Genomic DNA, 72,089 nt, shown 5'->3' on the forward strand with positions numbered 1-72,089 from the left:
CCTCCCCCTCCGGCGAAGCAGCCATGGCCCCTTTGTGCTGCCCACGCACCGGCTCGCGTTGTCCTGCTGCACCACGGAGCAGCGGCAGCTCCCCCCCGACAGAACGAGACACGGTGCGGGAGAGGGGGGGGAGATGCTGCTACAGGCCCCTGGTTCCCGCAGCAGCAGCGGGAGCAGCGGGAGCGCCCTGCCCGGCGGGCCCCACGGAACAGCCGCGCACGCTCCCCGCCTTTGTTACCAGCCGCTACAGATGGTGCCCGGCTTGGGTCTCCGGGCGGGGGGGGGGAGTGTAAAAGGGGAGGGGGGGCAGCCAATCAGGAGCCGGCCCATCAGCTGACCTGCTTTGCTTACACCAGGTGCACGCTGGCTGCAGGCAGCACAAAGCCCGGCGGAGGAGGAGGGAAGGCGGCGGCGGCGGCAGGAGGATCAGAGCAGCAGCAGCAGCAGCAAACCGAGGGACGGTCTGGCTGAGCAGCCGGGTGTGGAGCGGGCACCGCAGCCAGCGTCGCTTAGAGCTTGGCCGAGACTTCGAGGGTTTTTTTTTCCTGCTACAAATTGTATCGCCCCCGCCCCGGGGGCTGGACCCTGAACCAAAAAAAAACCCCAGCCACGTCCCCATCCCCCCCCCTTTCCGTGACCGGGGCCCCTCCTGCCCGGGGTAGCGGCTGGTGGGTGGGCAGCCAGCCCGCTCCCGTCCTTCCGCGTCCCAGCGTGCGGCTGGGGGCAGGAGTCGGGGCTTAGCATCCGCCGCCCCGCACCCTCTGGGTAAGTGTTTGCTCCTGGGCGGCCCGGCTTGGAGCTGCGGTGGGGAGGGGAGGGCTGGCGTCCAGCAGTGGGGGCTGCCGGTGCTGGACGGGGTGTGTGTGACCCCCCCAATGTTAAGTGGCCGCCCCGGGGACAATCGCAGGGACCGCCTTTTTCTCTAAAGGTCGAGCAGAAAACCTGGAGGCTACTTTAAAGCGGTCACCCGGCGGAGGGGAGCCACAGCCCAGGCGGACGCAGCTGGCAAAGGGTTAAGGTTCATAATGGGACTATAATAAACGTCCCCTTTCCTCTCCCCCACCATCATTTCCCACCCCCAGACACAGGCTGTGAGCTCCACACGTGCTAATCGGTGTGGTGGTTCCAAGCGATCTCCGCTTCTCTCCATCCTGCTAGAGGACCAGCAGGGAGCTGCTGCTGACAACTCTATGCCAGATAGACACAGTGAGGAAAGTTTGCCAGGCGGTGTCCTTTGTGCCGGGAGGGATGTGGGGTAGGGGCGAGGGAGGATGGTGACAGCAGGAGCAAGGGGTTCCCTCTCCTCCAAGGAAATCCCAGTCAACTGCCTTTTCTGGTTAGGGATTCAGCCTCGAGGGTCTGGTCCTTTACAGAAAAGCAAGAGTCCTCCAGTGAAAAGCTGGCTACTCCTAGGTCTGCCCTGTACATGAGTAGGGTATTGTTTGTTGCCACCAAGAAAGTTACAAAGGGTAGTAAGATTACTGCATGAATAGTGATTTCATAGTGCATTAGGATAATCCGGGGAGGAAAGGGGGTTTGTAAGTTTCAAACCCACAAGGGTAACCAAGAAAATGGATAAGATGGTTTTTCAGGAATGTTGCCTGCCATTCAGATGGGCTTTTGGTGTCCCCTTACTCATTTTTAAGGCACTTTGCTTTCCTCTAGGCTACTTCAGTTTTGTTTTGTTCATTTTTACTAGTTTCCACCTCCTATGTCATGCACTTATCTAGTGCATTTATCTCACTGGTAAGCTACTGAAATAAAACTGACTGCAAGTCATGTATGGAACAAGTAGAGGAATGAAGTTTGATCACTGTACGTATGGAGTGAAACTGGTGCTGATTGTCTAGCAGGGGCATGTGTGTTTCCAAATCTCTGATTTGCATGCAAATGTGAGTGTATCCTGGCAGATGTCTTGCCTCCTCCATTCACATGAAGGAATTTGAAACGACAAGGAGTCTTCAGTTTAACAATAGCCCTTCAGAAAATGGAATAAAGGCTCAGTGTAAGTTTTTCTGTTTTGGGAATTGTATGAATGGCTGTCGCTTTTATCTGAAAGCCAAATTCTTTAATTGTGGTTTGCAATGAAATGTTGAAGTCATGACTGCTCCATACCTGTATCAACTTGTTTTGGTAATATTTAAAAGTCTGTGTGGATGAGACGGAGTGTAGAGGTATGGAAGGAGAGTATGATTTGCAATTTCAGCAGTAGCTGTTTATTCCTATAGAGATTTTTCTGTACCATTATACTTTAAAAAACACTAAGTGACACAATCTGTCCCATTTGCACAATCTTCTAATATTACACATAAAACTCAGACAAAAATGCACTAAATCTCAGTGGCCTCAAATAATTTAGGGCCAGATCCTGAACTGGTGTAAATTGAAGCCAGTGGTGTATGCAGATTTGCACCAGCTGAGAATCTGACCTTAATTTATTTTTTTTATTGAAGGCTGATTTAAAATATAAAAGTATCTCACATATTCCCATTCCACATCATTATGACTTAATGTAACAGTGCGGGATGCTGAAAATCAATAACCTGATTCAGATGGCCACAAACCAAGGACTTTTCTTGTTTTCTCCAATATTAGTATTGATAGACAGCACTCTGTGCACTGTTCACCTCCCAGCATTGTGAAGCCCAGTAGGACAAAGGGCTTGCAGCATGAGCTGCACGTGAGTCTGGGTGAATATACCTACTAACATGCCAAGAACCAGTTGCCTCTCCTTTTGTTGGAGTCTCATAGGCTGTTTTCAAGAGTAAAAAGGCCCATTCACTGAAAGGGGTTAACCCCTGCATTCTAAAACTTCATGGCCGGAGGCATCTAAAGAGAGAGAGAGAGAGCATGCATTGTAGTCAAGTGTTAGATGTTTTGAGGCAGAATACAACAGATGTTAGTCTGCTATTTTACACGTTTCCTTAAGTTATTCAGTGCTGGTTCAATGAATTTTTCCCACTAGGCAATAGGGAAAAATGTAACAATAAAACTTAAATAAAAAAAGTTATAGTCGAAAGACAATAGACAGATCACCCAACCAAGCAGTTATCATTTTTGCCTTAAAGCTGCACAGTATTTACCAAGTTACAAATCCTAGTATTAAAGCTCTTCTGTGAATGGTTGTCTTTCTTCTTTATGGACATTTCTAAATGAGCCTATAAACCTTTTATTGGAAAGTAAGTAATTTAGGTGCACATAAAACAATCCTGGAGACAATTAAAATGACCAAAGCCTTACATCAGATGAGATGTCATTGTTATAGTAAGTGTTTTAATCAAATAAAATTTTTCAAGTCTTATCAATTGGAATTAAAAATGCAGATACATTTGGACAGAGAAAAACAAATGAATTCATTGGAGGGGGGGGGGGGAAGCATTCCAGATAATGAAATAGCATTTGTTATACCTGATGAGAGTATTGGCCTATGTAATCTGATATATTGCCTGCGGTAGGGGCAAATATCTGATGCTCCTGAAGAAGCTGACGCCCCCTTCGGTCCATAATGCTGCATGCGTATATAGTACCATACCCTGAAAGGAAGAGATTCCCTTCCTCTTCCCCCCACCCCCCGTGGGTGTTCTGTTTACACTCTGAAGCTTGAGATTTTTTTCAGGAGCTGAGAATAGAATTCCTTTCACAATTCAAAATTTATACCATCCTTATAAAATGTACATATTCTAATAACTTTATTGAACTTTAAAAGGATCAATTACAGTGATGAAACTAAAAGACTGCTTGTACCAATCATTGAGATGAGTGACATTATATTGGTTAGGAAGGGAAATAGCTGTATTGCAAATTTCATGGCATATACCGTGATCTACTTTTAATCAGTTAAAAAAATTTAGAACACATTAAGTGTGGAAGACTTTCTGCAATAAAGTAGCAAGTTCACATGGAAAGCAGACAGATTTCTATTTTTTTTATTCAGATTGCTTTTGAGTTGTGTAGCAAAATCTGTTGGTTTTTTTTGTTTTGGTTGGTTGGTTTTTAAAGTTTTCAGTCTGGGCATCTTATTCCAACTCAAGAATAGAGCTTTGATTAATATTTAATTATCATAGGCTTATACATGAAATAATTCTGCTAGCAGTTGCTTGCAAGCACACGTTTTGTTTTCCTGCACTCAAAGCAGCATTCACTAAAGTAATGGACTAACCTCATTGTTTTAGTTTGATGCAATATCAGGGTACTTTGGAGACCAAGGAATAATTAAAGAAAAAAGTTTATTTCTTGTGTTATGCTTTCTCGGTACATCATTATAGCAGCATACTGCAACTGTCAATGACGGCAACATTTGGAAGCTCTTGACTTTTAGGGAAAACTAGTAAAACACCTTGCATGAATCATAGCTCAGGTACAATATTTAAAATACAGCTTGCATAATTCATTAAAATACTTGTACTTCTATGACTCTGCTGTTAATTTTTGTGACTTAAGGATGATGCCACCTCCAAACTTATTTAAACAGATTTTAATTTCATTTTTAAAATGTCCACTATTGCAAGTGGTGACCTTCCTAACAAAGGTCATGGTAAGATTGTTTCTAATGTATCAAAGTTTACTTCTGGGCCTCTAGTTTAGTTTATTTGCATGATATTAACAAGTAAAACAAGCTCTCTCTGCCCTTCCCCTCTCCCCCATTTTTATTCAACAATAGCATTACAGATGTCAACCACAATATTTCAGCATTCCCTGGGGTACTTACTCAGGCAAAACACCCATTATGTCCCTGATACAAAGCTCATTAAAGTCAGTGGGAAAATATTTCCTTTGACCTCAGTGGGATTTGGATTGGGTGCCAACTAGGTAGGGACTACAGGATTGGGCTAGGGCATCAGGAAGAGATGAAACCAAAGGGGGGAAGGAGTCTAGTGACATTAATAAGAAAATATTGCATTTTACAGCATTATTCAAACAAATACAGTATCTAGCAAATTGCAAAGATAATGGAATGTTCACTGAACAATCAAATGTCCTTCAAGAATTAAAAACTCTTCTTATTCTGACTTTTATTGTGATGTGTATATTATAACTTAAGAGCTGTCTCTTTGAAGCCCTGATTAATATAAGTGAGTTATAATTTTCTCACCCAAGCTATCCCAGTTCACATATATTATTCTATTGGCAGACATGTGGTCGCCACAGCTGTCCCCTCATTTGTGTATGAAATAGAAACACTGGTGGCATTTGTAGGTTACCATAGTTACATGAACAATACATGTGTGATACTTCATTCTTCCAAGCTAAAGGTTGTTTTGTTGTTTTTGTTTTCTGGCAGACATTTTGTAGGCATAGAACTGAAGAAAATCTATATAAAGTTTCTGGAAGCATATAATTCGTTTCCCATTTTTATGTTTCCATAATTTTAATTCACAGCAGTCCTCTATTTCAAATGCTAATCATGCATCTTCACCTAATTAAAAGCCTCATTCTGCAAGGTGCTGAGCTCAGAGTGGTGAGTGTCACAGAAGGTGCCAAGCAATTAGCAGATGAAGCCATTAAATACCATGGTATCTGTAAAGTATATCGAGCTTGTTTCTCTACCATAATATATCTTGCAGACCTTGTCTGTCGCACTTTGGGTTTTTAATGTTTTCATAGATGTACAGATGCATGAATGTACAGTCTGTTAACAAAATATTAGTGTTTGCTTTGATTTTATAAAGAAAAGAGGCAGAAACACTTACTGAAGGAAGTTCCACCATTAGATCTTTTGTGACTTTACACAGAATAAATCTGCTAAATAAATATGCCTTTAGGAAAAAGTAAACACGGGAGTTGTAGCTAAGAAAAGTGTTCCTACAAGTGGCTTAGGCCTGGTCTACACTAAAAAGTTAGGTTGACTCAGTTACATTGCTTAGGGCTGTGAAAAATCCACATCTATGAATGAAATAGTTAAGCTGACCTCAGTTTAGACAGTGCTAGGTCAACAGAAGTTGCCTCAACCAAGCTACTGCCTCTCAGAGAAGTGGATTGCCTTCGCCTAGGGGAGAAGCTGCTGTAATATTTCAAATGTAGACAATCCCATAGTCTCAACACCTAGCAAATTACAACAAAATAGGGGGGAAATGAGTGACAGTAAAAAAACAAAACCCCTAATCTACACTAAACCAGTATTGTCATATCATAACACTAATAAGTTGTGCTTCCTAAAGGATTGGTCTCCTATTCAGAAAAGCTAATAAGAGACTCGAGTAATTTTTAATGCAAAATAGACCAATGAACATCTGATTTTGAAAGACATTAACTTTGTCTTGTATTCTTTGTGGTTATAACTGACTGAACTGTTAAGAAAAGGTGTAAGCTAAGAAACAAACAAAACAAAAAACTTGTAAACTACATTTTCTTATTCATTGCTTCTTAAAAACAACCACTTCAATCTGTTTGGCCTTCTGTGACGTTCGATTGCTTCTCTCAATTTTTAAAAGTATGACAATGAATGCACTGGGTGAGATTTTTCAGAACCACTCACTGTTGACCTAACTCTGCTCCCACTAACATCAATGAATGCTGATTGACTCCAATAGGAGCAGAGTTATGCTAAATGCTCTTGAAAATCCTACCATAAAATACTTTGGGTAACTTTAACTTGTAATTTGCAAGTGGTCAGTGGAAAATTTCATTTGTCCAAATTCTGTGGTGCAGTTTTCTTTTGATGATGCACACCAGACCTCTGGTCTAGATCTTGCTACTGACTTAAGTGGCAAGAGAACAGGGACCAAACTTTATTTAGAACACACTGTCTCAAGAGAGGCAAAAATATACTTGATCTAGAAGGTAGATATAAAGTTTAAGGAAAGGCAAAGTCATTTTAAATACTGGTTTTAAATGTTTAGCAGGACATTATTTTGAGATGTAACGGCTCCAAACTATGTAGGAGTTATGAAAGTGCCCTAGAGATAGTCTTTCCTTTATTTCGTACAATAACCTCGATACATAATTCACTTTTCTAAACTGCCAACCATCATTCTTTTTATGAGAGCATGGTTTGATACTTTTTCTCTGCTGCCTCACAAAGTTTAATACCAAAGGGGAAAAGAGATTCACAGGTTTTATTTAGGCATTGTTAGCATCTCATTTTGATATTTAATTTAATAAACTCCTGTGAATGCATGACTTTATATGGCTGTCACCTTTGATTAGAGACCTGGAGAGAGATTGCTATTTCTACAGGGAAGCAGGAGATCCCAAGTCAGTTGCTGTACTGAAACTGCAAGTGGATGAAAGTGGCAAAATAGGGGCTTTTCTAAACATAATTTTTTGATTAGGTTACTCATTTTTAATACATATAAACATTCACTTCCAAAAGTGCTGGTCCAAACTGTTCTTCGTTACATGGCTGCAACTCCCAAAAGGCTTCAAATGGAAGTTGTGTTCATGTAACTTTACTACTCACAGGGAACCCTTTTCTGTTCTCTCTTCCACATTACTTGTTTCATGGATTGTTACATAGCCTATGGCACTTCTTAAGCAGTTCACATTTATATAGCAGGAAGTATAGAACTAAGTATATAGTTTTCAGAGATAGAAATATGATGTGGAGTCCAAAGCTGGACTCTCCCTACCTTTATGCTGCAGTTTAGTCAGGAATATGAGTTAAGTAGGCCAAACTCATTGCTGAGGAAACTCTATTCAATTCCTACAGTGAACAGTTTCAGAGTGGGAGACAGGCCAATCCTCGCTTACAGACAGCCCCCCCTCCCTCCCAGCAAATACTCACCAGCAACTACACACCACACAACAAAAACGCTAACTCAGGAACCTATCCCTGCAAAACCCCTGTTGCCAACTCTGTCCCCGTATCTATTAAAGGGACACCATCATAGGACCTAATCACATCAGCCACACCTTCACCTGCACATCTACCAAGGTAATATATGCCATCATGTGCCAGCAATGCCTCTCTGCCATGTACATTGACCAAACCGGACAGTCTCTACACAAAAGAATAAATGGACACAAATCAGATGTTAAGAATTATAACATTCAGAAACCAGTTGGAGAACACTTAAATCTCCCTGGACACTCAATAACAGACTTCAGAGTCAAAAAAACTTCAAAAACAGACTCCAATGAGAAACTGCAGAACTGGAATTAATTTGCAAACTGGATACCATCAAATTAGGCCTGAATAAAGACTGGAAGTGGATGGGTCACTACAAAAACTAAAAACTAATTTCCCCATGCTAATTTCCCCTTACTGTTACTCAGACCTTCTTGTCAGGGCCGGCTCCAGACCCCAGCGCGGCAAGCACGCGCGTGGGGCGGCATTTGCCGGCAGGGGCGGCAGGCTGGGCCGGTGGACCTGCTGCAGTCATGCCTGCGGGAGGTCCACCGGAGCCCCGGGATGACTGGACTTCCCGCAGGCATGACTGCGGACGGTTCGCTGGTCCTGCGGCTCGGCTGGACCTCCCGCAGGCATGACTGCGGAAGCTCCACTGGGAGCCGCCGGACCAGCCAACCGTCCGCAGCTGCGGGAGGTCCAGCCGAGCCGCGCGACCAGCGGACCCTCCGCAGTCATGCCCGCGGGAGGTCCGCTGCTCCGGGGCGTCTCCTGCCCCTGACTGCTTGGGGCGGCCAAATATGTAGAGCCGCCCCTGCTTCTTGTCAACTGTTTGAAATAGGCCACCCTGATCACCACTACAAAAGTGATTTTTTTTCCCCCTCCTGTTGCTAATTGCCCTCTTCCACTTTAAGTGAATTTTCTCATTAGAACTAACCCCCCACTTGGTAAGGCAACTACCATCTTTTCATATGCTGTGTATTTATACCTGCCTACTGTATTTTCCACTCCAGGCATCTGATGAAGTGGGTTTTAGCCCATAAAAGCTTATGCTCAAATAAATTTGTTAGTCTCTAAAGCGGCACAAGTACTCCTCATTGTTTTTCCTCATACAGTGAAGATGCTGTAGTTTCACCAGGACTGAAATTGGCTCACGTGACTTTTAATAGCTGTGTCTCATGCATATTTCCACATCAGGTTCTCTTGATGTTCAGTATTTCCATGGTATTTTATAGGGTTGACCAAGGGTTTTTGTTGTAGCAGTTGGACATCTTGATAGACCATTGCAGAGCAGTTTTATGCACATATCACCAATTCTGTTCGATAGTTTTTAGGAAACCTAGAAACTGTGTATGTTCCCTTTCCCCCACAGTTATTCATTTTCATGGGGTTTTGCTATGACATATGCAAAGCCCAGATGCCAACTTTCATGTGGTAAATAAGCACCCTGACTTTCACAATAAGCCGAAAATCAAGCGAATCCCGTTTCAAAACAAGCCAATCCTTAAGAACCCAACACTCTGTAACAGTCTGCCACTGTGGTGGGCCTGCTGTGCACCCCTGACTCTTTCACCCCTCCTCCTTGTCCCTGCTTGCCAGGAGCCAATCAAAAGAAAAAAGGAAGCTGCTACAAGCAACAAGTTACTATTAGCCAACAAGCAACTCTCAAACCAATTAAGCCAAAAACAACCCCAATTTCTGCATGTTCCCTGCCCCCCCCGCCCCACGGGTTTGGCATGTCTGATGCAAAGTTGACTCAGATACATCTGGTCCCTGCAAGAGTCTAATGGTGATTGACATCAGAAAGAGCTGCTGATTTTTTTTTTGACTTTTGTATTAATCAAATTGGGAAACTGCTCACACCACCACTTTAGGGACTCTTAAGATATGGCCTCGGTTATCCCACCAGAAGACATCTGTGTTAGCTTGAATCTCCATCTGTATAACAGACCTGTCCCTCTGACTGCAATACTTTAATTGGGACCACTTGGTGAGATAATCCCACTTGGTGAGATAAATTTTAAGACAATTAGTAGGAGGAAATGGTCTTGCTTAATCTAAATAAAATGTTTACATGGTTTCTCCACCATACTGGATATGTGCTTAGCTTATGTTCATTGAATTCTTACAGTAAACAGAACTTCAAAATCATTAGCCAAGTTTAGATGCAATCTTTGGAGTTTGTTTTACTTTCATGAAAAGTTGACATGAGGCCCAATTCTCCACTGACGTTCATTGATTTCAGGGGGAGACTGGATTAGATCGCAAAGCTCTGGTTCAGTTTAACTCCTGCGCTAGGTTTCCAAGCAAGTTCACAGATTCACTTGTCAGCAACACCCTGCAGGATCAGGGCCTAAGAAATTAAACTAGCATAAAAACACTTGGCTAAACAGATCAGGAAGCAGAAAGCTTATGAATTGGTATTTCTTGTACATTTTGTTTTGTATTTGCAGATAGAATAGTTGTGGTTGCCCAGAATGCAGGAGCTTTAGATTTTTTTGCTTATTATAGAAAGTCTAAATCAAAGCTGTTAAACATGTGGTTAACAGTACATGTAGTCTATCACAGATGTAATAACTCCTATATTTTCTGTTTTGTTTTTTTATGGATCACTTGATTAAGCAACACCAAAAATACCTAGTAAATGCACACCCTGCTAATGTGCATATTAATATGAAGATCATTTATTCTGATGGGGCCTTCATCAAATTTAAATTAAATATATATTACTAATTAGAAACTAAGTATTGACATTTAAAAAACCCACCATCCTACTAATCCTAGATATTGCAGAAGGTAGTTGTAGATCCTGATTTCACCTGTGGGTAAACAAAGCTGCTAAGTGAACTATTTTTCAAGAACCAAAAACAAGTTTGCCAAGAAATGACGACTTAACACTTCAGAACAACTTCATTACAGTACAAGATACCTTGTGCAAACAGTCTATAAATTAGTGGACAAATACATTTATATACAAAACATTTCAGTGTCTGGATAAATAGTCTCAATTAGGTAAAGTCTTCACATTCTGAGTTTAATAAATAAAGCATCAACACTTAAATCTTTACTGCAAAGTATAAATTGCTATTTCTGTCAATTCCACCAGTTATTGCTCATCCTATATATTTCTCGGAATTTTAAATAAGCAATTATATTTATGGGCAACTTGCTGACTTGAAAATGACAAGCCTGAGGAGCAGAATTTGGGAATAGTTTCTATGTACTTTTTAAGTGTGTGCATAATGTATGATATACAAATTCCCCTACTCTCTATAGGTCTTTTTTAGATTATGAACTACTCAGTACAAGGATCATGCTTTCTTTTCGATATGGAAAAGTCATTGCTTTGCAAATGTTGGGTGCTCCTGGAGATGCAGTATGATACATATCTGCTTCATGTTTTCTCAGTTTTCAGTTGAGATGGACTTTAATCTTTTAGATGACAACTGTATGTTACCAGCCATTCCCCCCCCCCCCTCCCACCACAATAGCAGTTAAATTATTGGTGAAAATCTCCCCCACAAAAAAACCCACTCTTTTTAAAGTAAGGTACTGGGTTTAGTTTAAAGTGTTATATTACCAACAGTGAAAGAAGAACCAGGAGGTTCTCCAGGGGGAAAAAGAGCTTATGCAGAAAACTTCATGTAGAAAACTTCAGAAGAAAATTATCCTAAAAATCTAGTAAAATAGGAGGAGAAACTATGGTACCCATTAACTCGATGAGAAATTATTTTCAGTAATATCAACTAAACTTTAATCCAGTCTAGCAACAAAAACAAATCAGAGGCTGCTTAATGGAATTGCTTCTATGCTATCTTGACTTGGTTAGGTTCCAAATCCTGTGGCTTGGTGTTAACAACTTATATATTGGATCTTTAAGCACCTACCATGATTCATCTGTTTATTTTCTTATGGGTGTATTCACAGTATTGAATGAGCAGTCAAAAGCCTCCATACAAGCCAATTCAATACACTGTTTTTATTAACCTACATATATAACAAAACACTATGTAATATGGGACCTGATCCTGTATTCCTTGCACGCACACAATTGCCAATGAAGTCAGTAGGAATGCAGGATTCACCCCCTACAATATAATGTTTATACATAAGTGGCACAGAGAGACACTGTAAAAGTAAAGCTTTTGATTTTATTTAATGTTTAATCACTATGATAATTACAAAGTAATTATTTTAGTACAGCCCTATAAAGAAAAATAAATAAAATTACCAAAGTGCGATTTAACAACAACAACAAGGCTCTGCCCCTCCTTTTTTACTTGCTTGTTGGTACAGAATCTAGGCTATAAAAGTAAATGAACTGTTTGCTTATTGTCATTGCAAAGCTTATGTGCTTCCTATAGCCATTGCCATTATGATGTCAGTCTTATAAATTCACACTTAGAAACTGGCTCATTGATTTTTATTTTTTTGGCAACTTTTTTTAGCAAAGATTTCCTGGGTACCACTCACTGTGGTACTAACCACCTACAGACTGGCTCTGCCCAAGCAGATGGGGAATCCAGATAAGTCACAAAATGGAAGCCTCTTCTAGAGCTGTGTTGGAAGCAAAAGAACCACACTGGCAGGGAACCAGAGCTATTGTCTCTGGCTTAATGAAATGCATGTGCAGTTCAGGCACACACATTTTTCTATGGTCCAAGGCATTTCTCACGTACACCATATTTTTATTACTATTTCTACCAATAAAACTATCACTCATCAGATAAACTAGGCCAGGTCGTGACATTCTTTTCCAGCACTCCCTCCCAACTCCCTAGTTCTCCTTTTTCTTTTGTAGGCCACTGATGCTCTTTATGCATCCTTTCAGGTAATGAGCTGTCTAGGCCAGTGCTTCTCAAAGTCGGGCCGCCACTTGTTCAGGGAAGGCCCCTGGCGGTCCGGGCCAGTTTGTTTACCTGCCGCGTCCGCGGGTTTGGCTGATCGTGACTCCCACTGGCCGCGGTTCGCCGCTCCAGGCCAATGGGGGCTGCGGGAAGCAGCACAGGACAAGGGATGTGCTGGCCGCCCTTCCCGCAGCTCCCATGGGCCTGGAGCGGCAAACTGCGGCCAGTGGGAGCCGCAATCGGCTGAACCCACGGACACAGCAGGTAAACAAACCGGCCCGGACCGCCAGGGGCCTTCCCTGAACAAGTGGCAGACCGGCTTTGAGATGCACTGGTCTAGGCTACCATTCAAAACCCAGTAATCATAGATTCAAAACTCCATGACCAGCCTTGCATGAAATAGATAAACACGTAGGGGCATAATGCACCCCAAAGTCATTTTGGGATAGTCTGTTTGGTAGAAGACAGTGCCTAGCTGCTTTCTCTACTGGGACTGTTGAGAAAAATGTCACAAAAGTCCAAATGTAGGTGACTTTCTGCAAAACGTGGGCTTTTGTTTTCTTCTTTCCAGTGAAAATAAGTCGAGCAGTTTCACCCAGCTCCTGCCTGGGTAGACTGTGAGGAGGGGATGAGAGCAAGTCAAGCTCAGTGACTTTGGGAAGTCTCTTCTTCCCTTCCCATGGTATGCTCTTCCCCCCCACCCCCCATCATTGCTGTCCTCCAGCAGGGGCCAGTGGTTTGGGAGTTTGCTGCAACATCAGCCCCTGCAGGCTCAGGTAACAGGAGTCACAGTTAAACAACTGACTATAGCTCTTATCCTTGTCATCCTCTCCACCAGAATCTATTCATCATCACATTTTTAAGGTGGCAACCACTATAATATCTGGATACCATTCATACAAATAATTATATTTTTCTAACCGTAGTACCTTGAAACCCCAACTGAAATTAGGCCCCACTGTGCTAGGAACTGTACAGACTCCTTAAGAGGCAGACCCTGTCTCTCTGAGATAAGTGTAAGCCTCTGATCTTTAGAGCCCTGTGCGGATACAGTATCCGCATGTGATGTGCAATATGCAAACATAGTCTGTGAATATCTGCAGGGCTTTACTGATCTTCCCTGAACAACATGTAAGCAGGTGCACTGCACCTACGCAAAACCTCGTTGACTTGACTGGGACGTCTGTACATAGCCACTTGCAGGAAAGAATACACAAGAAAGATAACAGATGAGGCAATATAATATCCATATTTTATGGATGGAAAACTGAGGCATGGAAAAATGAAGTGATTTGCCCACTCCATGGGAAGTCTGTGGAAGAGCTGGAAATTGAAGTCGGCTCTCCAGAGTCCCAATTCAGCACCTTAACCACCAGACCATCTTTCTTTTCAATCTTCAATTAATCTTAACAAAGAAAATGGAAAACCTGGAGTGAGAGGAAAAAAATTCAATTCGGAAGCCAGGTGGATGCAATCAGACAGTTTATCACCCAGAAGAGTTTTTCTGGTTGGGACTTTGCAGATGCTAATGCAGAGTAAAAGGAAACCCATCTTCAGTTGTAACTACAGCATAGCAGGGACACAAGACCTCAATGGTGCAGTCAATAAGACTCAGAGCGGTAGCTCTCTGCAACAGTGCTCCTGCCTCCTTTTTTACTCAATGAGCAGGCAAGTGTTATTGAGTAAAGGGAACAAGTTGTCTAGTGTAAATGGTTACACCTTGCACATAATATATGAATACGCAAAGCAGAAGGGGGAGGATTAATTTGTTCAGAGTATTTCAACCATGCAGAAGAGTCTGAATGCATAGAAAGTATACCGAGTCCATAAACTGAGTCACTTCTATACTTCTGCAGCATATTGCTTTGCATCATCATATTTGCTTTGCTATATTCCTTAGTGCAGATCTACAGGTGTAGTAATGGCTAGAGAAAGGGGCAAGACCTCTTTAAACCTAGGTACCAGCATTGTCTTGACATGAGCACACATGACCATTTCTTAATGAATGAACTGTAGGTTCCAACAGGTCAGCCTTAGAAGAATTTACTCCCTAGAAGAGGGGCCATGCCCTAAATAAGGAGTAATGAAATTGTAAAATACAAGCAAGATGACTGAGTTACTGGCTTAGTGGATCTGGGGGAAGCAGTAGATGTAATATCTTGATTTTTAGTAAGGCTTTTCACACAGTCCCACATAACATTCTCATAAGCAAACTAGATTAAACTAATATAAAGTGGGTGAAAGACTGTACTCAGAGTAGTTATCAATCGTTTGATGTCAAACTGGGAGGGCATAAATAGTGGTGTGCCATAGGGGTCAGTCCTGGGTTGGGTACTAATCAATATTTTCATTAGTGACTTGTGTAATGGAGTGCACAGTATGTTTATAAAACTTACAGTTGACACCCAGCTGGGAGGGGTTGCAAGCACTTTGGAAGGCAGGATTAGAATTCAAAGTGACCTTGACAAATGGGTCGGAACTCAGCAAGATGAAATACATTAAGACACATGCAAAGTACTTCACCGAGGAAGGAAAAAATCAAATGCACAGCTACAAAATAGGGAATAACTGGCTAGGTGGTAGTACTGCTGAAAAGGACCTGACAATTATAGTGGATCACAAATGACTGAGAATCAAGAATGTGATGCAGTTGCAAAAAAGGCTATCATCATTCTGGGGCACGTTAACAGCATAGTTGTATGTAAGACATGGGAGGTAAGTGTCCTGCTCTACTCAGCACTGGTGAGACTGCAGCTAGAGTACTCAGAGCCGGCTTTAGGAACTGCCGGGCCTGATTTGAATACCCAGCGGCGGTCTGGGTCTTCGGCGGCAAGGGGTCCTTCCCTCGCTCCGGGTCTTCCCCGGACCCACCGCTGCCAAAGTGCTGCCGAAGACCCGGACCGCCACTGGGTGAGTTTAAAAAAAAAAAAATTAAAAGGTGCCTAAGGCGTAGGGCCCGATTCCAGGGTATCGGGGGAATCAGCCTAAAGCCGGCCCTGAGAGTACTGTGTACAATTCTGGAAGCCACACTTTAAGAAAGAGGAGGACAAATTGGAAAGAGTCCAGGGGAGAACAAAAATGATGAACACCTGACCTGTAAGGAAAGGCTTAAAAAAGTGGACATGTTTAGTCTTGAGAAAACGAGTCTGAGGGGAAATCTGATAGTCTTCAAATATGTTAGGAGCTATTATAAAAAGGGCAGGGATCAGTTGTTCTGCAGATCCTCTGAAGCTGTAGGACAAGAAGTAATGGGCTTTATCTACAGCAAGCGAGATTTAGGTTTGATATTAGGAAAAAAAATCCTAAATATAAAGGTAGTTAAGCTCTGGAATAAGGTTCCAAGGGAGGTTGTTTAATCCACATCATTGGAAGTTTTTTAAAAACAGGCTGGACAAACATCTGCTAGGGGTGGTCTAAGTTTGCTTGATCCTGCCACAGCGCAGGGGGCTGGATTTGTTGACTTCTTGAAGTCCCTTCCAGCCCTACATTCCTTGGATTTTTATGCTCACGGCTACAGCTCCGGTGGGAATGCCTGCCCTTAGATTCTTACTATCGAGACCTCAAGACAACAGTCTCACCTGCTCATCCCAAGAGCTCTATGCTGCAGCCTACTCCTTTCCCACCAGACACTTGAATTGAGAGAGGAAAAGGACGGGTTTTGAAGTTCGATCCAGATTGAGTGGTGAGTAGTAGGGCCTGAGGCACAGTACTCAGTAAGTTGGGGAATGAAGCAGTAGCCAGGCAGTTGGGGCTCCACCCCTTTGTCTTGCATAGTGTAAGAGCAATGTTTAATTCCTGGCAGTAAATGGTAGTTACTTTCCATATTAAAGGACTGCCACTGGTTGGGTATTGTGGCTTCAGAGGGCCAAATCAGAAGCTGAGCTGTGGAGCTGCACCATGAGAGTTTGAGGTGCTCATCACCTCTCACAATTTGGACTAGAGTGGGCCAAATGCAGAAAAAAATCTCTTCCTCCCCATTCAGGTAGAGTATTCCAGCCCATTGGGCTCTGACATGTGCATCCCTCCTCCTCAGAGGAGAATTCACCCTTAATGTCTCCAAAGAGTTCTCAGGAGATTGTGAACAAAATAACCAGAACTATTTTATTGGCTTTTTGAAAACCTCATTTATGCAGAGAATTTTAGTCTCTTCATCTTCTAATCACCTGGAATAAGGGTATTAACCATAGCTTTGATCCTTTGCCAATGAGTTCGGTGGGAGGACTGATTTCAGTGAGGACAGAATCAGGCTCCCATAAACAGAACACTAATAGGACTGTGGGCAACAAAAGCACAATGCACATTTTCCCAAAGCTTATCTTTTTCCTTTACCATCGATCAAAATGAATGTAACAGGCACAGAGGCACTCAGGACATTGGGCTTCAAATTTAGGAATATCACTACTATATAAATGTATTTTGCCTTGCAGGTTTTCATGACTTTTGAGTATTTGAGGGTTTTTTCTTTCCTTTTTTAAAAAAAAAAAAGAAAAAAAGAAAAAACCAAACAAACAGACTACTAGTGCATATAATTTGACAACCCACTGTTTGAAAGCACTTATTATTCTTGATGTTTCTAATATGACTTGTTAATGCTAATTTGCCAGATATTTTCAAATGGAAGACGACAGAGAGGCACTGTTGCAATTCCATGCTTGAGTTGGTGGCCCATCAATATACAGTAGCTGTATTCTGCACAGCATGCACCACTGTGCTTCTACTGAGCATATGAATGAGAAGAATCTGTCTCCTGTGAATGTACTTCAAGATTTTAATGGAAAGTACTGTATCTGATGTGAAGGCTAAAAAACAGCCACAATAAACAATACTTAAAAGTGTTGTTGGATTTAATATTAATATGCATATTAGGAACAGGGCAATCTTTGCATTTTCTTCTGTTGAGATAAAGAATCTAGTATTTTTGGAATGATAGATGGAATTTGCTAAAGGTGTTTTTTTTTTTTTAAAATACAGCAAATCAGCTTCTTTGGAGTATGAAAAGTATGAACACTTAAGCTTTTCCTGCAAACATACTAAAATGAAAATTTTATTCTTATGGGCTGTGTTTATGAAAAAAACAATAAAATGCTGTAATTTAAAAAGGAGGCATTATTTGGAAAGAGATTTTTATACCTTAAACATCTTTTGGGATTAAGCTTCCTACAGTTTTCATCCTATTAATTCATGCTTTTTACGCTCTTGTTTACTCCTTTGCTTCTATTAGCAAGCTCAGATTTTCAGATTTAAGAGCTACAGTATGCTCTTAACAAATTATGACTGTCAGTTGCCTTATTTTAAGCTTGACATTATCTTAAATTTATGCATAAATCTTATGAACAGTTCTTTTCCCCAGTCCTGTTTGAAATATTTAATAATCCTTTATATAAAGTGTTTTAAACAGGAATACTTTTGTGGCATTTTTGGACAATCTTTTGAGTAGTCAGGACTGCATTTGATGTGATGCTTAGAAAAAGTGCCCTTTTAATAGACTAGCCATAAACATCCTGGTTGCATATATAGTTTAAGACCTCGATCCTGGTTGCCTATTCAGTCCCTTTGAATTTGGTGAGATGTAAAGGTCATACTTTTGGAAATCTCTTCCAGATTGAGGCCTAATTATGGTAGTATACAATTTAGGCTCAGATGTTTTTCTTTTTAAAACTGTGCACCCAGGTCCTGTGATTCTGCATGTATATATGGTAACTGCACAAATAAGTCACTGCTTGGATGTCTAAGCCGCTTTTGCATATTCAAAACAAGCCTGTCTTAATTAGCAACATGTCATTGCCTTTTCTCCAAAAATGGCAACAGTTGTTTAAAAAGACAGGGATTGATTCCAGTCTCACTCCAATGGAAATCGAAAAACAGTCAGTTGAAGCCAATGGAGTTAAAGTAATGAATAGGGAATCAGGCCTACAATTTGCAGATAAGATAACTAAAAAGATACATGGCAACAATCTTGCAATATTTCTAGGGAGTGACTACTTAGGACCTATTAACACTGTGCCATGGTGCTGCGATCCCTCCTCCTGACCAAAAAACCTTGTGAATTCCAAAAGTTTTTACTCCTTGAGGAATTCTGCACCACTGCGCATGCAGCATTTTGCAGAAATTAACATTGTGCATGCAGAATTTCTTTCCCCCCCCACAGAAATGGGCTACAGTGCTGCTAGCCACCACTAGGGGCTACTGGACCCTACAGAGCCAAGCTCACCCATAGAAGGCTCTGCTGGGGGAGGGGAGGAGAGGGAGATAGAGGGTTCCTGGCAGTATGCCCTGAGGGAAGGAGAGGGTGGTGCTCAGGAAACTCTGTGCAAGCCTGGGACAGAGCATCGGGTTGTTTCTCCCTCTGGGCTCTGGAGGAGAAAGGAGGCAGATGTCTGGAATGGGTGGCAGGCTGGGCTAGGAAAGGGGTGGGGTTCTGAAGTGGGCAGGAAAACAGGAACTGGGTTGTCATAGGGGTTTCTTTAACACTCTACGCCTGGGGGAATTTGTGTGTGTGTGTCTGTGTTGTTACAGACATACTTGCTGACAGGTATTTTGAAATAAATTACCAAAATAACCGAAATTCGTATAATTATGTAGTGTTATTTTGACAAATACAATTTGCAGAATTTTAAAATATTTTGTGCAGAATTTTTAATTTTTTGGTGCAGAATGCTCCCCAAGAGTAGACAGTCTTGCGTGTTTTAAGTGGAAGCAGACAAAGATGTTGCTGCTAGAGTTGGTAAACTTTCTTGATTGCAATTTCACATTAGTCAGATTCAGTTTGCCTTAGCCCATATGGCAGCTGGCTCCCTTGCTTTTGTATCAGAGCCTTAAAAATACCCAATCTTTTCCTTGTTACACATCCCACTTTTGATTCCCCGTGTTACCCGCCATCTCAGTGCCACTGCACAGTGGCCACGATGAGTTCCTGTTGAATAATACAAAACCTAGCGAGGTTTAGTGAGCTGTTTCTGCAAAATTCCTTTCCAGGCTAACCTGCGTCTTCCAGATTTCAGTGTACAACGTGAGTAGTTCTATTGGGTTTTATACCATGTAAACCGATGTTTAAGTTCACTGGTCACATGTGGCAGTGTCATGTAACGTCTCTTCCAAATGAACTTAATGAGTGTAGTACTCATCAGTCCAGGACAAGTTTTCCAGCACTGATAGCTATACTGAGACTGTACCAGACAAGGGCTTTATAAACCCCAAAGGAAAGAGACAAATAAGTTACCACAATTCATGAATGCAGCACTTAGACAATTTTCTGAAAGACTGACTGCGTGAGTTAGGCTAACCCCCAGGCAAGTTTAATTTATGCAGTTGCTAACCCAATCATACACTGACTTAGCTGCAATACAAAGATTTTTTTGTAAGGACAAACTATTGTTGCAGAAATTCTTGAAGCTCTTAGCAATAATTGTCTATCCTTTAACAGCAAACACTCAAATCTATTAGGGCCGGGTGACTTTTTTATGTGAAGGTGCTTTGGTTTTTACCTTTCAATTTATATTTGCTGGGATAAATGAAAGAGAAATGGCACCCTTCGTTAAAAGGCTTTTTTTCCCCTCCTAGTAGGGAAATTTTTAATACCTATGGCTTGGTAGCTGGCAGTAGCAGTTAATTGTTAACATTGTTTTTATTCTTTGTCACTATTGGTACACATTCTGTATATACTGCTGTTTTGTTGATTTAAGTGTACACACACAACGTCACTTGCACAGCTAAATAGCTTCCAATGCCAGTCAGTTATTCTGTGTGCAATCACCTCATACATCTTTGCAGATGGTAACAGAACTAAAATTCAGGATCTTTTGCTCCTCCCACTAAATAACCAACACCTACACAGGCCCTACCATTGCAATCTCTGTTACCTTCTTAGTATTAGGGCTTTTATAATCTGCAGGATACCACTATAGGGCAATATATTCAACACACACATTAGTACATTGAACCCAAATTAAGTCTCTCCAAGGTACTTTGTATAGTACAATGTAATAATGGGAATGCGGCCCCTGTACTACAGTTTCCTAGCTGCTCAGAGGCCAGTTTTGGAATTGCTTATTGATACACAACATGGGCTTTTAGGCTGCCATGCAGAGCAGTTCTGCTTCCCATAATAACATCATTGCTCCCTAAACCTATCCTGCAGCAGATCAGTTCCCCCCTCCCTTGAAAAGCCTGCCAAGTGCCCTTTGTGATTTATGGAGTGGCAGGAGCATTGGATGGCTATACGTTTTTATCTATTTATTAAAAACATTGAGACGTGAAGGTAGAAGTATGGTGAAAGAGACTAAAAACTCTTGGAGTATCCACAAAGTCACATAATATTGGCCCAACCTGGCAAAATGCTCAGCCCATCCTAGTTAGCACTGACAACCAGTAAGTAATACAGAAGAGCTCAGCTCCTCTTTCTGACAGCTGTCAGGAATGGCTCCCCATCCAGTTTTCATCTAATTTAACAACTGCCCTCTGCCTCTTGAAGCTCAGTCAGAGTTGAGGATACTCTCCATCGCTGAAAAGACACTCCCTGTCTTTTGTATTCAGCCCTAACTGAAGACAGTTATTGACCTCGCTTATGTTCAAAAGAATATTACAAGTGGTGTCTTCACTATAATTGTTTTCCTAACTTGGGTTCTCTTCCATTTTCAAATGAGTTTTCTCTAGGCATGTTGTCTCCATGTTTTTCATGGGGGAGACTTAGGTGATGGATCTGCCAGTTCCAAGTTTGACAATGCACTTTTGAAAATCAAGAGAGGACTAACATTAAGCAGGCATTGCCTTCAGCTGAATACTTTTTGTTCTGATTTCTTAGGATTGTGCACATAATAGATTTTCTTATGAGAAATTTAAATGTAATATTCCTGAAAATCACCCCCTGGAATCTCGTTCCATTTTGGCATTTATAACACACTTCCTTCCTGCAGCTTTTGAGGGCCATGCAGAATTATGCTACTACCAACAGGTAGTCTAAACATTGGCATTAGTTGCCTTTATCACTTCATTTTTTTCCAAAAAATTTATTATGGTTAGAAACACCATAGTGAGCAAAAAAAAAAAGGGGGTGGGGAGGGAAGGGTTTACACCTTATTCTGAAGGGACGGAATTCCCCAGTCTCCAAGGTGACTCCAGCTCCTGCTCCCATTCATCTGACTTTGAGTGGGACTTTTAAAAGCACCTAATTAATATGCACAAGTCCTACTGAAAATCAGTCACACACATACATAATTCTGTAGTGTATAGCACCCTAGAATCCCATCACAATGAACAGCAAACACGAGAGTTACTGGCCAGCAATCTTCCTCCAGGTTTTGTGATCTTCACATAGCCTTGAAGCGTGCCACCCTGCATTTCCATCCTGTTAGCTCCACCACTGAACCACACTCACCAAGGGAAGCCTCTGCCCCAGCACCAATCCTTGCAAAACTTGCTTCAGCAATCTTCCTCTGTTCATCCAACCCACATGTCCCACAAAATCAAGTGTTCCTTCGTTCATCATCTTGATGATATCTGGTATCACTCCCATTAGGCTGTAAATTCAGGCAATAACCTCCTCGTTAGTTGTGTGCAACATATAACTAACACCCAGTAATTGCATTTCAGTTCAAGGCTCCTTAATGTCTTCTTTCTTTTAGTGTTCATGTCTTGCATGCATATAGCAAGACACTGAAGACAAGAGACTGCAACAATTTCATTTTATACTTCCTGGCAACACCTTTTGCTTCACCAAATGTGTCACTAGAGCAGCAGTCACAAGTCCAATTCTATGTCAGATCTTTAAGTGATGTTTAGCATCCCTTGTAGTTATACAATGCAGGTATTTGAAATGCTCAATGCCTCCTGAGATTTAGGTAGAAAATATCTTTGCCTTTTCATCAGACTTGGATGTCACCACTGTCTTTAAAAAGACAAGGTGGATGAGATCTTTAATTGGATCAACTTCTGTTGGTGAAAGACAAGCTTTTGAGCTACACAGAGCTCTTCTTCAGGTCTGAGGAAGGTACTCAGAACATCACACTTAATACAAGGTGGAACAGATTGTTTAGCATAAGTAGTTAACCTTGAATCATCCTATAGGGCACAAGTTAACTATTTATGGTAAACAATCTGCGTAGCTCAAAAGCTTTTCACTAACAGAAGTCGGTCCAATAAAAGATATTACCTCAAGTACCTTGTCTCTCTCATATGCTGGGACCAACATGGCTAAAACAACACTGCAAACACACTTGTCTTTGTCTTTTTGTGGGATAGCCTTAGACCAAAAGTCTCTGCATCTACCACTAATTTTTCAAACAATTTTTGCACTTTTTTTTCTTGCCATAATCCAGTCAGATCAATATCATCAGGGAAGCCCTGATGACTAATTTTTCAACCACCAAGAATACACTCTCCTGTAGGTTTCCATCCATGGCTTTTTAAAGATTTCTTCCAACATCACAGTTGAAGAGGGTTAGTAATAATATACAGCCCTGCCTGACACCTATCCTCAAGTCAAATCAACTACTTTGCTCATGCCCCATAAAGACCAACCACAGGATTGCTCAAAGGTTTATACCATATGCTGTCCAAACCTCTTAGCAGAAGTCACAAAGACATGGACCACTTTCTTCTCATTCTCCAGCACTTTCTCCCATAGCAAATACAGATTGAATATTTGCTCTATACCTTGTGGGGGAGTCTAGATCCAGCTTGTTTTTGCCCAGAGTCCTCTATCTTGGGAACAATTCTCTTCAGAATAATGCACAGCAGTATTTTGCTAGAGTGTGTCAATAGGATTGTATGGTAATTTCCTTTTTATGAATAGGAACCATCAGGGACTATGTCCAAGTCTTGGGCCATCTTACAGACTCCCTAATCACATTAACAGTGTTATGATATGCCAGGATGAATGTGTCTCCACCACTTTTAATTAGTTCTGCTTATGTGTTATCCAGTCCAGGGGCTTTATTGCTTTTCAGTATCTATGCAGCTTCCTCAGTGTCTTAAATCACAGGGGGAGCTTCTCATATAGATCTCTCCTGCCATATTCACTTCCAATATCCAGTTAATTTTGCTCATATTCTATAGTTATCAGCAATATTTACCCCAAGTGTTTGGTGAAATGGTATTCTTCCTACAAGGAAAACCTTTCAAAAGAGTCTTGATGGTTTGATAGGTCTTCCTAGCAGCATTTACTGCAAAGGAATTTTGTGTATCAATGCACGGTTAGTCAAACCAATCTTCTTTTGCCACTTTAATGAGTCCATCTCTCTCATGTCGTACAGAAGTATTGCTTTTTGCAGATTCGTCTCTCATTCTTTTTGCTCTTAACTGCCTTTGTTCACACAACTCTATAATCTTCTCTGTGATCCAAGACTGCTGCTTTGGGGAAATGGGTCCTAGGGGTTCATCCGCGGTCGCTATAATGCTGCAAAAGATAGATCAGATATTGTGCTCTGTTACCTATACAGAGGCTAGCAGCTTTTAGCCTTTGTTCAATCATCATCTTAAATTCCACTTGTTTGTTGCTGGTCCCAATATAGGCACATGATGGAATGGCTACCCCTCTGATTCTTGACAGAATGACTAAGTTTGCCCTAAACTGCCCTACAGTGGGAGCAGATATAGGCCAATACTGAGTCCTTTTGAAAATCCCTTCCAAAGCTTCTAGCTTCCTTATCTATATTTTCCCCAACTATTTGTTTCATGAAGTTAATAACAAGAAGAGATACATATAGAGCCACTCTAAAAACCACTGTGAGGCAAATAAGAGCACAATCTTGCTGAGTAACTGCAGCTTCCATTGTAGTCACTGGGAGCTGAAAGCTAGCACATCACAGGATTGGACCTATTTTGAAAAGATCAATAAAGATGTTTGTTTGCCTAGAGCAGTTTTTAGAAACAACCCTACAATAGTTTCCCTGCATTAGGCAGGGGAAGTCATTATGCAGAAATGCCCTGCAGGGGGACTCCATGCTGGTGTGTGCCATAGAGTTCTACTCTGCAGTCCCTCTCCATGGGCAGTAGAGTGAGGGGACGTGGAATCAAGCTGCAGGAGTGAACACTACATCTGCCTTTATGTATCTCAAGAAACTTAAAACATTCTGTGCAGAGTCAGCATAAGGACCCCAACTGCAAACAATAATCATCAAGCAGATGCAAAGCCATGCTGTGCCAAGCCTACAGCTAACACCATCACCATGGTATCTAGGCATGATTGGTTGTCCGAAACACTATGGGAAAATCAAACATGGATATAAAGCAGTAGAACAGTTTCCATTCATATTTAGCTGTACTCCAGTATTCCAGTATGCTTTAATTTTTCCATAATTACTGGTTCCTTGTTAAGCTCAGCAAAGTGGCAGCTTTGGTTTTAGTTTTCAAACTCCTATGACTTGCTGCCTTTTTGCCCACCTGCTGATTTACACACTGGTCTCAGGACTGTCATTCGCGCAAGCATTAAAATGGGGTAGGGCATCTGAAGCCAATCAGAATTTGCTTTTTGATTACATTGGATTTTCATTTATAGCTTCATCCAAGCTGCCCTAGGGCTGGATGAGATTGGAGCCAATTATAAATGACTTGCACATTTATAAAGAACATTTTTCAGTGGGGAAAAAAAGAAAATTAAATCTATCTGCAGTAGAAAACAACTTACCTAGAGAAGAGAGAAAGTGTCACAGTTAGCTTCTAAAGCCATATGTCTACAAAGTTTAGAAACCAAGACTCTGTTCAATAAAATCAGAAATGTACTTTTATACAATATGGCAGGGGTAGGCAACCTATGGCACGCGTGCCGAAGGCAGCACACGAGCTGATTTTCAGTGGCACTCACACTGCCCGGGTCCTGGCCACCGGTCTGGGGGGCTCTGCATTTTAATTTAATTTTAAATGAAGCTTCTTAAACATTTTAAAAACCTTATTTACTTTACATACAACAATAGTTTTCCTATATATTATAGACTTATAGAAAGAGACCTTCTAAAAATGCTAAAATGTATTACTGGCATGTGAAACCTTAAAGTGAATTAGAGTGAATAAATGAAGACTTAGCACAGCACTTCTGAAAGGTTGCCAACCTCTGCAATATGAGCTAGAAATGTAATGTACAAATGATGGGATATAAGCATTAAAACAAACAAACGTTTGTTTTTACAGTTTATTCAAAATCCTAATGAAAAAGCTAATGAAGTCTTTATAGGTAAAATTTTAGATGTAAATACATGTAGGCAAAGTGGGGGTAAAACCAATCATTTGGAATGAATAATTGTTATGCTCTTTTTCTGCTTGTGGATATTCTGTGAGAAGATTTAAATTTCCTTAAATACATTTAAATAATCAATTCAACAAATATCCTTTAGATTTTTTTTTAATTCTTTGAATCAGACATGTATATTTGAGCTGTATTGCTTACTTGTGAGTGGTGATGCTCTTGTTTCCTGACTGGACAAGCAAACTAGCAGTACTGGTTCAAATATTGATGCCTGTGACCTTGACATTCACTTTCTCTGAGCATTTTTGCTTGTAAGTACCTTTGCTTGAATATTCACAGGAAATCCCACAGAAGCGGTGCAAGGACATGGCAGAAACAAACTCATTTAAACATTCAAATTAATATTAGCAACCATTTTTGGTATTTAAATTGTAATTTAAGCCATTAATTCAATTATTTCAGATAGCAAATTTTTATTATTTCAGTGTAAAATTAATCTGAGACCTCTGTTCTGATAGTCTTTCAGAAATGAACTCTGACATACTGAGGGAAAGTCTAAGAAAACAGACCTTTAAGTTAGAATTCTGGAGATCTCCCGTACCTTCTGCTGCTAGGCTGTCACTGCCTGCCAGCATCTGATCACCAACATCCCCCCTCCCTAAAAGAATGTCAGACAAAAACTGGTACATCTCAGGCACTACTGTTTTAAGTTAGAGTATTCACTTTAGAGTCATTCTATCAAGCGTTAAATAAAAACATTTGAAGCTTATCTGAATCACAAACTTGATACCATTCACCAGAGAAATATTATAATAGGAGATATACCTATCTCCTAGAACTGGAAGGGACCTTGAAAGGTCATAAAGTTCAGCCCTGCCTTCACTAGCAGGACCAAGTACTGATTTTTGCCCCAGATCCCAGATCCTGGGTTTAGCAGGCCAATGCTCAAACCACTGAGCTACTTCCAGATGACTTTTTGACCTTTATTTCTGCATCCAAGTGCCATCTTCCTAATAAACTGATGCAGTTTGGAGCTTCCCCTTCATTCCCTCCTCCTATGATTAAGAAAGTAATCTCTCTCCTTGGGTTGGAAACTCGAGCTTTGTAACCCATTGTCTGCCTCTCACTTCAATTGTATAGTATATGCTATAGAAGGGAATCCACAGGAAGGAACACTTGGAGCAGAATTGCTTTGTCTGGGGATCTGGTGTGGCGTACACTGCCAACTGCAGTTGTCTCTAAAATCCACCCACGCCTGAGGGAAACGATCCCATAGTTGTTCCAGATGATGCTGTGGTATCCTCCCTCACTGAGGATACCTCTCGAGTTGGGAGCGGGGACTCCAGTTATTAAGATGAGACCGGTATTAGTAATGGGTGATTTGATTATTAGAAACATAGATAACTGTGTTTGCGATGACCGGGAGAACGGCATGGTGACTTGCCTGCCTGGTGCGAAGGTTGCGTATCTCTTGAGATATCTAGATAGCCTTACTTATAGTGCTGGGGAGGAGCCAGTGGTCATGGTACATCTAGGTACTAATGACACAGGGAAGGATAAGAGAGAGAGAGAGCCCAGAGGCCAAATTTAGGCTGCTAGGTAAGAGATTGAAGTCCAGGACCTCCATGGTAGCATTCATGGATTGGTAACTGGTTAAAAGATAGGAAACAAAGGGTAGGAATAAATGTTCAGTTTTCAGAATGGAGAGAGGTAAATAATCGTGTCCTCCAGTGGTCTGTACTAGGATCAGTCCTATTCAAAATATTCATAAATGATCTGGAAAAGGGGGTAAACAATGAGGTGGCAAAATTTGCAGATGATACAAAACTACTCAGGATAGGTAAGTCCTAGAGAGACTGCGAAGAGATACAAAAGGATCTCTCAAAACTGGGTGACTGGGCAACAAAATGGCAGATGAAATTCAATGTTGATAAATGCCAAGTGATGCACACTGGAGAACATAATCCCAACTATACATAAAAAATGTTGGGGTCTAAATTAGCTGTTACCACTCAAGAAAGAGATTTTGGAGTCATTGTAGATAGTTCTCTGAAAACATCCACTTAATGTGCAGCGGCAGTCAAAAAAACTAACAATGTTGGAATCATTAAGAAAAGGATAGATAATAAGCCCAAAAACATCATATTACCTTTATATAAATCATTGGCATGCCCACATCTTGAATACCGTGTGCAGCTGTGGTTGCCCCATCTCAAAAAAAGACATATTAGAATTGGAAAAGGTTCAGAAAAGGGCAACAAAAATTATTAGGGGTATGGAATGGCTGCCGTATGAGGAGAGATTAATAAGACTGGGACTTTTCAGCTTGGAAAAGAGATGACTAAGGGGGGATATGAAGAGATCTATAAAATCATGACTGGTGTGGGGAAAGTAAATAAGGAAGTATTATTTACTCCTTTTCATAACACAAGAACTAGAGGCCACCAAATGAAATTAGTAGGCAGCAGGTTTAAAACAAACAAAAGGAAGTATTTTTTCCACCCATGCACAGTTAACCTGTGGAACTCCTTGCCAGAGGATGTTGTGAAGGCCAAGACTAAAACAGGATTCAAAAAAGAACTAGATAAATTCATGGAAGATAAGTCCATCGATGGCTATTAGCCATGATGGGCAGCGATGGTGTTCCTAGCCTCTATTTGCCAGAAGCTGGAATGGGCGATGGGGGATGGATCACTTGATGATTACCTGATCATTCCCTCTGGGGCACCTGGTATTGGCCACTGTCGGAAGACAGGACACTGGGCTAGATGGACCCAGTATGGCCATTCTTATGTTCTAAGGGATATTTCTGAAAACCATTACCTGGTTTGTTTATATTGTGGCAGCTTCTAGGGGCCTTTACTTGGTTGAGGCCCGAATGTAATGTGCATAGCACAAACATGGAAAATGGCATTCCTTGATCCAAAGAGCTTACAGTCTAAGAAATCTTACTAAAGATTACAATCTAACAGTTTTACTAAAGAATGGCATACTACTTCTCCATTTCCATTTGTTTCAGATATAGTAGGTCTATATCTGCTTTATAAGTAAAGGTAATTAAAATAAGTACATCTAATTGGGAGTTCTCTCATCCATAAGTACCCTGGAGTATGATTTCCCCAAGCATCCTTGGTTCAGGTGAATGTTGTCATAATCCTTATAGTATGAACCTAAGCATCTCCTAGTAAACTTCCAGACGATGAATCTTGACATCCTTACTCAGTTTTGCCCCTTACTGGGGTCTCATTGAGTTCAATAACTGTATCTGCCTTATGTGGTAGACAGTGTCAATACCTTTACAATGAGTTTAAGAAACTTGATCTGATAATAGCAGCATTCTCAAAATGCCAATGAGTAACAAGCCTAGGTATATCTGAAATTCCCACCATAAGTACCACTAGAGAAAAGGAGTCTATGTGGCAGCATCATTGCCCCTGTAACACTATAGGTCTCTGAACTGGAGAAACAGAATAGGTTAGTGTTGGAATCATATGGGAGATCCAGCCATCATATTTTGGGTCAGTGGAAGCTAAAATTGGAGGCAACTTCCAACCATGTGGGGAGTCTGAGGAAGAGAAGTAGCTCAGTCATTATGAAGTTTTGTTTGCTTATGCTCACTATATGACACACAGAAATAAAGATCAACATTTTGAAAACTAAAATAAAATGTCATTAGTCCAATAAATAAACATTCATAATCCATTCATTGTTTAAATATCATATTGGAAATTTGTATATTAAAACTTATTTTCCAGGCTAACTTGTATTTTATCAGTTTTGTTTAACCTCTTCTTTGTACACCACATCTATTTGTATTTCTTATTCAGACTTGGAGTTTCTGATATACAAGGGTCTGACCTGCAAAATTTTCATTTGGATTTGACTCCCTAGATAAAATCCAATCACTATTGTTTTGAGTGCAGTTAGATCCCAAACCAGTAGACCCCATTCTCTGGAACTGGGTGAGATCAACCAAGGATGGTGGAAGTCCTGGAAGATTTTTCCAATGGTCAGTTGAAATTTTGAAGAGAACATCTTGCTAGATTTCAGTGCCATTGAACCATTGGCTTGGTCTTGAGCCCAAAAGTGAACACAAGCCTTAAATCTAATCAATACTGAGTTCAGAACACTGATTTCCCTGGCCTACCTTCAGTTCGAAACACATTTTAGTGGGTTTCAATATTTTTAGTGTTTTGCAAGAAAAACAAGACAACACGTATCAGAGGGGTAGCCATGTTAGTCTGGATCTGTAAAAGCAGCAAAGAGTCCTGTGGCACCTTATAGACTAACAGAAGTTTTGGAGCATGAGCTTTCGTGGGTGAATGCATGCATCCGACGAAGTTGGTATTCACCCACGAAAGCTCATGCTCCAAGACAACACGCTTCAACAATATTAAATTTTCTGTTAGTCTTTTTGTGATGTATTTGTAAATTAAGTATTTTGTTTTCTAGTGGCTTTAATGGTCAGTCAGCTAAGAATATCAAAAATAGTTCTAATTTGAATTAACTGTAGAAAAAAGTTTCTACCATATCTAAGTGGAATTTTCATTTAAGGAATTTGGAAATTAAAAGGGTTCTTATTTTAAATAACTTTATCTAGAGAAGGAAGAAATGAAAGGAACATACATGTATATGAAAATGAACATATGAAATGTACAAAAATGGTTATGAAATGAACATAACATCTGTCCTAATCTGCTTTTCAGGCACCTCGCCAGATACTGATTTTGGTTAACCAATGCATGCAGCAGAGCTTTGTACAAGCACTCGGAACAAAAGAGAAGAGTGAAGAGACTCTGAAAACCATCTTCCATATTCTGAATGTCCAAGAGTTTCAACCTAAACTTTAATTTGTACTTTTTTTTTCTTGATACTGATTTATATATTCAGTCTTTTACTATTTTAAGGGGCTAGACAGTTGAACTTACTAGCAAACCAACATGGCTAGGATTAGATTGGTTTTAATAGCTTGCCTGTTGGTGCTAGAATTGCTAATGAATTCAGTAACTGAGCCTTCTATACAGAATAATGAATGTCCACAGCTTTGTGTATGTGAAATCAGGCCATGGTTTACACCACAGTCGACCTACAGAGAAGCTACAACAGTTGACTGCAATGACCTTCGTTTAACAAAAATCCCCAGCAATCTTTCCAGTGACACTCAAGTTCTTCTTTTACAAAGCAACAACATTGCAAAGACCACAGATGAACTCCAACAGCTTTTCAATTTAACAGAGTTAGATTTTTCACAGAATAATTTTACTAGTATCAAAGATGTGGGACTCTCAAATCTGACTCAGCTCACTACTTTACATTTGGAGGAAAACCAGATAACAGAGATGACTGACTACTGTTTGCAGGACCTTTGCAATCTCCAGGAACTATATATAAACCATAACCAGATTAGTAGCATCTCTGCAAATGCATTCTCTGGCCTGAGGAACCTTTTAAGACTTCATCTTAACTCTAACAAATTAAAGGTTATTGACAGTCGTTGGTTTGATTCTACTCCTAACCTGGAGATCCTTATGATTGGAGAAAATCCAGTGATTGGAATACTAGATATGAACTTCAAGCCACTCTCAAATTTAAGAAGTCTGGTTTTAGCAGGTATGTACCTCACTGATATTCCTGGAAATGCATTAGTAGGCTTGGATAGTCTTGAAAGTCTTTCCTTTTATGATAACAAATTGGTCAAGGTTCCTCAGCTTGCTCTTGAGAAAGTTCCAAATTTAAAATTCCTTGACCTCAACAAAAACCCAATTCACAAAATCCAAGAAGGTGACTTTAAAAATATGCTGCGGTTGAAAGAACTTGGGATCAATAATATGGGAGAACTAGTTTCTGTTGATAGGTATGCACTAGACAACCTACCTGAACTTACAAAGCTTGAAGCTACCAACAATCCAAAGTTGTCTTATATACATCGTTTAGCATTTCGTAATGTTCCTGCTCTAGAAAGCCTGATGCTGAACAACAATGCTTTGAATGCAGTCTACCAAAAGACAGTGGAATCCCTTCCAAATCTGCGTGAGATCAGTATTCACAGTAATCCACTCAGGTGTGACTGTGTCATTCACTGGATCAACTCAAACAAAACCAATATCCGTTTTATGGAGCCTCTATCAATGTTTTGTGCTATGCCACCTGAATACAGAGGACAACAGGTGAAAGAAGTGTTAATACAGGATTCAAGTGAACAATGTCTTCCAATGATTTCTCATGACACTTTTCCAAATCATTTGAATTTGGACATTGGCATGACAGTGTTTCTAGATTGTCGAGCCATGGCAGAACCCGAACCAGAAATTTATTGGGTAACTCCACTTGGAAATAAAATAACAGTTGAAAGTCTCTCAGACAAGTACAAGCTGAGTAGTGAAGGTACCCTGGAAATCTCGAATATTCAGATTGAAGACTCTGGAAGATATACATGTGTTGCTCAAAATATAGAAGGGGCTGATACAAGAGTAGCTACTATAAGAGTGAATGGAACTCTTTTGGATGGTACACAAGTGCTGAAAATATATGTCAAGCAAGCTGAGTCTCATTCGATATTAGTTTCTTGGAAGGTTAATTCCAATGTCATGACCTCCAATTTAAAATGGTCCTCAGCCACTATGAAGATTGATAACCCTCACATTACATACACCGCGAGGGTCCCAGTTGATGTACATGAATATAACCTCACTCATTTGCAGCCATCCACAGATTACGAGGTCTGTCTAACTGTATCAAATATCCATCAGCAAACTCAAAAGTCTTGTGTTAATGTTACAACAAAAAATGCAGCTTTTGCCCTTGACATTTCTGACCAAGAAACCAGTACCGCCCTTGCAGCTGTAATGGGTTCAATGTTTGCTGTGATCAGCCTTGCCTCCATCTCTGTTTATATTGCTAAAAGGTTTAAGAGAAAAAACTACCACCATTCATTGAAAAAGTATATGCAAAAGACCTCTTCAATCCCACTGAATGAGCTCTATCCGCCACTTATTAATCTCTGGGAAGGTGACAGTGAAAAAGACAAGGATGGTTCTGCAGAGACCAAGCCAACCCAAGTTGACACAACCAGAAGCTATTACATGTGGTAACTCAGAGGATATTCTGCTTCTGGTAGTAAGGAGCACAAAGGCTTTTTTGCTTTATTCTGCAAAAATGAAAAGTTGAAGACTTTTGTAATTTTTTGACTTTGCTAGTTTGTGGCAGAGTGGTGAGGACAGGTGGATATTTCAGAATTTTTTAGTATAGCGTATCGCAATTGTTTGACACAAATGGCAGCTTCACCTAGCTTCCAATTACTTTTTTTTTTAGTTGTGCTAAACTTAATGCTGTTCTAACTACAGTACTGAATAAAATTAATGACAGGCTGGGGTTACCTTATGATTCACAGCTAGCACAGCCCCTTTCTTCTGAAGCCATCAGTAGAGAGTACAGTATCCTGCAACAGCTAACATACAGTTTTGAAATGGCATTGAACCAGTTTTATAACACTCTGGTCTAAAGACTCAAACTGAGAAAAGAAGACTAGATCTTCAGTGATGTTAGTTGACTGTACTGTAATGTTGTATCAACTGATTTGAATGTTTTTGACTTTAAACAATGACTTTTTTTTCTTTTTTGTAATAGTTGAAAAGGCTTAGATCAGTGTTTTTCAAACTGGTGTCACCGCTTGTGTAGGGAAAACCCCTTGTGGGCCGGGCCGGTTTGTTTACCTGCCGCGTCCACAGGTCCGGCCGATCGCGGCTCCCCCTGGCCGCAGTTCACCACTGCAGGCCAATGGGGGCTGCTGGAAGCAGCGGCCAGTAAGTCCCTCAGCCCGCGCCGCTTCCAGCAGCTCTCATTGGCCTGGAGCAGCAAACTGTAGCCAGTGGGAGCCGCAGTCGGCTGGACCTGTGGACGCAGCAGGTAAACAAACCGGCCCAGCCCGCCCGGGGCTTTCCCTACACAAGCAGTGACCCCAGTTTGAGAAACACTGACTTAGGTAAACCTAACAGGCAATAGAAATATGTACATCTGATTTTTTTTTAAATGTAACAAACTAAATGTTAATTATCTTATTCTTTTTACTATATTTAGTAGACACTTTTAAAGAATACTAGCGTTTTGTTGTGCTTAATCCACCAACACATGGGTGTATAATGAAGGCAAAACTATAATAAATTACAGTTTTGTTCTGATTTTTTTTTAAAACAGTCACAATAATGTATTGTTTTTAGTTGCCACTAGTTTGACTGGTGATCATGTTTTAATATAAATATATCCCAATTATTATGTAACATGGGGGAGGGGAGTCAAATTTCAACAGATTTTCAGTTTTTGCTCTAAAGAAGAAATATCTATTTTAACTGGGATGTTTTTTCTGCACTGTTTTTCAATATTAATAACAAAGTACTGCAGAGTATCCAATCAGAAAGATATCAAGTAAAGTAAGGGCTGTATCTGTATCACATGGAAAATCAAAACTGCCTCAGCGCAAGGGACTGGACTAAAGGACCTCTCGTGGTCTCTTCCAGCCCTATAGTTCTATGATACAACTTAGGTACACATCAAGAAAATACACTGAATGGGGCACGTTTTCCTTTCTTTACACATTTTTCTTTATATTATAAGCTAAGTTATACATGAAACAAGTGTTTGGTTATCACTGACAATTAAAGAAGCAAGGCAACTCAACATCACTAAGTCAATTATAATAGTTGAATCCACAAATGTTTACCTATTTAAAAAAAAATCCATGTTATTTGGATTACTGTCTTTTAAAGGATCAGTTAGGGTATTTACAACTCGGATACAATAGCTCATGTGGAATGAGGGCTTAACACCCAATATCTATTTTATAGACTTTCATATCTGTAGTTCAAAATATTTTACCAAATTACAGAATAGGTTAAGATGGTACAAAATTACAGAAAACAGTGGTGTGAATACATGAATAATTTAGAGATGGATTTTCAGAAGCACTCAACCTTGGCCTTTCTACTCTCATTAAAATCCTTGACAGGGACTGTTCATTGTGAGGTCACAAAGGGGACAGAGTTTCTAATGAAGCATCAATTGTAGTCATGCCAGACGCTAAGTGAGGAAGCTGAAAATTTTGTGTGGCATGTTAATTTTCGACTACCCCTCTTCTCCTTACCCAAAATGTGGCTAAGTGCCGACTCTGCAATGATCATTAACTATATGCAATGTGTGGGATGTTTTTGCATACTGATAAGCTATTTTTGAGTTAATGATGAGCACAAATAAATTGTCTGAATGCTGGAATCGTAGTTTTAATTTTTTTTTTAAAAAAAATCTTCAGTAACTCAAAAATAACATTTCCCCAAAACTTTCTGGTATGAAACTATCCGCCCTTGTCTCAAGCTCAAAGAATTCTTCAGACAGTTATGTCTGAATATGAGAAATAAAGTCTCAACATCAACCTAAGCACTAGAATAAATTGTCTAAGGAGGCTGTGGAATCTCCATCATTGTCTAACCACCTCTTAATCTCCAAACACCTGTCAGGGATGGTCTACTTTAGTCCTGCCATGAGTGCAGGGGACTGAACTAGATGACCTCTCAAGGTCCCTTCCAGGCCTACAATTCTATGATAATCTTTCATACAAGTTTCACTGCTGCAAAAGCTTCAATATAATTTTATATCACTAATGTATAGCTTCCTCAATCTCATGTTTTAATTAAAGAGAGTTTGGTAAAACTATTGGTTTTTCATGTAAAAATCAAGAACTTCTTTATATGGTTGTGAAATCTCAAATCTTTACCTACATGCCTGCTGTATATGGGTTTTTTTAAGTGTTTCTTTTAATTGTGGAGAGGAAACAAGGTGAGGAACATGTTAATTGTGTCATACTCTACTATATCTGCTTCTTAATGTCAATTTCTGCCTCTTTCTGAAGTGCAGCTTCAGAGCAATAAGTACCACCTTGCATACATGCAGTTATAATCTAGAGTTGCCACTGCTCTGATAGACTATATTAATTAAAATTGGGATCTGCTTTGCAGTGGAGATGCACTCTTGGTTTCTTCAATGTAAAGGACACAGTAAGGACAAGGTTGACAGAAAATTATGGCTTCCCACTTGCGTGGCATCAAATAGTCTTTACAAAATAATTCACTGAGCAGGTGTCAGATGCTGCAGCATAGGCCTCCTCACCATCTCTTCACACTTCTTCAGCACTGCATAGCTGTATAATGATACTCAAAGTATAAGATGACCACAACGTCAATGGTATTGTACCTGAACCTCCTATCTGAACTGGTGCAGGAACAAGCTATTTGTGTCTACAGCTTTTGCAGTGTAATGGGCTATGAAATAATGTTCAGTGTGCTTTCAGTTGAGAAATCATGGGCCAGTGGTAGCACACACATACCTCATCCTGGATGGCATTTGTTACCTTACTAAGAAACCATGACATCAAGGAAGAAAGGGCAGGAGAAAAGTCATGCAGTAATTTTGTCATGCAGCTTCTTCAACATATTTCAATTTGTAATTTTTCCAGGTTGCCCATGTTAATGGGCACAAGTCTCTGGGTGAAAGATCTGGGTTACTACACTGATGAATTGAAAAGTGAGAGGCACCAAGTGCATGGGGTATATTATCCACAAATAGCCACTGCCTATATGTAATTCAGTCTAGTAACTCAGCCTGAGAAGTTAAGATATATCTACACTGCAGTGTAAGCCTGTGCTCGAGCCCTGACTCAAGGCTAACCCCCCTTGCACCTACATTGCAATTACAGGGCTGGAGGGTCCAGGCTCCAGTCAAGCTGGGACCCAGGGTCTGAGACCTATTACTTTGCAGTGTAGCCACAGTCCTGCTTGCCTCAGGCCCTGGGTGTCAGCCAGAAGTAGCCTACAATTCCATGAGAAAACTTTCTCAGTCTTCTCTATCCCAACAATCTGCAGTCCACTCTATTGAAAATGGAAGCACCCACCGCCTTGGCAAATGGTAGCAGGTCAGGTTAGTCTAACCCATTCAGTTCTCATCACTGATCTGCAAGCATGCCATCAGAGAGCTTCCTAGGTTTGCAATAGAGAGCGAACTGATCAAGCCTTTTGCAAAGCGACATGCAGGGTGGACAGTAAAGTTTTCCCACAATGCACCATATTCCTAGGGCTACAGCGGCCACATTTTGGGACAGAGTGGTGCTAGGGATTCTGGTTACTCGACTCAGATCTGCACACTGCAGTGTGGACACCAGAGCCCTAAGTTCAAGCAAGAGTCAGAAAATCCTTAACATAAGTTTAAAATACAATGTAGATGTTCAAGGCCAGGGTTCATTAACATGGGTCAGCTGCCTCAAGCCCCACTAACTCTGGGCCTAAATTGCAGTGTAGACATACCCTTAGTCACTGCTACTTGGAGAATTTTATATAGTTCTAGGGAGAATTAGGTTCTGCTTATAACAGAATTAACTGGTAAGAGATTAGTCAGACATGTTGCACCTGATTTTAATAAATGACCTTCAACTTTGCATATACAATTTTGTGTTCACAATTTACTGTGGGCATAAATATAAGTATCTGTAGGTTTACCTGATTGCATTCAAAATGCATTTGTGTCAGTCATTCATTGTAGACCCAACATACTCCGTCCCCACACACACAACTGGAGGTTGAGTTAAGCCACTTTAAAAATGTAACTAATAATGTGTTTCCCCCCATGCTGTTAGCTTTGATTTATAAAATGTCTGTGGGACAAGGATGACTATTTCACACACAACTGTAATCTTTTGCAATTTTTTGCTAGCAGACTGTGCTATGATTGAAATAATTCTGTTCTTAAGAGTAACTAGATCCTACAACTTGTGTTCCTAGGTATGTTAGTAAAAATACATTTTTAATATCACCTCAATCATAATCCTCCTAGAATCAGAGGGCATTTTTTGTCCATGGACCAAAAAGTACACATGCAAATATACTGATAGGTACATAGTTTAAAACATGATTGCATAAAGACTTCAGGTCTCCTGGTTTCTAAATCTGTCCTGAAATGAGGCTTGGTTAATACACATTCATGTAGTTATTAAAAACCTCAGTTTATGGGAAAGAATGACAAGGTTGCAACTGTATGGTCACTAATTTGGACAGTTTGGGCACTTGGTATGTAGATTTGAATGATCTCCGCTGTAGTTTATGCTTTTTAATGTTTGATACCCATTTTGATTGACTAGAGATTTGTAAGTGAACTGTTCAGCAAAGTAGAGATGGGCGTATATATCTCATACCGTGACTAACCAGGTTTCTAATCAGGGTTGATAAGTGATAAAAGGGGTTTCCCCATTGTAGGGGGTGGTACAAACACTTTCAAGATGGACAGGCTTATGCAGACCTCTTGTTAACAGAGCTGGCCACTGAACCCCACAAAGGAGAACTCAGCTTTTTTAAATCTCTAGCCCTCTTTGCGAAGATAGTCTTGAGGACATGAATCCCTACAACCCAATGCAATTAGAGTGCCAAGCGTAAGCAGCTAAGCACCACTCCTGCAGTAGCAGGGGGACTAAAAGCACATCCCTCTGTGCACAGAGAACTGACCATGCTGGACAGAAAGTGGGGGTGGGGGAGGAATGAATTCAGTAAAAACTGTTTCCCAACCCGCTCAACAACAACAAGTGGGGATCTGCTTGTTAAAATCGTAAACTCTCCCTGAATTCACCCAGTACTGATGTCACCACAGAGCTGCTGCAATGGGAACTCCCCTCTGCGTTCCCCAGCACGGCCTCTACATGCACCAGGCAAAGTCATTAACCACCCATTGGCTGCTCTGCTACCAAGAAATGGGGGAGGGGGGAAAGCATACAACTGGTGGGCTTGTTGTTTTGGATGAGCAAAGAGTATTTTACGTAGGAATGTCAGACGTTTTTGAGCATGGGGCATTGTTAAAAACGTTGACAGCATATCCCCGTAATGCAGCTCCCAAAACCTGCCTTGATCAGCCCTCCTGCTGTTACACAAAAGATGCTGACGTTTTGTCTCTCCCCTGGTTTTTTCCTTCGCTTTAATCTATTTTTCCTTTCCTGTTTCACCCACTCATGAAATTTTTCACACTTGAAATTCACCGTGGGCCCTCCCTGTAATCCTTCATGTTTCTTCCATAGTCTCCCCTTTCCCAGTCCCACCATCCCCCTCGACACACATTGAAGAAACAACACTTTCCCCCTACCCATGAAACCCTTTATATCCATTTGTAGCAATGAGATGTAACAAGATTACCACTAAGGATTGTTGGTTTATATTTTGCTTTGGACTTGGTTTCACCCATTCTGATCCTTGTGCTACTTTCTTCCTCTTTCCAAGGTCTCCCCTTTGGAGACCATGATTGCTGTCAGTAAGAATCAGATCAAGAGCAAGCCAGTCAGCATGCAGAATTTTAATTTTAACCTTCAGCCTCCCCCCTGTATCGTAATCCACAAAACTTTCACTTCCACTTAGCAAAAAAAGCAGTTCTTTTCCTCCTCCCCGCGCCAGCTTTTCCATCCTGAAAATACTTGAACAAGATGAGACACTAGGTAATTTCCCCCCTTTATTGTGAAGACAATGGAAAGGCTGATTTTTTTCCCCCAGTAAGGTAGAGGAGAATTGCCACAAAGTCTTAATTTTGAGTTTCCATACTGAAATACCATGTACACAAAGCCGACACCCATGTAATAACAATACAGCTGCAACAGTGGCATGTGAAATACTAAAAAACACACATTGGCAAAAGCCGGTAGAGACATCAGTTACTCCAGGTAAAATTTTCAAAAGCATTTAACTGATTTAGGCACTGACTATTCAGGCTGCTAAATACACTATAAAGATAAGGTGGGTGAGGTAATAGCTTTCGTTGGACCAGCTTCTGTTGGTGAGAAAGACAAGCTTTCGAGCAACACAGAGCTCTTCTTCAGGTCAATGTAAGCTCAAAAGCTTGTCTGTCTCACCAACAGAAGCTGGTCCAATAAAATATTACCTCACCCAGCTTGCCTCTAATATCCTGGGACTGACATGGCTACAACACTGCAAATACACTAGAAGGTCTTCTTAGGATTTTGTTTGGGTGCTTTTGAAAGTGTTACCTTTTGTAAAATCATAATGTTTGAACATTTCTGTGCTACTCTATATTATTCCATATTCAAAGCCATTGAGGACCTGATCTTAATCTCAGCTACATGGGGGAAAAAAGTACAAAATTCCTTTTCAGTCACTGGAGTTAAACTTGATTTTCACTTACCTAGATGAGATCTACATCTGGCTCTGAAAACTTCAGCTGCAGATTTCTGCTGCCCACAAGCATAACACTGGAATAAAAGTCCTTGTCTATTTTTATGATAATTTTTTTTCTACTAAGGCCTATTCCATTGGCTTAGAGCCTGAGTGTGGTTTGTTCTAAGAGAGGATAGTTGGGGTTAACACTGAAAATTGCAGTTCTTTTTATGCTATGGCTGAGCATTATTATTTTCAGTTTTGGACAAGCATCTTAAATGTGCATTTATATGAAGACCTGAATGGACAGTAATCAAAGTCTGCAATATATTTTAAGGTTATATAGAATCCAACATTTGCAATCCTGGCATTTCAAATTAAGCCATAGTAAGACCATGTCCACATGAAGACTGAGATGTAAATCTGGAATGCACACTTCCCTGCCACACACCATTGGTGTGGGCTCTGCTGCCACACACTGAAAGTACTGTAGCGTGTTTAAGCTATGCTGTTTCAAGCAGCAATAGGGCAAATCGCACTCCAGTGTATGACAGGCTACTGTGCTGTACATTCACACCCTGACTTCCCGTGTATTAAATCTCGCTGTGGATAATCCCTAAGTATTCAGATTTAAAATTGCCTTTGTTTTCAGGCACAGGTCTGTCATTTTACATCTTATTTCTAATTTTAAGAAGTGCACTCCCCAATGCATAGACAAAATCTGTGCTATATACTTTATTCAGTGGATTTTAGTGCTTTCACTGCAATTTAAGGCACTCCCAGTGGAAAACAACAGGTTTACAGAAAAGAACTACTGCCTTATATCAATGTTTCCATTAAAACTAGGGAAAGAAAGCCAACCTCATCAATTTGATTTGGAGTTTAAATAGTTCTTACACGGTTAAATGTGTAGGGTGATGTGCCCTGCACACCAAGAGTCAAACTATGTAAAATGTGGCAATGAGCAATAGTAACATAGGTACCATGCACGTTATCCTTTTTGCTTAAAACCATGTTATTAGCTGCAGGCTTTCAGCCATTTCTCTCTGCTGTGCTTTTGGTTTAATGGTGAAGCTGTGCCATTTAACAAGGCTGGGATTATTAGTTGTGCCTACCAACTGAACACTACGGTTTGTACAGGGGTAAATCATATGAAGCAGTATCATTCGTTACATTAAGTGGTATCTTGCTCTTTGAGTACTCCCATAGGAATATATGATAGGACTTAACATGGGTAATGGGATTGCAATCTGGACCAGAGAGAGCAAGGCTAGATCTTCAGCTGGTGTCAAATGGCAGAGCAGCATTGAAATCAGTGCAATTATGCCAGCGTTCATCAGTTGTGGATCTGTGTCCAAATGTCTATCAGAACGTGTCAACATTACACACAAAACATTGCACTAAAAGAAGATTAAAGTTGAAGAGCCAAGCACTCAGAAGTTAAGAAATGCCTGAATTGAGGTAGTTTGTGCTAATTTAATTTGGGCCCCTTATGTGTGTACATTTTGAGTCAGTCTTTATGATCACATACTATTTTTTTCCACGGGCCCCCCTGCCTCATTCAGTGCATGAAATACCCAGGGTTCACTTAATGACCAGCTGTTCAGTATCCTGGTTTCTCCCCACTGTCTGTGTGTGGCCCCACGCCCTGTTTACTGCAGACTATTCAAACCCTGCTCCAAAGGCAGAATTATTAATTTCCTCATGAGCTTTTCTCTGGTGCTCATCCTGTAGTATCTGAATGCATCACAAAATAGAAATGACTGTACTTTCATAACACCTGGTGGAATGAGGGTTATCAGCCCAGCTTCACAGATGGGGAGCAAAGGCACAGAAAGAGAAAGGTGCCCACTACCTCTGGGTGCCCCATTGGAGGTCTGATTTTTTTCAGAGTAGTATCAGATTACACTTAACATTCTAAGCACAGCTCCTACCAACTTCAGTTGCAGTTGAGGGCTCAGCACTTCTATCAATCAGACCTCAGGGTCTCAAATCAGGCCCCAAGAAAATGAGGAAAACCCAATTAGTGACCATCTCTGAAAAGGTTGGATTAAGTATCTTTAGTGGCATCACACAGGAACTCTGTGGCAGAAGCAGGGATTGAATCTGATTCTCCAGGGCAGCATTCAACTGCCTTAACTAGCACATCTTCCCTTCTCCTCCTGTAATCGCCTACCTCATTCACTACTCACCTTTCAGCTTTAGCAACAAATGAAGCAGGGATCCTACAGACAACAGCCTTCTTCACTATACAGTCCTGATTCATCCCCAGAATAGGTCTATTTGGTGCATTGAATGAGGCAGGAGTTGTGTGGAAAAAATATGTGATCCTGTAATTAAAGATGGTCTCAAGAGTGCATATGCACAGGGGCTGAATTAATTTGCACAGGCAATCTTTTGGCATTCCTTAACTTTTGAATGCTTAAACTACAACCATAAAAATGTTATTTTAATGTTTTTTGTGTGTAACTTCCTAGGGGTTTTAAAAAAACAAACCGAGAAAACAAATTCCATCATACTGACACCCACGTGGGTCATCAGAAGGGTTAACCTGGAACTTTTAGATCCATCACACAGACCCCTACCGCTTAAGCTAATGAGCAGCAATAACTGATCGAAACAGTATCAGGACTAGAGGGGAATCTCTCTCTCACTCGCTCTCATACACACACACACACTTACTTTGCCAGAGTGTTTCACAGATATTTGCTCTCTCCCTATGCCCCCCAAGCCCTCGGTCTTTATATGCCTCCCACCCCTATAGCTTCCAGTCTCAATTGCCTTCCCCAGTCTCCTTCTTCAAGCTCCTCGTTCCAAATTTTTTGCCCCATCAGTCCCAGTTCTCTCCCCAGACCCCAATTCCTAATCCAATCTGTCTTCCCTTTCCCTCGTTTCTTTTCCCTGCTCACTGGTTCTCATTCCCTGTCTCCTTGCCCAACCAGTCACAGTCTCCCACCACCCCAACTCCCTGTCCTAATCACCCCGCAGGCTTCTTGTCCCAATCTATTTGGCCTAATGCCCCCCCATAGGTCTGGCTCTTCTCCCCTCTGCCTCAGAATCAGGCAGCTTCCTCCCGCAGGGTCCCAGCTGGTGGTTGCTGAAAGCAAAGGAATGAGAGATCCCCTGCTCCTAGTTCAGGTGCCTGGACCCAGCATAGCCCACAGCAACCCAGAGTTGTAATTTTAGGGAAAGGCCTGGTCAGCCCTGGGGTGGAGCTTGCCCAGCACAGATGGGATGTTCAGGGCAGTTAGCGTCTAAAATCCAAGAAGCCTCTACAGAGCACATGCAAATTATAATTTTTCAAAGGATTATAACTTGGCCAAATGTAGGCAGATTCGTACAGGGACAGTATAAGGAACATCCTGGACACAAAGGTCACCCCTCCTGCCAAAGTTCAAGTCCCTTTACCAAAGCATGGGGGTGCTATAGCTAGTCAAAGAAAAGGTCATCAGAATTTGTAACCTGAGTGAGATTAGGTGCATTTCCACAGCTTCATTCTCTGGCATGGAAAATTTCCAATCCAAATGGTTAAAGTTATAAGCAACTGAAAATTGGGTCTTATAGTGAGAAGTGAAGAGCAAATTTAACAGCCTTGCTATCAGCCCCAACTAGAATACCACCAATAGCTTAAAAACATGCTTCCCTGCTGCCTTCCCATTTAAGGGCCTAATTCTGCTCCAGCACTGAAATGAAGGAGGAGTAATTCCATGGAAATCAATGGTGTTTTTTATATCAGTGTAAAATCAGTGCAAGAACAGAATCAGGCCTAATGATTATCCACAACAGGGCCTATGAATCAGTAGTGAAATATATTAGGATATACACTACAGTCGCCTCTATAAAACATGCTGCTAATTTTATATGCAACCAATGAAATATACTTAAAGAAGCATGAATCAGTGACCATCATTTCATGAATTTAATTTCTGAAATCAATGCAATAAACCTCAGGTAACCATCGATGCTTGGATGGGTAGGTTAGATGAAATGCCCTGACCAGCCTGCTATTGAGTGACTCCCTCTTATATTCCAGCTCTCCAAAAAGGCATTGTGAATGTGGTAGAGACAGTAGTGGCTGTTCCTCAGAGGCAGAGGCTCAGATACTCCAATCTGGCCAAGATGTGTTGGGCATAGGTTGATGGAAGAAGAGCAAAGGTAGCATTAAGCCAATTGTGCAAGTCTTTGACCTTGGGGAGTTCCTCCTCCACTCCTGGGAAAATATATAGAGCAGCCCTGAGGCAGCTCTACCTTATGCTTAGCTACCAACAGCCTCAAGGGGTTGTTCCTCCAGTCAAATATCAGCTGAGCAGAGAGCAACCTTTTTTCTGACCATTTCCCCTCTGCTAGGGACCAAAGGGGGATGATGTAGGAGCCACTATTCCTTCCCTACACCACTTGTGGATTTCCTTATGGGGGAGCATCTCCATATGGCTCCTCTCTGGCTGCTTTCATGACAGATTTCTGTTACCAACCTGCCTGAGGTGTCAAGTGATCAGGCTGAGGCCACAGGATCGTTAGAGGAGGAGATGATGGAGCACACCACATGGACAAATTTTAAAGCTTTATTAAGAAAATAATAAAAGAACAGCGGAGATCCTACCCGAGGCTGCGGATCCTACCTGAGGCTGGCTAAGCCTCGGTGTAACGTAAGAAACAAAGGGGGAAGGGTGGATGGGAGTTCTTGTCCCGTGCACAGGTCTCCAGGGTCCGCTGTTAATCTCCAACTTGCTTCAGCTCTCAGGAGGGTTTTTAAGTCCTGGATTCTTTTGGAGGCGTTTTGTTCAGGGACCTCTGTTCCTGGTGCTCTTTGTACCAGTCCAAACCAGCTCTCTGTGGCCTCCTCAGCTTTCCCAAAACACACTGGCTCCAGGGATGCAAAAAACAGTTGTTTTCCCCCGTGCCAACCTTCACCGTCTCACTCATTTTTGCCACCCCTGCAGTTCTGTTCCGCTGAATCCTCCTTTCTCATAGCTGGCAGGGGTGGAATAGGCCCCCTTCTTTCTTGGCAGGCAGCCGAGAGTCGGATGTGTGCTGCGGCCTTGGGCTGGAGTCAGCTTCGTATCTTCAGGCCTAGCTGGAGCGTGGAGTTAATTCGTTCTCTTCTCCCTTCCTCCCCCCTTTGGCCTCTCACAACCTGCAAAGGAATCTTCTACGCCACACTCACACCTTTAACCCTTCCCAAAATGCCTTGCGATGCTTGCAACACCATTAGCAACATACAGTGCTGATCTGCCTCCCCAGGAGACCCCCTAAGGGAGGGGGCCATTGGGTTGTAACAATGCAAATAAGCCTGAGCCAGTGTGAAGATTTGACCAAATGCTTTCCATTCCTGAACGGCAGTTATTCCTCCTGATACAGGAACTGCACCCAGTCCTAACTAGGACTCCTTCCACTGCAAGGACGTTGCCATGAGCTGTGCTTCAACAATGGGACAAAAACGAGAGCATGATCTACGTTGGATTGTTTCATGGCAACTAGGCAACGTGATTGATTGATATTGTTTTTTTCAACTGTGTCACCCTGTGCTCCAGAATCTAACCCACCACTTAAAATAGAAATCTCGAACCCTTATAGTTGCAGAGATAGTTTTCAATATGTGAACTGAGTGTCAACTAATGGAAGATTTGCCTGAGTCTGCCACTAGCCTCAAACTATAGCCCAGAGAGGAGTAAACTGATTCCTTTAATCTTAATGAAGGGTCAATGCTAAACTCTATTATGATTTAATGCTAGCATTCCTAACTATTAGACTGCTCATCAAAGCACACAAGAAAGAAGAGGGAGGATCACATTAATAAGATCTGACGGAGTGGCTTCTCATTTCAATGGGCAAATCTTGGTTTGTAGGTGGAGCTTGGGGGAGTACCACTACTATGACACCCCCTCCTCAATTTCTATCACTGAATGAGACCGGGGCAAGGGGAAGTAGTATAGCTACTTTTCAAGACTGACCTAGACAGAGCTTGGTGAGTGATTAAGCTGCCTAAACCGAGGTGCAGATGTTTTAGCGAGTAGCTGAATCGCATTTATAATGAGCGTCTTAAACTGTAAGAACGATTTGGGACCATTCTGAAGACTCTAAATAGCATATTAAAATTGTTTTTGTGGAAAATGATGTAATTAGTGGCTATTACACTGCTCCCTGTCTTCTGGCCTTGTAAAATGCTGCTGTCTCTTATCACGTGGGGATAACGTTACATAAATAGACCCAATACCTTCCACTACTGCCAAGTGTCCGGATTTGTTGACAAAGGAAAATCTGCTGGTAGAATTTTACAACTAAAATACTCCTGAGTTTTTTTGGGGAGGAGGGATAGGTTAAAGTGCATTCTCCCTTTAACCGCATCCAAATTATAGGCTGTTTTATTTTATTCTTGTTTTTAAGGAGCTATAACGTATAAATATGAACTCATGCAAGCTTTAATATCTTAAATCCAAAACGATTTTCAGTAAACTAAAAACACATCAATTTTAATCACAAAAAATGTAAGGAACAGAAATGAGCCTTCACTCAAACTGACACATTACAGACGGTATCTCACTTTACTGAAATCTACGTTGGCAATTAGCAACTAACATCCACTGGAGACAAATGATCAGTAAACCCCCAGCAGAAGGGAGTCAAAGTTTCATTGTGCCACTTACGATATTTAACCACATAATAAATTCAGAACATTTTCACCTACTGTAGTGGTATGTTTCCCAAAATAATTAGAGAGTCAAAAATTGAGGTACAGTACAATGGGCACCATTATTATTACAGAATTCTGAAGAAAAAGCAAAAAAAAATGTCTTGATCCTCAGAAATATAAATTGTGAGAGTACTTGACACAGTTGTCATGTAAAAATCAAACATAAGCAAACATATTACAAAGATATTTTGATCACTTATGGACCTAAGAGAATTTTTTTAAATGATCCAGGGATTCTGTTTTTTCACATATTGGTCATCAACTGGTGAATTTTATGCACTTATAAAACCAAGAAAATAGTTCTGGAGATAGCCAGATATAAGCATGATGGAGTCCAACCTGTTTTGTAGACTTTAGGCACTACCATAAAATAGATATTTAAATAAATAAATAATGATTATTAAAGTGCACGTGATGTTCTATTAATGCTCTTGAACCTTGACCTGCAACATGCTATTTCAGTCAAGATCATACACCAATCAGAGATCATAAATTTTGGCAAACAATGCCATTTCTGAGATATGGAGAAATATTCTCCCGGGTTCATGCTGAGGCCAGAAAACTTGCTTAATTTGTGGACTAAACTAGATTTGACCACAGTCCTCCAGACATAAGAAAGTAGTGCTTCCAACAACTGTTCCAGCATACTGTCAGTGTCCATGGCCATGAAGCGTAGGCATAAACTATCATGTGTAAAATGATGTTATACAGAATACTGGCACATTTGAAAATATTGACAAGATTTAGGCCTTTATCTGTGTCTGTCACCCTTCCCAAAATGTTCCAAAAATTGAGATACAAGCTGTCAAGGCTGAATCCCCACTCTGTCACTAAGTGCAGAAGGTGGGGTCCCACAAGGATTTAAAAAATTAATACTTGCCTCTCCAGGCTTGTATTACACTCCCAAGTTACAACTTTTCTCTGACCTTGGCTTGGTAAAAACTGCCACCACCCAAATGCAAAAACCTTTGAACACAGAAAGGAGCACTTGGGAATTCCTCCCTGGGGGGTACTCTGCCCAACCCCCTCCGGGGAAGAGTTGAGAAAGAAAACCAAGGTAATTAGCTATGGCTACCAGCTAATCAAACAACATGCACAAACCTCTTAGGACACCAAAAATCCAATCCTGTTCCTAAAAAAGGTAAATTTTATTAAAAACAAAAAGGAAAAAATTACATCGGGAACTTAGGCTTTTTGCTAGCTCTTAAAAGAAACAATTCCAAAAATTAAGCACCCAAACTAGCTTTCTTGTGGGTTCAACTTAAAGGTTACAAGCAAACAAAAGCATTTGGGATTAGCACAGAAGAGAACCACAAGCCAAAGTAAAGAAAATAGACCTGATAACATCTAGCTAAACATTCCTAATTTATTTACATACTTGGGGGTTCCAAATAAGTAATTCTAGGTATGATCTGATAAATTTTCATATCTGGTTCAAGCCTTACACAACATTACTGCTCTGTCTCCTTCTCCAGAGAACAACAGAACAAGGGAAAGTTTCTTTCCCAATTTCAAAAAGTTCTACCTTCTCATTGGCAATTTTGGTCAGGTGCCCACTCCTTTTCTTTTACCTGGGGGCTTGTTAACCCTTTACAGGTAAAGCAATCAGAGAACAGAGAACAGACCAAGGGGGATTTTACAGCTAACTGACTGGCTAGGTGTCCATCAAAGGGAGTGACTCCCCTCTCCCTTCATGTATCACACAAGTTCTTTTAGAATGCTCTTTCCCACCTTATTTTTCAGGTCATCTTTCTCCAGTTCTCCTGATTACCTTCTAAAAGGTGATTGATGGCTTCATCCTGTGGGCACAGATTCACAAACTTGTGTTGAAGGAATTTGCCAATCCTGGAAAAGGAAAACAAGAGAAGCAAAGGAAGAACTTGTGCTGAGAAATATCAAGCAAATTTCTGCAAATTGAACAGATCCAGGCTCACTCAGGTCTCCGATGTACTACAGTATATCTTCATGCCATACAAAGAGCTAGAACAGTGATGAAATTTCTAATCTTGGAAACCCAGGAACGTTATAAACTGCCAAATAATTACTAACAACCAAGGTAGGTGGCCCCTGTACAGTTAATTACCCTGACAAGTGGTTCTGCTATTCCATCTCCCTAAGCAGCATCCTCATCTCCCCGTTAGCAATTTTTTCATTTTTTAAATGATAGAAGAGTCATCAGACTAAAAAATTTTTAAGTTGGTTGTGGAAATAATTGAATTATCATTATTTACTGCATGGTAGATAATAACTGTCAATTTAATAATTTGCACTATAGGAGAGGAGAGAGCTCTAAGATCAACACTCATTCCCAAGACCTAGAAATAGTCAGATGGTGTGAGCTCAAATAGAGATTTTCACTGGCTAAATCACTCAGGCAGAGACCCATTGCCCTGGAACTCTGGACAAGAGCCATCAGACTTTGGTACCTAGACCATGCTGAAAGCATTTCCCTGAACCCCAGAGAATGGATGGGTTGGCAAAGGCATCTAATCCTGGCTGCTGTACTGGAGACTAGAAACAAAGTGGGTGTGGTAATATCTTTATTGGACCAACCTCTGTTGGTGAGAGAGACAAGTTTCCAAGCCACACAGAGCTCTTCTTCAGGTCTGGGAAAACAATCCAAAGGAGAGCTCTGTGTGGCTCAAAAGCTTGTCTCTCTCACCAACAGAAGTTGGTCCAATAAATTACCTCACCCACCTTGTCTCACTAATATCCTGGGGCTGACATGGCTTCAACTACACAGCATACAGTATTTTCAGCCCTCTGGACATGAGGTCAAGTGCTTTAATGCAACTGAACCATGTACGCAACAGGGAGTGGAAGCGGGACTGAATGTAGAGGTAAAATGTGTTGGTCCAGTACAGCAATTTAAGTTGGGGCTGGGTTTTTATTACAATCCTATGGCATAATGGAATACACCACAATCAGGAGGCAGGCAGCTTGCAGAGACTGCAGTTGGTGCTCCTGTAAATTATAGATTCGCCCTTGATGTAAAAGGAAGAGGAGGAAATATAGTGTTGGTAAAATGCATATCCCCATTCAGAACATTCATGATCCCAAGGACTGGGACCTTGGAGAATGAGTTGGACTGTCAACAACATGAAATAAGTTACTGCACATAGATAACAGGCTAATACTGAAGTCTCTGCCAAAACTCCTATGGACTTAAATGTGAGTAACATAGGGGCCAAGAAGAGGGATGATTCGTTTGGATAATACAGCTCTATGGTTTTCAGTCATTTCTCCCTTCTTCACTTCCAGATTGGAACATCCAGACTCTTCCCCAAATTAACATTTATTTAATAAAATTCTGTGGTGCCAATAAATCCAATTGCCTCCATCATTCCCTGCAATGGACATTCTACGTAGAAAATTTACCTGGCTGTCATAGGAAATATCCCTTTAGTACGATATTCTTCTTGAAAGGTGCAAATTGAATAGTAAGCTACTATGGTGTTTTTTTAAACGGGAAAAGGTTTAGGCACTTCGTATGCTTCCTCACCCAACTGTAGCCATGGCTCTCAATCTTGATCTGCAACACTCCTAGCCTTTGTGCTTCCTTAATGAAAGCTGCCAGCTAGACTGGTCCATTTATTGACTTGAGAAGAAATAGAGACCACAAAGCCTCCCCCAAACTCACACTCAGTTGCAAAAATACAAGATGCAAAATCTGGTGTCCATTGGTGAAAGGCTAATAAAATAATTCAATGCGCCTCCTCATATACCAACATTCTAAACAGGTGAGGAAGCCAGTATCATGGTCACATTGAGCAAACAGCCCATAAATAGGGAAAGAGGGGGTTGGCAGTAACTGCTAATACAAATAATTAGCATGGATTGTAAATTTCACTTCTAACTGTACAATTATTGGATGCCTTATAGACTGTCTTGCATTTAAAGGTTGTTTTGCATTTAATGAGAACTGAATGTTTGACAAGGTAAGAAAAATAGCACTATTATACTTTAATAGCACTATTATACTATAATTTGTAAAAGTCAAATTTCCACACAAATTTTTGTTTGCCACAAGCGTTTGTGAGACACCCGCCAGCTTGGCCAGCAACTGGGAGCTGGACCAGACACCTCCAGAGCTAAAAGCACAAGTTGCTTCAGTCTGAGCTGAAGAATCCTGGCTCTCTAGCTGTAACAATTCATATCCTCTGCAGATCAGGCATGGAGGGGGATCCGTAACACAGTCACCAGTGGGTTACACTTGCACATTCACTCTGTCAGGGAAAAGAAATGATACCATGTGGCTTGTCCAATCAGTCACTACTAAGCAACACAGCTCAAACTCCAAACAGTCCAGAGCAAAATAATTCTAAACGATTTTCATTGAATAAAATCCAGTAATGGAAGAATTCGAAGAGCTCATGCTTTGTTCATGGATATTCTGCAAACAGAAAGAGAAGCCAAGTCACGAAATAAAGTAGTTGCAATTTTTTGTTCAGCTCTGTCCTCTACTCTACACACCTTACAAGTGTCCATAAAGTGTTCGGCAAGGGCTAAAAACAGGGGTTACAATAATAAGCTGTAAAACTATAAGCATTAGACGAGTAACTAAGGAGCCATTACTCCTTTGAGCTATTCAGCACTTCTGAGCCCAAGGCACATTCTTCCATCCAAAAACTTATTCTAAACATTTTTCTACATGGAGAGCTGGGATTTCTAGTTGTATTCATGTTTGCGCAAGTTAAACCTAGTGCATATACTGACTCTCTTTGGAGAGATTTTTTTTTTACAGGATGAAACCTACAATATGTATACGCGTTCATGCGTAGAAAAAAAGACAATGACAAAATTGTATATTGCATAGAGAAGATTTTTTTTACTAGTTAATTGGAGTCTTAATATAAATGCAAAACCATGCATGTGTAACATTTTAATAACAGAGAACACTTGAAATGTCAGAAAATGTCACCAATAAAATAGGCTTTTGCTGCATTTCAAGTGTAGAAGCAGTTTCGGCATTGGCTGTGTCATTTATCATCATGCACATAGTAACAGAAAATCAGGCAGCTATAAAGAGCTGAGCACAGTACACTTAAACCCACAACAACAGCAGCTTCTGACAGCCTATCACCTGGTGCTCCACTTACTGTACTTGCTTCCCATAGAAAAATGGGTCAGATTCAAGGTTTTGGTGTTCAGCTTCAAGGTCCCCCTGAAATTAACCCGAGATACTTCAGACAAACCAATCTTTTGTCACAACTAGATCTGGGCAAAAAAAATCTGTACAATGCTTTTTTCCATATTCAGGTAGACTAAAACAAAAAGAAAATCATTTTGGCTGAAATAAAGAAAAGAAAAAACACACACATTTCTGAAAGAGTTGATTTTAAACATGTTTGAATTGGTCAGTCTGAAATTACTTTTCATTTAGAATGCTACTTCCATTTTATTTTTAAAAAGGTAAAAAAAATTCTCAAAAACAAAACAATGTTTCATTTTGAGTCATTTTACCTGAAACAAAAGGATTTCAATTTGTATTTTGCCACTAAATTTGAACAATTTTAATTTCAGGTCAACCTACAATTAATTTCCTTCCTGCCCTTTTTTTTTTTTCTTAAAAGCAATTTTTCAGTTCAGTCACCAAACCAAATTATTGGTACAGCTCTAGTCATAATGCAGACCTCCATCAAAGCTTAGGTTTCTCTTAGACTATGCAACCATGAACCTCAAGGGTGGAGCTCATCAGAATGAGAAAATGGGCTGTTGTGGCACCAGGGCCTATGCTCAGTAACTCATCACAAGAGGGAATCAGAATGACCACAAATCTTACAGCTTTCAGAATGAAGTGTTAAATTAATTTCTTTGTCTTTCTTTCCCCAAGCTGCAATTTAAAATAGCAGAGAAAGAGGAAAGAAGAAGGCAACAAGGGAGAGAGAAAAAGCACTTTGGAGGACAGGATGAGAATTCAGAATGATCTTGACAAACTGGAGAATTGGTCTGAATTCAACAAGACAAGTGCAAAGTCCTTCACTTAGGAAGGAAAAATGAAATGCACAACTACAAAATGGGGAATAACTTGCTCGGCTGTCGTACTGCTGAAGGGACCTGGGGGTTGGAGTTGGCCACAAATTGAATTTGAGTCAATAATGTGATGAAGTTGAGAAAAAGGCAAATATCATTCTGGGTATATTAACAGGAGTGTCCTATGTAAGACACGGGAGATAATTGTCCCTCTCTACTAGGCAGTGGCGAGGCCTCAGCTGGCATGCTGTGTCCAATTCTGGGTGCCCCATTCTTAGAAAGATGTGAACAAATTGGAGAGAGTCCACCGGAGAACAACAAAAACAAGAAAAGGTTTAGAAAACATGACCTATAAGCAGAGCTGGCTTTAGGCCAATTCCCCCGATTCCCATGAATCGGGCCCTGCGCCTAAGAGAGCCCCGCAGTGTCCGGAAGAGGGGCCCTGCAAGGTAAGGCCCCGGAAAACAACTGCTGCTGAGGAAGGACCCTCCGCCAAAGTGCCGCCGGAAACAGCGGCAACCAATTGAGCTGCCGCCAAATTGCCCCCGTTATCTTCGGCGGCAGCTCAATCACTGCTGCTGTCTTCAGCAGCATTTCGGCAGCAGCTCTTTCGGATTGGGCTCCCCACGTCCTAAAGCCGGCCCCGCCTATAAGGAAAGGTTTAAAAAAATAAAAAGAGCATGTTTAGTCCTGAGAAAACAAAACTGACAACACTCTTCAAATATGGTAAAGGCTGTTATAAAGAGGACAGTGGTCAATTATCCTCCAGGTCCACTGAAGGTAGGATAAGTAATGGGTTTAATCTGCAGGAAGGGAGATTTCAGTTAGACATTAGGAAAAAAAGGTTTCTAACTGAAAGGGTAGTTAAGCTCCGGAACAGAATTCCAAGCAAGGTTGTGGAATCCTTATCGCTGGATGTTTTTAAGAACTGGTGAGACAAACACCTGTCAGGGATGGTCTAGCTACACATGGCCTTGCCTCAACACAGGGGACTGGACTAGATGACCTACCAAGTTCCCCTCCAGCCCAACATTTCTGTTATTCTAAGAGCAGTAGGAGAGGAGGGAGGAGAGAGAAAAAGAAAATATCATTAAAAGCAATTTAGACCCACTGCCTCCAGACAAGTAGGGAAGACTTGACACATCATGGTCTAGTCTGGGCTAGTCTTATTACTATCATGGTAGCACCTAAGAGCATGTTGACACTGCAGCTGGGAGTAAACCTCCCAGCTCAGGTAGACAGACTTGTGGTAGTGGGGTTCAAGCTAGCATGCTAAAAAAGCAGTGTAGACCTGTCTTGGAAGTGTCCTTTTTAAATGTAACATGGGGGGAGAGGTATTTTATTCTTGTCTTGTGACTAATATAGAATTATCTCCCTTTTTGTTTCCTGTTTAGGCTGAAGTCTTGTTTGAATAATGGTGGAGCTAAATCATGGACAAAATTAACTACAACTGAGATATTTCCATCATTTCACCTTCTCCTCCTCTTTTGAGAAGCTTCAGGCGTATCCTGCGTATTATTTATTAGATGACAGAATGAGATTTATTTGTGTATAGTGCTAATTTCTTAATTCGGTGAGACCACAACCTAAAGGGAAAAAAGTGCAAACCCTAAGAGAAATGCATAGGGCCCAGTTCTTCTCTAAGATTGTTGAGACTCAGAAAATCAAGTCAGCTTATGCCAGCATAAAACCAGACACGTGAGAAAAATCAAGTCTTTTTATTGAAAGGGCAGAGGAACTCACAAATCCTAATAATTATATATCATTTCTAGCGAGGAAGGACTCCTCAAGGACTATAAGAAGAACCAGGACCAAACCTAAGACTGGGATTCAAATATAATCCACTGTATACAAGCCCCATGGAACATTTTAAAACTGGACAACTTTTCACCACCAAGGTTGCCAACTTTGGTTGCATGAACTCCTGGAGATTTCGTCACATGACACAATCTTTCATTAAAGATTAATCTTTAATTCCTGGAGACTCCAGGACAATCCTGGAGGGTTGCCACCCCCTGAACCACAAGGATGTTTGGCAGAGATGGGTCCAGATCCAACTGGATTTTAATGCCTCAAATCAAAATGCAGAGGAAATCCTGCAATTACTTGATGCTTTGTGCTTCAACTTTTCTTTGTATTAGAATACAAAATGCATGTATAATCATGAGACCATGATGAGCTTCCATCTGGCAAGCCAAAAACCCTGCCCTAATCTGTCACCATGATGAAGTAAAGTAAAGTCACACTGAAAACTTCACAAGGCCAGGTAACCCTTAATTTAATTGCTACCAAAACCAGAACCCATGCAGCTAACATTTTTCAGGCCTATCAGGGCTGTTCCACACTATCAAGGAGGCATTTTAAGACAAAACGTAAGGGGCCAAGATGAGTGGTGTGTATGTTTGTTATGGACCCTTCTTCGATATACTGTCAGCTCCTGTGCACACTCATGCACTCAGAGCACTGTGCTCCCTGGCAGGAATAACTTGCACAGGGGAATCCATGGTTGGCCAGAATGAGCACAAATTAACACAGATGTTCTGCCTATTAGAAGGGGAAGGGAGAATTGGAATGGAAACATCCAGGACAGTCTAAACTTCATTTACACATTTTCAAGAAATGGTCTACCCACATATTTATCAAAAGTTTAAGATGCCAACATTGAAACCCAAGTCCAAGCATCAAGTATAATTATTATGTATAGTTCCACTACGGTGTCAGGTTTCTGTAAGGTTTAACATCCAAATTGGCAATGGATTCTGACAGCAACATCCATCAGCTCTATTCAGCCAATCAAACTGGGAGATCATATTTCTTGCAAGTCCGTGGAATACATATTTTGCCCAGAAACATATACTGAATTACATTTTGTTTTGAATAATTAGTTCATTGACATACTTCTACTAAAGAAAAACAGCATTATTAATTTATAGAAAATTGTATGTGAAATACAGTCATGGTGATTCGGAAAAGCACAACAGGAAACAAATTAAGCTTAGAAAAATCATTAAAAGGTGCCTAATGACATCCTCGAGAATTATCATTCAGATAGGCTGAATGGGAAACCTGCCAAAGCCAGGCCGCCTTTATCTCAAATGGTCAATACGGCAGCACTGTATTAGATTAATGCTTTGGATTTTGGAGAGCTGCCAGAAAGACTGCCTGAACTACAGTTTGTTAAAGAGAGTCTGATGGAATCCTGTAAGAAGGAAAAATCAAATTCCACTCCTCTAGTAGGAAAAGAGTGCTTCTAATTTAAATTTCCAAAAAGCATCTTCAAGTTCTTACCTGGAGCTCTCCATCAACATCCATAGAGCCATCTCATTGTCCTTCTTTAAATCCATCTTTAGATTTCTCTTCTATGGTGTTGCCCACAAGAAACCTCGCAATGCTTAGGAAGCTGGTGTGCTGTGACCTCTGCCTATCATGCTTACCATGTCGTTTCCTTGTGTTCCCCCTGCCTATTTGTTATATCCACCTTTGTTTACAGTCTTACACTTAAGCTTTATCTACACTGGAGCTACAGGTGTAAATTCCATCTCAGGTAGATGTACCCTCGCTAACTCCAATTGATCTAGCAATAATGTTTTTTAAGTCTCTATTATTTATATCTGTCAGGGGTTGGGAAGGAAAGGATTAGCAACCACACAAGAAGAGAATTCTAAGTAGGAAGCTTTATAATTGGCTCTAAGGTTGTGGTTCAGATATTAGATAATAATTGGGTTTCAGTAGTAGGATATTTAACTGGATCTAAGTTATAGCCTGGATTGATATTGGTAGAATTCTTCGGTTGGTGTTTATAGCCACACAGACAGACACCTTCTCTGAATCCTCTCTAGAGTTTATAAAGATTAATTATTTAGTTCATGTAATGGTTTAATTCTAATCCAGTGTTGAAACTAACAGGTTGATGTGACCTTGGTTTAATACTGATTTGATCATTATACTGCTTTACTCTTATTTTCATTTAATATTAGTAGCAGTGGCTTAGCTTTGGGAATAGCTTTGACTTTATTTTTGCTTAAGCATTTTAATAAAGCTTACAAAAAGATACTGAGTTACCTTTCTTTCAGTAAGCAACATGAGTCTAGAACAGTGGTGGGCACCCTGCAGCCCGCAGGCTGCATGTGGCCCATCAGGGTAATCGGCTGGTGAGCCGTGAGACAGTTTGTTTACATTGACCGTCCGCAGGCACAGCCGCCTGCAAGCTCCCAGTGGCTGCAGTTCACTGTTCTCAGCCAATGGGAGCTGCGGGAAGCGGCGCAGGCCGCAGGGATGTGGTGGCCGCTGCTTCCCACAGCTCCCATTGGCCAGGAACAGTGAACCGTGGCCACTGGGAGCTGCGGGCAGCTGTACCTGCAGACAGTCAATGTAAACAAACTGTCTCATGGCCCGCCAGCAGGTTACCCTGACGGGCTGCGTGCAGCCCGTGGGCCGCAGGTTGCCCATCACTGGTCTAGAACCTTTGAGGATCTGGTCAACCCAAAACCTGGGTTGTTCCTCTAATTAGCCTTTGGTTCCCCCCAGCTTAAATTCACTTCCCAGTTCAGAACTGAAATACTGTTCAAAATATTTAAACATTGAGGTTAGGCATAACAGATGAAATGTCAAATAAGAATCTAGAATAAACTATGGAACTATAGTGGTTAACCACTGGTCATCTTTTATCGACATGATTAGAATTATTTTTAAAATGAGTTTAAGTAAAAGGAGGCAGCTAGAATATTTGCTACTTTATCCTTTTGCTCAAGTGATCCTGAAGACTTAAATTGTGGCTGGCCCTGTGCAATGAGGCTTCATGCACCCTCCCTCACTTCAGCACCTCTGGAGAGAGAAAGAGAGAGACCACAATCTCTCCTTCAAGTTGTCCTTCCCACTGAACGCTGCCCAAGCACCACTGCACACAAAAATATCCACGTGGGAGGAATAGCCATATTTATGCAGTGAAAAATTCTACGTAGAGCAAGGGGCCCCAAACAACAGAACTGTTATCTAGCAATGTCTGACTCGTAGACAGAGTCCTTTCGTAGCAACACTAGAGACTTACTACAGACATGCCTATAGACTATAGGCATCTGTGGCTTAATAGGAGTGTTTCTGAGAACAAGAGCTGACTTACTGAGCAACTGCTGGGACTATCTTACCACCTCATGACCATCTGGGCGAGCTGCCAAGCTTACTGATGCCTATTTCCCTTCCCTGCTGCCAGGTTTGCGTCCTCCGGCACACACATTTCTCTTTCTCCGCAACCCATTTGTCTCTATTCCCTCCCCCCCTCACTGCAGCCCCAAGCTCCTGAAGGCCTCAGTTTCTTTCCGATTTACTTTCAATCTCATTTTTCTCCAAAAATGCTGCAGTTCCCAGCATGCACATACAGTCAGCATCATTTGAACTTTCCAATTTCTATCCAAAGCAGTTTGAAATTATCTCCCCTTCACAATAGAGTGGGTTAGCTGAAGCAGCCTGATAAGAGAGAGAGAGGCCTTGCCCTGAATTCAATTATTGACACAGATAGAGAGGCAATCATCATCTTATTTTAGCAAGACCCTTTATTATGCTTTAAACTAGCTTGCCTATTTTTTTAACTGATCAATAAAGCGCCAGTTATTTGGAACAACTATTGCTATACTTTTCCTGCCAAAGGTCTCTTAGTCATTAACAAAAGTGATTGATGGGGGAAAGACTCTAAATTTGGTGCTTTGGATAGCTGCCCAGCTGTCAATAAAACCTTGCATGCGTTCCTGAATTCCATAACCTCTGTCTTTTGCTCTGTGTGCTATTGACCACTCTCCTCAATATACTCAAGCGGTGCACAGATCAGAAGGGAGTGAAAGAAAAGACTTGAAAAAACTACTAATATGCACTTGAATGTACACAACAATGAAAGAAACAAAGAAAAATTGCAACAAGGAGGATGGCTAAGTGAAAGTTTCTGTAGTGAAACCCTGTCTTCAGTCTTCCAATTACAAGCTTTACATGGCTATTACCTGCAATAGCCAATCAAAATATCTGATTCTGCACAGAAAAAATGTACAGAGTGCCCCATGGTCCATGCCAGCTAAAAACTCACATGGAACAAATATATATATGTAATTATGAATACTACATGGATAGCATATGCTTTACATATGGGACATGAGGCTATATGGTGACTCTCACATTCACTGTATGAAAGTGGCCCTCCCTCTCTGCTCATGAACATATAAACAATGGAGCATTCCATCTACATATATTAAACACGTGTCCTCTCAAAATGGAACTTTGTTTTTGTTTAAAGAATCACTTGTATTAACCACCTTAGTATGTGTGTACACAACATGAATCCAGAAAGATGGCACCTCGGTCTGCCCTGTCATAAACAAGCTGTGGGATGCATACACGCAGACACTGTGCTGCACATATAAAGCCCAGGCTCTATAACACCAAAATGAAAGAGTTTGATCATTCAAGCTAAAAGAAAAATCACCATTTGTAAAGTACAATAGTAACCAGGCTTACATCCTTTGATGATGAGTTACTAATGAACCAGACTCAAAGTCCATTGTCAAAGACTCCCACTGGCCCGCAATCACAAACACTTGACCAACTGTGGCATTCCAGAGAGCAGAGGACAGTGATACACACATAGATTGTGCATTACATTAATGCCATGCCATCATTAACAACATAACCACTCCATCTCCAGTGAGCACCCCAACAGTGAATTACAGATCTGACTGTTCTCACTTACACCTAGGTAAGATGTGGAAAATAAAACCTAGGGTTTTTTTGTTTGTTTTAATAGTTTTGAATTTTATTGAGTTTCACACATAAATGTTGCCAGCTCTTACTGTTTTATGATGAGTCTTGGCAACATGTGGTATGTCTCTTAAAGTTTCAGCTCCTGGAGTCATATCAATATGTAAGAATCTCTGATTTCCTTTAAACAATAAAAGTAATTTTTTAGCCTTCAAATTGGTGGAGAAAAGCTTGGACATGTGACCCTAAGTCCACCCAGAAGGCTCAAAAAACAGAAGGCAAAACAAATGTATTGTGGCTTAAAAATCATGAGGGTTTTTTGTTTGCTTGCTTGTTTTTAAATCTCATACTGAATCTCCATTACTAACTGCCTGCCTAAGCTTTTCAACACGTGTACAAGCAGAACGAAGAAGAGACAACCCCCTCTGAGATCAAAGTAAGCAGCAGGAAACCCAACCCTCTGACTTGAGAGTTGCCCATATGACCAATCTTGATCATATGGGATGAAATTTTACCCTCAGGAATGCACAGACCTCACACTAACTGAGATGGCAGGTCTGAGTGCATATGAAGGAGCAGAAAAGGGTTATTTCATTTTATTTTTAAAAACAAATATTAGAATATCTTTATTGCATTTTTACAAGTATTCTGGATTTGGTTAGCAGTAGAAGCTGTAACATCCATTTTAATAATATAAAATTTTAATAATTATAAATGACCGTTTAAACCCATAAATGAGGAAAAGTTACTGAAATTAAATATCTCTTAAATGCATATTAACTTTAATAAAATATTTATATGAAGGCAAACTTGCAATAAAATGTTAACATACTACATTGCACATCACTTATTCAGGATCAGGATAAAATTCAAAGATTCTGGCTTGCTGGCTGCAGAGTCCTCCTCTGAGTGCACTGGAAAGGGTGACCAAATTGTTGACTGCCTAGTCTCTTTTTGGCGCTTCTCTTATGTCTAAACTTGGTGTGAAACCTTTTCCATTACAAGAACAGTCCATATTTCACTATACCACAGTTCCATAGGAAGAGTCACATTTTTGACAATATGGAGTCTAGCTGTTAACGATAAAAAAGAAATTAATTTGTCATTCTATTTAAAATGTGGATCCTTTAATAGAGCAGTAAGTAAGCCAGCCAGGGGATCTCTCAGAAACAGACATTTTGTCATAAGAGGAATCTCTTCAATAATTTCCTCCTCCAAACTGTCTAATTCCCAGACACAACCATCACATGTGCAAGTATGTTCCCTTTCCCCTCCAACAGATGGCTTCCCTAGGAGCAAAAATGTGATGGATCTTAACTGAAGTGGGTTCTAGCCCACGAAAGCTTACACCCAAATATATTTGTTAGTCTCTAAAGTGCCACAAGGACTCCTCGTTTTTTCTACCTATATATATATTATATATATATATATATAAATTGAAGATGTATATCATCTCTCCCATATAGAAGCCCACTCATCCAGACTAATTTATTCTTCCAAATCCCCATTCCATCTTTTCATCTGGGTTGTTTTCTTAACATCTTTTTCAACCAAAATTGTATAAATCTTAGAAATTAAACCTTGTTCCAGCTTGCTCCCTGGTCAACTCCTCAAATGTGGTTAAAGGTCTAAATAAAGCCAGGTCATATCTATATTTCACAATAAAATGTTTGACTTGTAAATATTGAAAGTGTGGGATGTTTTATATTGTTACTTATCTCTGTAATGATTTCAAATCAGGGCCTAGGAAGAGCAGTTTGAACTGAGTAATCTCAGCTTTTACTACAACAAATAGACACTTTGATATTTCCTAGGGATACATTCATGCTTATTAATGAAAATGGCTAAAGCAGAGGGCTTCGGTGATAGGAATTTAGAAAAGGTGGCCAAAGCTCCTAAGATGGTCTGGTTGAATGGGTGACAATTTTTAGTGACCTACATTTCTTTGTAACCCAAGAATTACTATGAATAATGTGTTCTACTCTTGTTCAAGTTTTACCCAGAGTTTGTTTGTTTATTGTTAACCCAGTTGATCACATCTTTTCATTGAGATACATAATAATAAGCCAAATTAGGTAAAGCTAGTCCACTCCATTTTGCAGGCGTATACAGAACTTTAGAACTCACCCTTTGTCTGTCATGTGTCCACATGAATTTTAATAGTGCACCCTGCCATGGAAATTGGCAAATTGGCATTATTTCTGTGCTACTACCACATTTTCATTCAGACCACCACATCCAGTCTATCTGCTGACATGTCTACATGCAAGTTTTCCTGTTGTCTTTCAAATCAAGCACCCTACACACTTCCCTCGTAAAAGATCTACAGGGAAAGGAAAAAAGGCATTGTAAGGCTCACATCAATGTTTGTTTAATGTGTTGGAGTCGGGTTTGGCATATCACTGTGATAGACTCTCAGATCACATTCTAATTAAAGGGTCACACACACCCCTTTAGGCCTCATTCTTTTACACCTTCAAAGTAATAAAATCTGATAGGTAAAGGCATGCAGATTTCATTACTGAAGTGAATTTATAATTCTGCTGCTGCTCTGTTTCAAAGGAAAGCTGTAAAGCCCCATAGGCCTGTTTTTTTTTTTAAACCTCAAAACTACTGTAATTAGAGGGACACTATTATCCCTGGGGGACCTTTTTTTTTTTTAAATAAACTTTGCTTACAACAAATTAAATCTGATAGGAAAAGGCATGCCTATTTCACTCAGGCAGGGATTTTTCCCCCCTCATAATTCTGCTGCTCTTTCATGGGAAAATCAATTTTAAAATTTCTTTGACCTTCATATTTCTGCAATCACACCAAACTAAAGCTTCTGTTTATTGAGCAGAGCTTATCCTTAGATTTCACACACTGCTGAATGTGAATTGGTGCTCAGGATTCTTTTCACCTAGGCCAAAAAGCACTTAAATCAGCCTTATCCCCTTCCCTACATTATGTTCCTCCAACATTGTTCTCAATCAGCTGTCGCTATTGTCCTGTTTCCTCTCCCTGTCACTCTCGAGGGTCTACATGGACAAAGCTTGGACAGGGTTCTCTCAGGGACCCCTTGTTTGGAATTTATGCTCTAAGTATGTCCACCAGAACTCAATCAGATTCTATTCCCTCTTCTGCCTCAGACCTTAATCTTGTCACTTACTCTCTCTGGGCCTTACTTTTCCCTTCCATAAAACGAGGACAACAACAACTGTGTCAGAGAGTTGTCAGGAGCCTTAAATCATCAGGCCCAACCATAGCTGGAAGACATTGACCTGGGTAAAGGTCAGTGTGACAGTGGGAGTAGCTGGTGCACCTTGAAAGTGTCCCCGCATGGGCCAAACAGGGAGATGATTGATTAGGGTTGGGTGGTTAACCAATGAACAGGGGAATTCAGCTTGTCAGCTGGGGACTGTTAAATGGGAGACAAGGAGGGAAAGAGGGGTGAAAGGAAGGCAAAAGAAGCCCAAGATCTGAGAGAGAGGAGACCTCTCTCCCCATCCTCTTACCCTGTGCCTAGGAGAGTATATTAACACTTGGAAAAAGCCTTATGGTGATGGGACATGAAGCTGCCTAGTACACTGTAAGTAGAGTACACTGTCGTTAACTTACAAGTGTGTGAGGACTGCTTGCAAAGAGAAACCCAGGGTGAGGGAGTGCCCTGTGGTACTTGGGGATTGGCTTTGGACTTCCCACTCTGGTGTAGAGGGAAGCCAACGAGAAGATACAGTGGACTTGGCAATATGGAGGAACTGTAATCTTCCCAAGTTCTGTGGGTGGGTGCAAGCAGTTAAAGTGAACACCCACAGTCTCCGTAAGAGTTGGGTACTGACAAGGAACAGGTAGATTTTGCAGTGGGGGTCTCATTGGTTAGGAGAGGCAGGGAGAAGCTGGGGGCGGGGGGGTGGGGTGGTTGAAGCTAACGTGTATTCACAGGGAAGGGAAAAATCTGTCCAGTGGCCAAAGTACCTCTTGAGATTCAGGGAATGTTTTGGTGGAAGCCAGTTAGTGTGGTCAGGATGTTGCCCCATCCTGTGGTAATTGCAACAGATTGGCACCCTTTTCCTTTGGTAAAGGGAAGAAATGCCCGGCGAATCAAAAGGCTAGAGAGGGAAGGCTCAGAGCAGGTTAGGCAATACAAAAGAAGCCAGGAAGTCAAGGGGGGAGGAGGGGCTAGAAAAGGAACAAAGAGAATGGATTAGAGAAGAGACAAGCCAAGAACACAAAGTCCTGGAGAGAGTCCCAAGGCAGAGTAGGAAAATGGGGTAGAAGTATAACAAGATGGGGTAGAGAAAGAGAGCAAAAGGGAAGGCAAAAAGGTTGAGGGCCAGAGAGACCCAGAACAAGAGCAACAGCATATTGAAAGGCAGATAACCTGGGTGGTATGGTAGATGTGGAACTTCAAAGGCGGGGGGAGAGGTCCAATGCTGCAAAAGGTTGGCCATGGTGTGAAGACACTGACGTGTGGGGGTTACCCACAAAAGGTACATTCTGATGGAGGGGGCAGAAAATGGAGAAGACTCCTACAGAGATTTTAGAGAGCTTGTTTAAAGAAACTTTGCTTGTGGGAGGGAATATCAGCCCTGAGAGGAAAGGCAGAGGAGAGATCATTGATTAAGACTGGGGAGTAGCAGTAAAACACTTTTTTGAGCAAAGGTTAGTTTTCCAGTAATATTTGAGATCGAACAGCAGACTGGCGTCTTCACCCCCAAGTGCTCGTTGCGGCGTACCGGCTGGCTAGAATATTCAGCATTTCATGTTCTCAAAAATGGTAGTATTGCAGTATTTATTATTTCCGACCTTTTCATTCATTCTGTAACACGCTAATACTTAGGCTGTCTACAGGTCATATGTCAACGGCATGTAGGGTATGTGCAGCTACATACTGCAGTGAAAAGCAGGCTGCATCCACACGGCAGCGTCTAGTTACACATGTCAATGAAAGGCTCTGTCAAGGGAGAGGCAGTGGGAAAAGGCTCCAGCAATTCTCCCTTGATGGCGCCTTTCCCTACTGCCTCCTCCTTTACAGAGCCTTTTGCTGCTGCTGGAGCCTTTCCATGAGACATGTAGACATCCATGTAGGGTAGATACCTGAGTACATGCCCACAGGTTTCAAGTGTGTCTTTACTCTACTCACCTAAGCAGTGCCTCACGATCTACACTGATGTTTATACCTGTGCTACGGGGGCTAGGCATGTACGTACTCTGTGTGCTGCCGTAAGAAGCATGCAGTGTAGATATACCTTTAGGATCACATTCTGACCTTGATCCACAGCAGGAAGGACTCCCACAGATTTCAAATGAGATTTGTATATGGCCCTTAGTAATTATTGATAGCAAGGGCCTAAATGAGAAAAAAAGTACTGCACTGGGCTTGCTACCGGCTTTCACTCTATTCCGACTCAGGATTGTGGCATTTAATAAGAGCCCAGTAAAAGGAATGAGAGTATTCATGGAGCTTCCTAAAAATGTAGCAGCAAGTGTTTGTTTTCTATTGTGTCTGCAGTTTATACAAACACCAAGTTTGAAAAGGATCATATTAAGACTCCCCAGAGGGAATTCTGTATTTTGAAATCTGAACTGCTGTATAAATAATTCAATATAATTGACAGGAATCGCATGAAAATCAGTGAAGTCATCTTAAGTTGTTAGTTTTTTATTGGCAGGAAAAATTCCTCTCAATTTGACACAATCAATGCAAAAGTCACCATTAGTCTAGAACAAAGAAAAAAGTCAGATGAATATGAGCAGCTGGTTGCCTGGGATCAGTGAACTATGAAACTAAGCATTTAAATGCTTACTACTATAATGGGTTTTGATTTTAATTCATTTGCATTGTCTACAGTATGCTAAAAGTTGACTAGAATTACTCTGTAAAAATGAGGAACCAAAAAGCTTGAATGCCAGTTACGAAAACTAGATAAAAAGTATCTAGTGATTATAGTTTTCATGTACATAAAAGGTTGTTACAAGGAGGAGGAAGAAAAATTGTCCTCTTTAACCTCTGAGAGTGGGACAAAAAGCACTGGGCTTAAATTGCAGCAAGAGAAGTTTAAAGTTGGACATTAGGAAAAACTTCCTAACTGTCAGAGTAGTTAAGCACTGGAACAAATTGCCTACGGAGGCTGTGGAATCTCTATTAGTGGAGGCTTTTAAGAGCAGGTTAGACAATCACCTGTCAGGGATGGTCCAGGTAATACATAGTCATGTCTTGAGCGCGGGGATTGGACTAGATGACCTCTTGAGGTCCCTTCCAATCCTACAATTTTATAGCAGAGCAATTGCTCTGCTATAGTTAAGGTTAAGACCAGCTTTCTGTTTAGAGCTCAATTGCTGTAAGTGCTCTAAAATCCATATGGTTAACGGGATTGCCTTGAAATTTGGTGTACCTCATAGGGGTGTGGGGTACAGTCCGTGATCTAAATTTAGGGCTATTTGACCAATGAGTTGCTGAGATTCAGCCCTTGGGATATCTCTCTGCTAACAGATAGAGATCAAACCAGGACTCAGATCATCACACCAGCTTCTCAAATGCTCAGAATTTTCCTCTAACCATTTGAGGGAAATCAAATGAAAGCATTATTTGAACTGGAGTTTGCTTCTCCTCTAAGGTACACTAAAGCCTTGTCTATATTACACAGTTTTGTTTACAAAAGTCAGCTTTCGTCAACAAACCCGTAGAGGTGTACACGCTACAATGCTTCTCCCGCTGATTTAACTCTCCACCGATGCTGACAAAATAAAAACACCTTGATGAGAGGTGTAGATCTTTTTGTGGCAAAGTTAGATTGACTCAGTGTCAGTCAGTGTAGACACGGCAGTTGGTTGTGTCACCAAAAATGGCCTCCAGGAGGTGTCCCACAATGCCCACCCTGAGTGCTGAGGTCAGCAGTTCGAACTCCACTGCCCTGCACCCAGGTACACAGGTATTCCCTCCCCCTTTAAAGGAACAGGAATTTTTGAAAGTCCACTTCCTGTTTGCTCTGCTTGAATTACGTACACCTCCACGGGCATGAAGTGGCGGTTAAATTTTACAGTGAGGTATTCTGTCAGGGGACTAAGCTCTGTGTTTGAGCATAGGGCAAATGCATGTAGTGATTTCCACTACTTTGAAAAGGCAGAGTGGGAATGTGCATGTTATGGGCATATTGAGGCATCACTCAAATAAGGCAGAGTTAAGGTTACATGGTTTTCAGAAGTTTGAGTTTTGCTGCACTTGATGTTCTGGAAGGGCACAAAGTATCTCTGGGCAACTTTAAGTTTGAGTTAATGAAATTTTTGAGGGTTTTTTTGGGCCATTTATATATATATAAGGAGCTTGGGAGTCATAGAAACAGTCTGGAACATTAGCAGCATTTGGACGTCATTAGAATAGTAGACTGGGAGATGGAGCGCAGGCCCATGTGCAAATTTCATTGACGACACTCCAGGGCTGTACTTGCACCATTTTGCACTTATTGACTTCATCTGATCCTATTTGCGATATTTTTCAACTTGAAAGAATTGGATAATCTAACCCAGAACATAAACAGCCTTTTATCTCCAGCATCCCCAGAGATCACAGGCAGTTCTATGTCCTTGGGGAAATATCAGCACTTAATGATTCACCATTCCTAGGGCACCAAGCTGCTTAATTAACAAAAGGCAATGCTTTACTGAAGCTTTTCTTCTTTCAAGTTAATGGCGCACAATATTACATAGAGTTTTTTTCATTCTAGATCTGCAGCCCAAGTGTGCATTGTACATTGTGTATCACTTGCAATCTACATAAAGAAAGCAATTCAGTCGATGAGAATGCACTAATTCCATCCGTTACAGTTTGTTGCCATTGTAAGCTCTCGCATTCTCACACTAAACATTCACCCATTTACCATGCCTCTGCTGTTTTGAATAGCTGAATTTCCTTCTTTTAGTAATGTTAATGGCCTTGAGTTAAAATATATATGGTCATAATAAACATGTATAGCACAGTGCACATCTTGTCCCACATCTTAGTTCCTAGGCTGGATAGTCTAATTGTTTGGTAGTGCAGAAACACACACCCAGTAGTAGCACCTTTCTGCTTCTGAAACAAATAAAATACTGGAACACATGAAGCATTTTAAAGGAAGCATTTAACAGAATTAAGTTAATTGAAGGTCACTGTTTTTGTTTTTGTTTTTTAAAAAGAATTTCCCATGTCTATCATCATAGGGGAAGATACAATCACTTTGTTAGAGCTTCTGGAATAAGCACAGACTAAGCAAAGGTTGAAGGTCAAAATGGAGATCTGAGGCTTATATTTCTCAAATTCATAGCAGAAGTGCACACAAAGAATATTTAAGAAAGAAGCCACCAAAAGGAATTTTTGCATCAGACTCATGATTGGAAATTAATACAGATCTGAAAAAAAAATTAGAAGATTTACAGTTGATGTTGAATGATCACAGATCAGATTGTTTGTGGTAAGGAAACTGAGATAAATAGAACTGATTGTCCTATAAGAACAAAGCTGAACTCTCTGAGTATATGAGCAGGAGTGAAGTGAGAGGATGGAGGGTACTATAGTTTCTTAAAGGACTTCATTCTCTTACAACTATGTCTTGGCTTCTACACCAGAGAAGAGACCACAACAAAGCTAGGAAGTCACAGAAAATTGCTTTTCCAAGGCTTGGGCAGCATACAACAGTTTCCATCCTGTAAAATCCCAGGCCTATACTTTGAGAAGCATTCTAATCAAAGAGGGAATTAAACTGGATTCATTATACCAAGAACATTAAGTAATGTATCATAATGTGGATACTGAGGCTGCAAAGAGATCATCCATTGCCATGAAGGCTGAGGGACCTTGAGTCATGGATTACAGATTAGAGTCTTGGATGTTTAAGAAAACATGGTTGTACTGGTTGTTCAGAAGAGGGGCCTTTAAAGAGTGAGCATGTTGGGGCTCGGGCGCTTTTTATTGTCAGAAAGTTGAGGCTACTACTGTCCCACAACAATGTCATTAGGCGCTCAGATATTGACACCGGTTGCTGTGGTCGTTTTTTAGCGATGGAGTTTACTATTGTGAGACCTACCTCATGTAGGCTGATGTTTTGATCTGCTTTGTAGCCTGACCAGTAGACAGTGTATTCTTTTGCTCTAAGCACACCACTGTCCTGTAGTCCAGTCTTGGATAAGACAGTGATATCTGTTTGATACCTGAATAGCTCTTTCACTACTAACACAGTTCTTCTATGGGCTCGATTTTCCTTTGAGTCAAGTAGTGTGCAAATGTTCCCACGTCTGATTGTCGGTTTCTGTCCATTTTTGTGATTATTTCTCCCACTTAAAATGGAGATCCTGCTGATCATGGGAAACCAGCAGGAGCCAGTGAGAGGCGATCAGGGATGAGATGATCTAAGTGATGGTTAATTGGATATACAACAGGTTTGAATGGCTATGTCATTGTTTCACATGTGACTCAAGTAAGTAGTTACTGAAAATTCCTTGTCCTCTGTGAAATGAGTTGATGAACTCAGTCTATTTCCTAGCTGTCTACCCCACAAAACCACCACCACCAGTTGGCACTAATTAGCACTCTAGCTATCTGTCTCAGTATCTCAGCAGAAGCATTAAATAGTGAGTGAGCAGAGAGATTAATCTGTGCTTACACTGGTAGAGGTGATTCCCTCCAGGATACAATTAAGGATGTTGATGGGACAAGCCTGCTTCTCCTTTGCCTTGATATATTTGTTCTATAAATACCCAGAGACCTTAAATCTTCAAGGTTGGCTGTCTGGTATCTTTCACCAGCACTATAATTCACTCAATGTTCCCAAAAAATCCAGCATATCAATAATATCTCCATCCTTAATATTTAATGCAAATCCAAAGCATTTTTGCCAAAAGAATTGATATTGTAATTATTACATATTAAAGTGCCATTTAAGGAGGTAATAGTGTTTTTACTTTATGGTTGTATTAAAAAAAGAAACAACACATTTTTTAATAAACACATCTCTTTTAGTTTAATTATAAGCTCAATGAGTCAGAAATCTGTGGCTGGAGTCCAAGGTACACTTCTCTCACACAAATCAATATACAATTTACTACATTTTTAGTACCTTTTTGCTTTAGTTCAGGGTGACAGGGTCATGCAAGACCATGAAAAACATCCCATTTATCCTCTTCCAATGTCGTTTATCATATTCATTAAATATGCACTTGTTTTTAAATCTTGAACTTCCAGCCTTCACCTTCTTCCAGTTGGAAGTCGGCAGTAACAAGGGCTGGGTTCAATATCTAGGAATTTCTTCTCAAGAACGCAACACAAAACTGGCTCGAATCCCGACTCAGTAACCTGGGACAATTACACACCACCCTTTGGGAGCCCCTAGAGGCAATACTTTCCCTCTTGCAAGCACAGAGTCTCAGTGTAGACAAGAAATGTCTAATAAAAGGGGAAAAGTAACCCAGCATTAACTTATGAGTCCTGCTAGTGGCATTTTCACAAGCATAAAACCATGAGCAAAATACCCACCCCAGAATATGTTGGGGAGTGTCTGTTTGCCTCACTTTCTTAAGTCCAGCAACACTAAGTCCAGAAACCAAACATTCCTTTAACATGCCCCTCCCTTAACCACAAGACTCTCATTTGAGTCTTAATCAGCTCTATTATTACACAGTAGAGAGAAGGGTCAAAGGTGTCTGGGCAGAGCATACACCATCAGGTCTCCACTCTCTCCTCCATTCCATTGGGCTTTGGCAGACCATGTCCCCTGCCTAGGGAGTGCAATATAGTTGAGGGTGAGTATACCTCAATCAGGGTATGCCAAATTCTGCTGCCCTTGATTCACACAACAAGAACAACAACCCGTTATTACCCCCGCCCCAATAACAAAGTGACTTGTGATCCAACACCAGGCAAAAGTGATCATTTGGGTAAAGCAGCTCCATCATGCTGAGTACCGAGGCAGGGTGGGTGTGCCCATGCAAACAAGGTCAGTTCCTGAAGTTCTCTTCCCCAGCTCATCACTAGATGTCAGAGGAGAGCTCATTCAGACCCTGCTTACACAGGTAACAGGCAGCTTCTGGCAGCAAACGTGCAAAAAGAGTAGCCTATTTATGCTCATTTTGGACTACATTTTGCTACAACATAAAAGAGTGCTGTGCTTTCAAGGTTACTCTGGTAACTTCTGTTATAAGAACATACTACAGCAGTCTAAGAAAATGGCCAAAAACACAAATAGTGCTAGAATAATAGTATTGTAAGCTTCAGGGTTTGGGGTCATTAGTGTAAGCGCCTGTAATACGTTTAGTTAGGTAGAAAATTTAGGGACCTTTTATCAATATCAGACTGTGATTTTTTAAAAAAAAATACACATTTAAGATTGGCCAGATACCCTAAGATTCCCTTTTTGCACCTTAGGGATCTACCAGTCATTTCATTTACAGATGGATAAATAGATTAATGTCCATAGACCTACATTTCTTTGCAGCAGTACTGACCGACATCAGTACATGTTACATACACTAATCCCAAAGGGTAAACTTTCAGTGGATTGTGCTGGGCTTCTTTTGATCCTGTAGGCTGTTTGTAATGGTGGGAAAGTTTCTAAGAATTCTAAGCACAGACAAGGTCTTAGAAACTGAACATAGATCTACATCTATCTAATCTCCTCCTCATCCTTTACCACTTATTCCCAAGTGTTCTGCACCCTCCGCACCTGGTACTAATGGCTCTGTCTTGGCCTGGAGTCTGGATAATGCTTGTGATTCAATTAAAGCAAATAAGAATTTGGAAAGTAGAAGTTTACATGATGTTTGAAAATGAACTCCAAGGTTTCCCTTCTTCATGGACAGCTTAGGAAACATGCACTACTTAAAGCATTTATTTAGAGTTGAAAAGAAGAACTGCAATGGGTTTCATCTACCTGTAGGTTTGGAGTCCCGAGGTCTCTTCCAACCCTAATCTTCTATGATTCTGTGAGTCATGTGGTTATAGGGTGACCAGATGTCCCGATTTTATAGGGACAGTCCTGATTTTTGGGTCTTTTTCTTATATAGGCTCCTATTACCCCCCACCCCTGTCCTGATTTTTCACACTTGCTGTCTGGTCACCCTATGTGGTTACCAACACTTTTGAGTTGAAGGAGGTGTTGGAAAACTAGTACCCTTTTAACATTCAGTGGAATGAGTGGAAAGATTTTAGAAACTGAAAGAGGACGCAAAGATTTGCATTACTCGAAAAAATGTCTCTCATGGCTCTTGATTTTATGTTGTTTTAATGGATGAGGATGGCACGTTGCATGGTGACATCAGCTTTCCCATGAGCAATTATTATTTCTCAGCAAACAGCTTTGCTGGAAGCAAAATTCAAGTTTTTTGCAAACAGCCAGAGGATTTATTTAGTCAGATGAAGGAGGGAGGTGGGGAAAGAGATGGATAAATGTGCCTTAGTTCCATTTTGATGAGAGTCCTAGTGCAAATTTCTGAACTGCATGGCATATTTCATTTGCACAGACAAACAGATAAAGCCTCGTGAAGGAAGACTCTTAATTCCTGGCAAAAGCCTCCTTGTTGACTGTATCTGGACTATCCATCCACTAGGTACAAAATTGCCATTTGCACTCTTCTTGTTTAATGCATAAAGGAATTTTCATTCTCCTTATTAGGAGAAGCATTATAGTATTCTCATACATCACAGTTAATGTACCGCACCAAGGAAGGCACTACTTAAAGATCC

General features: G+C 40.9%; 1 protein-coding gene across 2 annotated transcripts; it reads left to right on the plus strand.

The window, feature by feature from the left end:
- The first annotated feature begins 395 nt into the window (after nucleotides 1-395).
- Nucleotides 396-32,912, plus strand: LRRN1 (leucine rich repeat neuronal 1). 2 transcript variants are annotated; one of them, XM_045024017.1, is made up of 2 exons: nucleotides 396-765; nucleotides 30,517-32,912. In XM_045024017.1, exon 2 carries the CDS (start codon nucleotides 30,751-30,753, stop codon nucleotides 32,899-32,901), a length of 2,151 nt encoding a protein of 716 aa, XP_044879952.1. In that variant the 5' UTR covers nucleotides 396-765; nucleotides 30,517-30,750; the 3' UTR covers nucleotides 32,902-32,912. The 2 variants fall into 2 exon arrangements, with proteins under 2 accessions (XP_044879952.1, XP_044879953.1); XM_045024018.1 differs by lacking the exon at nucleotides 396-765 and adding an exon at nucleotides 1,986-2,005.
- The last annotated feature ends 39,177 nt before the right edge of the window (nucleotides 32,913-72,089 follow it).

This window comes from Mauremys mutica, chromosome 7 (assembly GCF_020497125.1).
Source record: "Mauremys mutica isolate MM-2020 ecotype Southern chromosome 7, ASM2049712v1, whole genome shotgun sequence".
In the NCBI taxonomy this organism is placed as follows: Eukaryota; Metazoa; Chordata; order Testudines; family Geoemydidae; genus Mauremys; species Mauremys mutica.

Bases quoted from the DNA above. Each gene is read 5' to 3' on its own strand.
- LRRN1 (XM_045024017.1), top strand. From the start codon at position 30,751: ATGGCTAGGATTAGATTGGTTTTAATAGCTTGCCTGTTGGTGCTAGAA.